The sequence below is a fragment of the Mus caroli genome, unplaced genomic scaffold (genome assembly GCF_978045245.1).
Source record: "Mus caroli unplaced genomic scaffold, Mus_caroli_1 scaffold_5, whole genome shotgun sequence".
NCBI classification, from domain to species: domain Eukaryota; kingdom Metazoa; phylum Chordata; class Mammalia; order Rodentia; family Muridae; genus Mus; species Mus caroli.
In genome coordinates, this window is record NW_028227260.1 from 68,053,776 (window position 1) to 68,125,596 (window position 71,821).

At 46.2% G+C, this 71,821-nt stretch overlaps 1 protein-coding gene across 8 annotated transcripts; it reads right to left on the reverse strand.

Moving 5' to 3' along the window:
- Window positions 1-7,503: 7,503 nt before the first annotated feature.
- Window positions 7,504-58,926, reverse strand: Dlg3 (discs large MAGUK scaffold protein 3). 8 transcript variants are annotated; one of them, XM_029473221.2, is made up of 21 exons: window positions 57,849-58,925; window positions 54,901-54,954; window positions 54,596-54,646; window positions 54,079-54,203; window positions 53,724-53,893; window positions 53,301-53,437; window positions 52,849-52,993; window positions 52,046-52,205; window positions 50,350-50,506; window positions 49,832-49,934; window positions 29,453-29,567; window positions 19,235-19,411; window positions 18,646-18,721; window positions 15,994-16,039; window positions 14,391-14,432; window positions 13,158-13,208; window positions 12,495-12,596; window positions 11,561-11,733; window positions 11,015-11,124; window positions 10,618-10,709; window positions 7,504-9,699 (listed from the first exon to the last, which is right to left on the reverse strand). In XM_029473221.2, the coding sequence occupies exons 1-21, from the start codon at window positions 58,203-58,205 to the stop codon at window positions 9,593-9,595; spliced, it is 2,550 nt and encodes an 849-aa protein (XP_029329081.1). In that variant the 5' UTR covers window positions 58,206-58,925; the 3' UTR covers window positions 7,504-9,592. The 8 variants fall into 8 exon arrangements, with proteins under 8 accessions (XP_029329081.1, XP_021008479.1, XP_029329083.1 ...); XM_021152820.3 differs by lacking the exon at window positions 15,994-16,039 and adding an exon at window positions 17,748-17,847 and having other exon boundaries at window positions 57,849-58,922; XM_029473223.2 differs by lacking the exon at window positions 14,391-14,432 and having other exon boundaries at window positions 57,849-58,926.
- Window positions 58,927-71,821: the final 12,895 nt, after the last annotated feature.

Genomic DNA, 71,821 nt, shown 5'->3' on the forward strand with positions numbered 1-71,821 from the left:
ACAAGAAACTATGATAATCTGAGAACTCCTACCACTGGGGCTTCTTGAGTGACAGGAAAATTCTTACAAATGAATGAAAGAGCCTCTCACAGCCTGGCTTATGAGACTGTCAGACATGGGAACATGTAGGATGACAGTGCGTTGAAAGTGATAGAAACCAAGCAATATAACTCTCCATCCAAAGCTACATAACCCCAAGCAGTGTGAGGGGAATCAGTCGCTGGACTGGTTCATGTGAACCATTAGGGACACTTGGTTATCACAGGCTGAGGTCCCTTTGTATATCAGTAACTGGAAGACAACAGAGAAGTCCAGAGTTACTGAGGGAATGCCAGGGGTGATGTCTGCTGCCTAGCTCACTGATCACCAGAGAGTTAAGAATTTCATTCAATATGGACTTTGGAACCAGTAAGGAACTGTAGAGGCTTTGGCTCTGACTGATCTGAGTGACTTAGACTGACATATAAATTGGGTCTGTAAAGTGATAAAGCAACACAGAGATGATTCAAATAAAAAAAAAAGGGACGAAAAGGTGTCTGACTTATTTGAAGGCAAGTATAGCAAGATTTGTGTCAGGTTAGCCTTCCCAAGGGGGAAAAAATGACAGCCAAATGTTGTGCTACTAAGCTTCTAGAAGGCTTTAAAGCCTAAAAAATAGTTCATAGAAGGCATAAATGATAAAAACAATACAGGTGCAGATGGTATGTCCCAAGAGTGGGTAGTTATCCCTCTAGAGTACACTATGTACATTTCTCTCCTACAAAAAAAAAAAAAAAAAAAAAATTAAGCAAAGGCGGAGATTGTTACCCAGCCCAGGCTTCTCTTAGCAGCCAGATGTGGTTGATGGAGAACTCTGGGTTAGATTAGATTCTTTGAATTTCATGAAGTTGTACTAGGGAAATTAGGGGATGAAGATGTCAGAATATACCCCAGAAACAGCCAGAAGGTATCTGTCAAACCGCCCTCTCCCAGCCCTCTCGGGGACAGCCAAGACAGTGAATAAGCCAGGAGGCAACACAACCTCATTCTCTCTTGACCTTGGACTAGGCCAAGCAGCTTGAGTCACCGTACCAAGCCCATTTGGTCTGGGTGACGTGTGGGTGCCCACGGCAGTACCACTGGATGAGGTAGCAAAATGGATTATGTAGAATGATTGACTACAGAGAGATAGAGGTTGTAGATTGTAGAATATAAAGATTATACATTATATAAGTAGTACTACCTCCCATCATGCCACTGTTCCAATCTTTGCTCTTTTGATGAAACAATTGACAAAATTGAGGAGATATTTTCACGTATTGAACCTTGGTAATATTTTTCTTGAGTACCCATTACTGAGTCGATGCTGACTCCTAGATCAACTGATACTTGCTTGGTGCCATGAACAGTGGCGGACTTTCAGAGATCCTGCCTAATCGCTATAAAAAGATTTCATCGGATTGATTAGGTATAATGCTAACCTCTGAGTATTTTGAAGATGTAGAACATCGCCCCAAAGACAGTGTACCTACCTTAGCAAGCACAGGAAATCAGTTCATATAAGGTGTAAAGGCAAGGCATAGATGTGATTCTTGGGAGCTTTTGTTTGTGTAAGGCACAGGTTATACACAACAGGGTAATTGAAAATAAAAGCACTACAATAGTTTTTTTTTACCTGTAAATGTTAGAAGAGTGACTAATGAATGAACAAAAAGTACTCTGTGTTGAGGGGGGAAGATGTTCCCAAAAGCCATAACATTATCAATTGAACAAGCTCAGTGCCAGGAATGGACTACCACCCTGACTTGCTGGCCGGTGAAGCCCCAGAATACTGAAAAATGAGAAAAGCTATTGCTGTTGGTTGTGTGCCACAACGTGATGGCTTTAAGGACCCCCTCTTCCACTGCCAAAAATACTTTATGCTTTGGTTGCAGGACATGAAGAAATCGATCTGGGACTAAGCTGAAGGTTCACTCCCAGTTGGCTAGCTTTCACAGTACTGGAAGGTGCATTATGCGGTCTGAGAATTGTCATCAGTACTTGCAGACTGCTAACCCTATATACTACATCATCTACAAGGGAGGCAAAATTGGTAGCTGCTACAGTAGTGACATAGAGTGTTATGATTGCAACTAGCAACTTTCCCATTGCACTTAAGGCCTGCTCCAAAGGAGGGAATTTATAACTGGTAGTATAAGGCAAAACGAAACTTATGGCTAAGGAGGTCAAAGGCCCTGGGGGGAAAATAACTGTTATTGTTAAATATAATGTTCCTGCCTAGTGCCTCCTAAACATGTGTTGTGCACATAGATTATTGCAGCTATCAGCCTTGATCAAGAACGCTTGTTTTAGGCCAGACATGGTGGTGCATGCCTTTAATCCCAGCACTCGGGAGGCAGAGGCAGGCGGATTTCTGAGTTCAAGGCCAGCCTGGTCTACAGAGTGAGTTCCAGGACAGCCAGGGCAATACAGAGAAACCCTGTCTCGAAAAACAAACAAACAAACAAACAAACAACCCCCCCCAAAAAAAACAAACAAAAAACAAGAATGCTTGTTTCACAGTGAATAGCTCCTAAAGAGGTGCGATTGGCCAAGCTGCTCAAGAGTTAAGTGACTGTTGCTGTGGCATAGTGACCCAATGCTCAGCCAAATGGAAGAAAATTGTCATTTATGTCATCCCCTCCAAGGCTCAGGGAACATGCAAGACGTTGAAGCAGAAAGACTCCAAGGTCTAGAAGGGGTGGAGTTATAGCTATAACCACCCTTATCAAAGCAGCTCACTCATTGCAGGACACCTTCCAGATTGGATCTGTTGACATTCCCTCCTAAATGGGGGACTGGGGAGGGCCATTGGAAGCTCACCTAAGCTTCTGGCTATTCCTTCTTACACTTCTCTTGAAGCTGTATGCAATTCTCCTGGTCACTGGGGACAATAAGAGTCTAGTGTAGAGGTGATTCTACCTCTGCACCTATGGGGAAGCCATCATTCATCCTGAGGGGAGACTTTGGTGGTGTGCAGTTAGTCAGACTCTGTCCCTAACCCCTCACCCATATTCTATAAGCCCACCAGAAAGACAAACCAAGCCCCTCACTAGCTGGTTAATCTCATCCAGGATTGCTACCCTGTCACCTTTGTTTTGCTGTTTTGGTAGCTTCAATTCAAGCCAAGGACCACCTCATCTCCCCAAAGGTAGACATGGGCTTTTTTTTTTTTTGGCACTTTCATTCCCTAATTTCCCTAGCACAACTTCTTCATAAAATTCAAATAATCCAAAGCTTTAACCCAAAGCTTTCTCATTTTTCAGTCTGTTCTGGAATTTGACACCACTGCCAGTCAATAGAAAGAATTTCCCCTGCTCCCAGCCCCATGATCATTTGCACCCTTGCTCCTTATTAGAGGAAAGCCTCCTAGCCTGCCAGCGCCCACGGAGTGGCACTATTAGGAGGCATGGCATTGTTGGAGGAGGTGTGTCACTGTGGGGGTGGGCAATGAGACCTTCCTCCTAACCACATGGGAGTCAGCCTTCTCCTACTGGCCTTCAGATGAAGATGTAGAACTCTCAGCTCCTCCAGCTCCATGCCTGCCTGGATGCTGCCATGTTCCTGCCTTGATGTTAATGGACTGAACCTCTGAACCTGTAAGCCAGCCCCAATTAAATGTTGTCCTCATTATAAGAGTTGCCTTGGCCATGGTGTCTGCTCACAGCAGTAAAACCCTAACGAAGACATATAGTAACTATCCTGTTCTTCAAGAGCAGTTATTACAATGTTTATGTCACCTGCCTCATTGGCTTTAAGTGCAAGTTCACAAAAACATGGTTTTGTGAAGGACTTGGCAGAGCCACACCCTTTAGAAGTCTACTGAATCATTTTCGGTATGAGAGCTGGAAGAGCCTTGAGATCATCTGCCCCAAACCTTAGTTTTAAATAAGACTGAGGGCTAGAAAGGGCCATTTCAACAGTCATTTACCAGCGCCTGTGATATACAGGCCATGTATTATGGAAACACACCAGATACACCCCAGGCCTTCTAGAAGCATTTTGTCTACTTGGAGAAGTACATGTAACACGCAAAGGGCAAGTCAGTAGAAAGTGCTAGGAGGCTACAAAAGGGGGTTTCTTCTCAAGAGGTCAGCGACATTACCATGAATAAGCTTGAAGGTTTTGTAACAGGAGAGATGTGGATTACAGACACTTCAGAGGCCTTGTTCCTAGGTTAAAACAAAAATTAAGGAATCTATACTGCTTTCGAGAGCATCTGCACTGCAAAGAGTGCTCAGCAAATCTTGTCCCCTTCCCCACTCCAAAGAGAGTGGCTTGCTCCTGCAGACACTAAAGGTGTGAATATGAATATCGCATCGCTTCTAGACAGGCCCCACCTATGCACTTTTTCTAATAAATCCCCTTCCCGGGCTTTTCCTTCCTCGCCTTCTGCCTTACTGTAAAATTCTATTTCTTCCTTGTTTCCATCTAGATCGCAGGCTCCTGGAGACTAGGGCTGTCTTGTGCCCTTGTCTTTCTATCACCAAGAGGAAGGCCTCCTCCATGAGTGCTCTGCAGGCAGCAGCTCCTGACATACAGGCTGGAGCAGGGATAGAGACAAAGAAGCACGCTAAGGGGTCATAAATATTCAACATGGTTTAGCTGGAAATGCTAAATGATGACCCAAGGAGTCAGATCAGCCTGGGGGCATCCAGAGGGATAGGGTCAGAGCTGCTGGCTGGGGGAGCATGCTCAGAGTAAAATGAAATCCCCTGGGAAAGGGTGGGGACAGGGCCTGGTCAAGGTTCCAGGGTCTTGAAATGTCCTGTTGGGGAAGTAAGTGCTGGCCTCCGACAGCTCTCAGTTGCTGTTACAAGACATCCCTAGTTGAGAGTGTGCTGTCACTTGTATGAGGCACGGCAGAGTGAAAAGTGGAAGAAGCCGAGCAAGACCAAGCAGTTGAAGGAAAATGGAAAGCAAGCAAATGGAGCAAGATCCCAGTGGGAGACGCGAGGTCAGAGGTAAAGCAAGACCAAGGTTCAGACAGACTGCTGCTCATTCATCCACCTTCCTCTCTGGGGCCACACTTGAGGGCATGTGTGAAAGAGCAGACAGCTCTCTGTGAGAAAAGGCATGTAAACAGGGACAGGCCACGGTCTTAAGCACAGCAAAGGATCAGGCTGCTGGGCTGCTGAGGAGCCCTAGGCTGTGTTTGGCTCGACCCTCTGGCACATATAAGCCATACGATCCCACTGTGCCTTGGTTTCCTTATCTGAAAAACAGTGATACCAAGACATCTCCTTCACAGCCGTTTTTGGCAACTGATGAAGGAACACACGAGTGTGAATGGTGACAAATGACAAGGCACAAAAGAAGAGGTCAATTCCATCTCCCCGTGGGAAGAGGGAGTGGCCTTGGGAGAGGCTGCAGCATGAAATGAATGAGATCCGTGTATCAAGTCTTGGCATATTAAGGAGCCATATAGGTAACTAAGATGGGCGGGCAGGTGGCATTACAGGCAGAGGAAGACCATGAGCCCAGATCAGGTTTGGGGGTCAGGAGTGGTGGTACTGCTTTTAGAGAAAGCAAATGGCTACAGAGGGGCTGCTATGGAAGAAACCAACTGAGATTTGACAGATAGGCTACACACCAAAGAGCAATGGCCCCTCGGGGGTACGTCTGGGGGGGGGGGGGTGGACAGTGAGGCAGGCAGTACACCTCTGGCCCCTCCCTGCTCCTCCCTGGCTGAGTGGTGATGAGCAAGCCAGTCGGAGGGGATGGCCACAGGGTATACGGAACAACCCACTGGAGGGAATCGCTGTGCCCAGTGGTCATGGCTGTGCATATACAAATACTTGGGGTGTCATTATGGAAGTTCTACCTTCTGACAGAGCACGGGTATCCACCTCTAGGAAGGAATCCAGAAGTGCAGGAGCTAGTTTTGCTTTCTCTTGGAAGCAATGGAAGCAGAGGCTTTTGAGGAAATTGGAATTTGAGCTTCCAAAGTTATTCGCAATGACAATATGATGTCCTAGAGGTGCCAAGGAAATTACTGAGTGGATTAAAAAAAGATTTGTGGAATTGAAGCTATGGAAGCCCAGCTGGAAAGCAAGCCAACAGACAAAACCTGAGGAGTGGCAAGACTAAGGGGAGACAGGCCATCCGTGGGGAGAGAGAGGCCTCTAGGCCTGGGCTTTGCTCAGCACAGGCTTCCCTGGGAGCCCCTGCTCATCCTTTTGCTCCCTTGGCTTAGACAGTGCTTAAAACCAGCCAGGCATTGTCCCATCACAAAAGACGGGCGGCCGTTAGTAACGCCTTGTGCTTGAACCCAAGGTTCCTTCGCAGGCTCAGTCCTCAACCGCACATTCATTCTTGTGTGTCCTTATTCTTCACTCCTGGCAGCTTCATCTCTGCACTTGCTTCCTGAGCTAAGGTCTGCAAAGCACTGAAAGGAGGATAAAGTTGATCTCATTTGTGTTTGAATAGTTTATGTAGTCATAGGCATCAAACTGGCTATTTTTGAGTTCTTGTTAGAGATGAAGACATTTAGTCAGGCTTGGCTTCAGTCAGCACCAGACTGGAGAGGACCCACCTGACTCTTCACAGAGACAAGGCCCTGCTTATAGTCTGGCCCCACACACCAGGGGGCCCGTCTCCCTTTGGGGTTTCCAAGTTACTCAGTTGTTTTCTTGTGCAGGGCTCAATTTCCTCCAGCTGTACTTCCTGTAGACAGGACATCAGCTGTGAAGAGTCTCAGCACAGCGCACTTACAAGCCAAGTGAATTTCCTCAGCCCTACAGAGCTCTTTAGGGGTTCCCTATTATTAGGCTACCTTATAACACACAAGAGAATATATCTAGCGAGGCAAAGCTCTGTGCATACCATGAAAGCCCACAAATGAGAGAGGGCGCCCATCCTTCCTGGGGTTCAGCCCACACAGCTCAGGGGTGGCTCAACCATTGAGGGCTCACTAGGGCACCTTTTCTGGCAGCACCAATTCAGGTTTCTTCCCACAAGCTGCCTGCATGCCATCAGCCATTGTCAGAAATACCTGCTTCAAGCCCTTCTCCCAGCTCTTGAGAGCCACCAGGACGGCTGGCACCCTCTCCAAGCTGGGCCCACCCCACCTCCATGGTAGGAAAGCTGTGGCTGGTAGGCACACAGGCGGGCGGGCAGGCAGCTGTCTCTCTTACCATTCCTCTCAGTGCTGCGATGGCAGGCTGGCCCCTCTTCTCTAGCATGCTTCTTGGTTACGGTAGCATTTTCCACCACCCAGAATTGTTAGAAAAGTGTCGGCATTTTGCCACCAAGGTCATGGCCCCTGCCCAGCAGAGAGTGCTAAGGGCAGCTTCTAGGCCAGGGTAGAAGCCTCCGTAGACACTTTTAGCAAAGGATCCAGCACCACCCACGACCACACCCTTCTCATGGACTGCCCGGTCAGCCACCACCCCTACCCCCGCACTAGGAACCATTGGTCTGAATTCTTCCTGCTGTTGGGCCCCAACCACCCTACTCGACGACTTCAAGAAGACCTCTGAGCCATTGTTCATTGCAACTATCATTTATTAAAAAATATATGTCTCCTTGGAAGGAACACTGGTAAACCAACTATTATCATGCTTACTTCGAATCTTTGCTTTTCTTCCCTGGGAGGGAGGATTGAGCACTGTCCACTGCGGTTAGTTACCATCAGAGAATCAACACTTCCGGCTCACCCCCCCCCTCGCGAGAGTCACAATCATCTGTCACTTTATCCCTCTTTGCCTTCAATCCAGTGTACTGCCCAAGAGAAAGCTGCTGCCTTTTCTTTCTTCTAACTCTGGGCCCCACGAGTCACAGTTAGCCTCATTATGCTGGTAGGATACCTGTGAACAGAGTTCCTGAATGTGGCTGGTAGTGCTTTAAAGTGTCAACCCTGCATCACCTGCGATGGTCCTAACCCAGTTGAGGGCCAAGCAATTCTATGTTCTCCCCTGCGTCATCCCTCCAGTGTGGAGGTGAGGGAGGCACGTTGGCTTCAAAGGAGCATAGTGGGGTGGGGTAGGGCCTGGACCACACCTGCTGCCTGCACTGGCTGCGGGAGGAAAACTACCTGGACCAGTCACTGCCATCAGACTCTGGGAAAAAAGCAACAAGATTTCACAGCTCACCAGTAAGCGAGTCTTAGCTCTACAGCTCAAATTTACAGCGTTAAATTCTACTTTCTTCTTGAAGAAACAGTAAGCTACCAGCTGTTGGTGAGGGGGCTGGGGTAGGGCAAATGGAGCAGTTGCAAAAGAAAAGAACCCAAATCCAACTCACTACACGGCTGGCCAAGCCTGGTGCTCTTCCACTGTCCCAGCACAGAGCCAGAAGGCAAGCACCTCCCTATGCCTGTCAGTGGCCCCGTGAAGGAACCCCTAGCTAAGTCCAGCATGGTAACTCCGAGCCCCAGCTTGTACTCTCTGCCCTCACCAGCCCCTGCTTTCCCTCTGTTGACTGGATGGCCAGGCCTAAGTTACCGCTGTATCCCAGGCCTGGCTCCTTCAGAACCTCACAAGCCTTTAGAACACTGGCAAATAGGATTCTACGCATTCACTTAAATAGTAAAAGTAAAATCTGGAATAATGAAAAGGCTGACACAGTAGCACAACATGGTTTTGGTTTAACAGCAGCTTAAAAATGAACAAAAAGGAAACCTCTCATGCAGACACATCAGGCGGCATAAAACAATAGGCAATTTCATCCGGAGCATCATTAGCCATTCATTCTCTCTTTCTGCACAGGAACGACTGCCCTGCAGGGGCAGCAACTGCTTTAGTCACGTCTCCAATCTCCAGCTCCCAGCCAAAGCCCCTTCTCTTATGCTGTAGGTTGGCCCCACCTGGAGCAAGCCTTAGCTCTGAAGAGAATGACCAAATTCGAGTGCTTTGGTATAGCACTTACTACTGTTGTCAACCCCTTCCCAACCAGGTGGAACATTAAGATGTCATCTGATTGGAATATGAAAATTAAAGCATTTCTCTAATAACATAGTACCGTTGATGGACGTCTCCATAGATTTTCTAGTCCCAATGTATGTGAATATATATATATATTATAGAAGAGTGTATAATATATATATATAATAATTTCTATATATTTTATATAAATTACATATATATATCTATATATAAATAAGATCCTTTCTGTAGCCGTTACGTTGCACCGTTCAGAGCTGCAAGCCGCAGTACAGGGTAGGAATGCCCGGGAGCGCCTCCTCACGTGGGCTGTTTCGCTCACTTCACAAGCTGTGCAGTTGTCCAGAGTCTGTCTTTCCATCAGTCCTCCTCTCTTCTCTTCGCTTCTGCTGGGTGTTTATGAGAACAACAACTCTGATGGATTTGCACCTGTGCTAGCGCGTGGGAAAGGTCCATGCAGGAATGGGCACGGTCACGTGATGAGTGAGATGGCATCATCCCGAAAGAGAAACCAAAACAAAACAACATTTTTTAAAAAAGAACAGGACTAGAAAACTCAATTTTTGACATATCTAAAAAGGAGGACAAGAACAGTAGTCATTTGTTCTCCCCGTGGGGACAGGAATGAAGAGGAAGGAGGGAAGAGGGGCTTCATTTCTTCTGTTCACAAGAGAATGGTTGGAGGGGATTCTTCAGAGTTTTTCAGGGGATGGGACCCAAATGTAGTGCCCAGACTGGTCCTCAATGATTTGTTTGATTTTGTTATAAATCTCTTCCAGTGAGTCACCCTGTACAATGGCTGGAGTGAAGAGAGAACAAAATAAAATTACCACTGTGGTCCACAATAGTGACCCCAAGCCCCGGCCATCCTGCCTCTAGTATCAACCCTCCTGTGATGTCCCCAGGGTATGATGGATGCTCACAGAAGCATAGGGTTGGGCTTCTTGAGTTCTCTGCCTACGGTTCTGAGCAGAAGTCTATAGCTGGCTAAGTGCCCAGAGCCCAGGGCTGGACATCAACTGGCAGAGTCAGTGAGCCTAGCAATACACGGGCAGTGTGTTAATGGGAAAGATGCTTACTGAGTACCCAGTGCGTGCCAGACACGGAAGCTGCCATTGCTTTAGCCGTGGGTTGGCAGCCTATAATTCTAAAGCAGTTTCACTCAAAGATTTGGAAAATCCCAGTAACCCAGGGGAAGAGCAGAAAGTCACAATTTCTGGCAAGAGGCAGAGCTCCTAGAGGCCATCACATCTGCTGTGTCAGAGGTCAGCCCAGCAAACAAGGACATACAGATGGATGACAAAAGATTCCAAGACCCATGGTATGTGAATATGTTCTGAATTCTTTACTTGGCTAACCCAATGTTATGAGTTTGAATTTACTCACCAGCCTGCTCACGTCCATCTAGTGCTGTACTTTAAAGGGAACCCCCCCCCCTTTAGAACCGACCTTCATAAAGTACACACATGAAGACTGATGGACAACTTAAACACCACACTAAGAAACCACCAACGAACATTTACCAACAAAGGAACCAGCAAAGGCCATGCCTGGGAGTGGCTTGTGCTGGAACCTGGCTAACCTGTGACTGACGAGAAGGCTGGCTGCCTGGGGAAAGGTTTGGGCTCAGTGACTGCAAAGCTCCCTGGGCATTTTAGCCCTGTCTAAGACTCTCTGAGCTCGAGTCTGGCCTGCCCAGAGGACTCCGGATCCTTACCTGTAAAGTATTCTCCAAATTCTTGCTCCAGTTTCATGGCTTTATCAAAGATCTTATTTGCTTGTTCGTATGTCTGCCGTCGGTTCATTTCCCTGCCAAAGACACAGAAGCAATCCATTTCCAAGGGAGATCCTATGTCTTAATGAACACAACAAAATGTTCTAGGCTTCCTGAAACGCTGCTAAACAGCCACCTTAAAATAGACCATGGCTAACTCCCTCCTCAAAACCTCCATGCCTAGAAGCCCAACTAGGAAGGAGGAAGATGCCTAGACCCCCACACGGGAGGAACAGCAGGTACTCAAGAGTTGGTTTCAGCCTTTCTCTGGGTGTTAACCCTGCCCAGCAAATCAATTTTCTTTCCTCTCCGGGGCCAGCTGAGGCCCGTGGATACTTACATAAGTGCTTCAATGGACTTGGGCTTGATGAAAATGGCAATGGGGTAAAGTTGTGCTTGCTGCAGTCTCTTTATGGCGTTGCCGGAGACATCTAAGATGCAGTGCTTGCCCTGAAAAAGCAGACCTGCATCAGCTCATCGAGTCCCTGGCTGCAGGTCCCCAAGAAATCCAGCAGCCTGAGAAGACCCCAGGCCCGTACATCCTCGAGGCCCCCAAAAGTTCCTGGAAGTTTCTTGTTTCTGTGACGGTTCCTTATGACTGTTAAAAAGATCTGGTTGGGGCTCAGAGGTTAAAAGCACTGGCTCTGCTCTTCCAAAAGACTGGGGCTCAATACCCAGTACCCACATGGCAGTGAACAACTGTCTGTAACTCCAATTCCAGGGGATACAACGCTCAAACACCATCATACATACTGGAAAAATACCAAAGCACATGGAATAAAAAAAGTATTTTTTTTAAGTACTACCTTACATATTAGTGAAGCTCTTTGCTATGTCTGTGAGGGCCTTCCCTCAAGGGTAGCCAGGCCACCTCCTCTTTGCTTACCCTCTCTGCAACTGCCCGCACAGACTGGATGCTGGTCCCATAGAGATTATCATTGAACTGGCCCGCCTCAATGAACTTGTTGTCCTGAATATCCTTCTCCATTTGTTCCCGGGAAACCACAAAGTGGTAATCCTGTCCATCTACCTCGTTATCACGCCGAGGCCGGGTGGTATCTGAAGGAAGGACAAAGAAGGAAGGAAATGTTGTATGCTCCAAAGGCAATGATCTGGGCTATTAAAAGCCAACTTCATCCTTTCTCACAAGGCTAGAACACAAGGCTACTTCAATATTTTTCAGATGAATGAGTAAAACACTCGGAAAGATTTTGTCTGGCCTATTTATTCTTCCAAACTCCAGATATTATACACAGGGTCCTTGAGGGTAATATGGACCAAAAAGGTGGGGCTTCCTGAGCAATGGCCTGGTAAAGGATGCAATACTTGGCATATAAGAAGCCCAAGAAATAGCCGAGCGGTGGTGATGCATGCCTTTAATCCCAGCACTTGGGAGGCAGAGGCTGGTGGATTTCTGAGTTCAAGGCCAACCTGGTCTACAGAGTAAGTTCCAGGACACCCAGGGCTACAGAGAAACCCTGTCTCGAAAAACCAAAAACCAACCAACCAAACAAACACCCGAGAAATGCTTCCTCAAACCACTTTGTTTAATTCCTAGCACAAGGAAACAAAAACCAAAACAATGATGGGTTTGTAAAATCGATCCTGACCATCACCACCCAAACTTTAACTTCATAGCATGAGGCAAAGAGCCAAGTTGGATGCCAACCTTACCAATAATACCACTTACTCTGGGGGTATCCATTGCTACCTACTCTCTTCCAGGAGGTCCCACATGGCCCTGATCCTAGACACTTTCGAAAAAGTAGCACTTCCAAGAGTAGCAAACCTGACTCATCTGAGTCTGCCTGGGCTCTTACGTGGCACACAGGATCCAAATTTATGCGGGAACTCAGAGATGAGGTCATCATTGACTCGGTCCTTCATTGGGCCCAAGATGATCACAGGCCTGGCATAGTGAACTGGGGAAGGAGAGGACAAGACAGTGAATAGAGCTCCCACAAGACAACCTGCCCCACCTCCGCGGACAGAGGCTTGGTGGCCACCACTCAGACAAGGTGAAGCAACTATGGTTACTCTCTGGCTTTTAATTAAAGACTTCAAAGAGCCTTTAAATTTGACAATCTAACGTCTCGGGCAAGTCTGAAATCAGAAGCCTTTCCATTTCCAACAGATTCAGGAGCAAGTTTCACACAGACCCTAGCACTAAGCAAGGTGCTTGCAAAGCAGGTGCCCAGGGGAGAATACAGGTCCTTTGCCTGGGCAGCAACAACCACCTCTGCTGAAAAAGGCCTTCCCTGCTTTCCTCTGAAATCCACCCACCCTTTGGAAGGCATCCTAGCAGTGGGCAAAATTATCACAAGAGGTGTGTGCAGCATGACATCCACCCAGTGATGCTAGGGATGAGCCAGGGGCTGGATGTGCCGCCTCCTCCTCCTCCCCTGCTCCCCAAGCCATCCTCTTTACTAAGCCCCATGACCGGGAGACTAGCACAAAGGCAAGACTCTCAGAAGGGGGCTTACTTTCTTGTCGTGTCACTGGCTCATATGACAAAATAGCATCCTCTTGTCCTTCTGCAAAAAGGGAAACACGTCAGCACTTTATGATCTGATGACTGTGTACAGCATTCACCACACCCCACGCCCACCACAAAACAGGCTCACTTTCTGTTGGCAAGAAGGCTAAGGAGCCATTCACCAGCCTTGGGCTGGGCTGTTTTCATTCAGTGAAATATTGCCCAATTATGGGGCTAGGCCCATAAGTCAAGTCTCCACCAAACCACCCCAAGCTCTAGGGAGTTACTTCTTATAGGTAATAGTTATATTCAGTAGCCCCCTTGTTCTAAGAACAATCAGAGAAGCTCCAACTGGTTGAAACACACCTGCAGAGTCACTTTACCTGAGTCCAGACCCTTAGGCCCAACTTCCAAACCTACAGCCTAATGATGCCCCTTTAAAGGTCCATTTATTTACCTACATCACATCTCTAAGAAGCATCCAAGGAAACTGGTGCATGCTTGAGCTAAAGTCCCAGCATCCTTTAAGAGCAATACTGAGCCTCATCTCTGCTCAAGGTAAATCCCCATGTGACCTGGCAATGATGAGGCCTTCCTAAAAAAAGTCCCCAAGACACTTGGTGTTGGGTGCCTATGGTTCCCAAATGAGCTGACAGCAGTCCTAGGGAAGGCAGCAAGAGCTGCACAGAGCCACAGGATACTTGCTACAGGGATGCTCTTGAACATGAGACTCAAAGACCAGTGTTCCCAGAGCGTGTGAGATTTGAACTATGGCTTCAATGCTGTAGTCATAAGAGTTCCCAAGGCATTTGGGACAATTCCTTTCCTGACTATGTAACCCAGCCAGAAGGTAAGGTGGTCCTAGGAGTCCAGAAAGGCAGATGGAAGGCAGAAGCCATTTTATTTGTGGTCTCTGAGCAAATCTGTCCAGCTGGTAGTCTTAGCAGCCTAGAAGCCCATGGCAGGGACCTGATCAGTGGCAGTTTATCCTTCCCAGCACCCCAGGGATGGTTTCAAGCTAGGACCTAGCTAGAGCTATAGGGCTTATTCTCTCCCTCTAATCTCCAAATTCCAGCCCACAAGGTGAATGAGCTGGCCACAGCATCTCCAGGGGCTCAAAGTATACATGGCTAAAAGGAGCAGCAGCCTCTGTGCGGTGATGGCAGTGGTGGACACTGGAATGGTGATGGCAGGGAGACATGGGGAAACTACAGGACACGGGGGCATGACACACACTTACTGGAACTGCTTTCGCTGTCACTGGTGTTGGATGTCACTCCCTCTGCAAGCCAACAAAAAAGAGACTCCAATTCAGAACACACCACTGAGAGGTCACATGCAGCACAAACTCAAATGCGCCAGGAGTGAGACAGCAAGCGGCCAACCAAGTCAGGCCACAGGAGGCCACCAACTGGGAAGCACAGCTCCAATCCTGATGTTCTGGCCACCTCCTCCATGTCCCCAGAGCCCACTCAGTTTGCCAAGTCCCTCCATTGGCACTAGGAGCCTTATTTCCTTTCATAGCGTTTTCTTCATCTGAATCAAGCCAGCTGATTTGGATGGTTTCCAAATCCTGCCTCAGAACTCATATCCTAAGGCTAATGGGCAGGAAGGAAATGGATAAGGACAGTCAAAGAGAAAAGCTCAGGCATGCGCTGCTCACGCATGCCCTCCCAAGACAGAGCCACCAAAGGTACAGAATTGTGTGACACTCTCCAACGTAGAGGCCCATCACTGGATGGATGTAACAGTCACCAGAAACACTACTCTGAACTTTGATGCAACCCACAGCCCTCCTTCTACCAATGCTCAGGAGAACTTGGCTTCAGTAGTGAGGGGGATGCACCTTGATCCACCACAAGACACATGTCAAATCCACAGAAACAACAAGCTAGGAAGACTATCTGGAAGACAGGCTACCCCTCCCATCACAGAGAGTTGGGACCTGTCTAGCTCAGAGTGTGGGTGGAGAAAGCTCAAGCCAAGAGATGCATTCACAGGAGGCACAGACATGGCAGCCCTCTCAAAGGACAACAGGCAAATGGAAATGAGACACAGACACACCGAACTATGGAGAGATGCTGCTCGTTTGAGCCAGGACCATAATATGCTGTGCACACCTCCCCAAGGACTTGCTGGGTTGCCTATCACACGTGGCTAGTCCCTGAGTTCCTCTTAAGGACAGGTCCTATGTCTTCCACCTTTATCCTTGATTGAGGGGCAATTTATGTGGACAGAGCCCATCTGGAAGGCTGGACTCTGGATTGGCAGTGAGCAAAGATGGCTCCTAAGGAACCTTCACCTAGCTCCTCCAGCATGGAGATGTCAGTCAGAGCTTCTCTGGGATAAAAAAAAAAAAATCACTCAGTGGCATAGCTAGCCCCGGACAGCTGGTCTTGTGGAGACCACTCAGATGTGGAGTTGGTTCACCCCATCCCTGGTTAGCAGACCTGGTAAAGCTGTGGCTCCCAAGCTCAACTCATCGGCACAGGGAGACTTGGGAGAAGATTCAATAAGCAGGCTCCATGGTCTCCAGGCAGCTCTACATGAGCTGAGCACTCACCCTGACCATGCATTTCCACCCAACCCACTTCTAGGGGGCCGCTAAGCTCCTGCCCTGTCATCCAGAGGTGTAGAAAGAATGCAGATAGGAATGCTAGAGATTTGTTAGAACACCAGTGACCATTTGGAGCCACGGATTTCCTCCTGCCACAGGAAAGGGTCTCACAAACACTCCCCTCCCTCACCCTTCCCTTTAAACCATGTCCCCTACATCCCCACCCCCACCCCATGAGCTCCATTCATGCCACAAATACAGTTAATGGTGTGTAAGTTTGACTTACTCAGGTTCTTTGCTCCATAATAATCGTCACTTAACCCAGGGAAGTCCTGATTTCACAGACAACAGGGACAGAAAGGGTCAGGGAAGGGGAGGGAGGGGAGGAAAGGAGAAGAAAACCAGGGAAAAGAGAGAAAACAGAGAAAAACAACGAAGGGAAGGAAGAATACAGAGGCAGTTGAGCATTAGTGATAGGAGTATCCAATAAGACTTAGAACTACAGTGAGGTGAAGACATCTGCTGAAGAAACAATAGCCCAGCTCAGGTAAGATGTCTGGCGTTGTGCTAGTCAGCTTGTGGCCAGAAGGCCTTGGAGTAGACAGGCTTTCTGAGGTAGTCGACAGCCCACATACATGACAGGCAACACTTCAAGGCTTAAAAGTACCTTCTTTGACCAAAGGTGTAATTGTGGAGGTCCTGTCTCTGCTTTGCCCCTGCAACACATCTCCCATTGGTGCATGAAAAAGACATGTCTATATGCCAAGTATACAGACAGAATTATCATCACCCTAGGAGCTTTCTCCCATACTATACCTTAGTCTGTCCAAGCCCTTCATAGAAAACTTCTCTGTGGTATCGTGTACAGAGCTTCCCTAAGCTTTGTTTCTGGAGAGCAGGTACCAGAAAGTTGCAACCCTATTGGCCAATGGACACCCCTAACTGGCTAGGTCAGTAAATAGTGACATGTCCCAGGCTGGGCTCCTTGGGGGGCTTCAGGGCTAATCTAATAAACTGTGGCAACATTATCTCAGATCTTTGTCTTAGGCTCCCATTGCTCACAAGTCCAATCAACCTCTTCTCTCCCTTATCACTGAGCAAGCCTTGGACAGTAAGCCCCAGTCTTCATCTTTTTGAAGATACCTCATTCTGTCAGAGTTATCCCAGGTGGTCACAACTTACATATAGCATGATCATAAACCAGGTGAGCCTACTAGCAGCCATTTCTACCCAAACTAGTCATTCTCCTGTCAAACCCCATGGTCCTGGATGACAAAATTGCTCCATGAAAGATGGAGGAGTGATTGGTAAATGAGACATTTACAGTTTACAATTTCACAATGACATGAATGAGGACGTACTGTACAAACCTGACCTGGTGTTTAAGATTACTGTCAGAGTAACTTGTTTCTGAGGCGTGTGGTAGAGTAAGGGGAGTTAGGAGGATTCAATTGGTTCCTAATGCAGCCCAGTGTTGTAGCCTGTTCTACCAAGTCAGCTTTGTGTTTCTCAATAAATCTTTATTTGGATAATGCTGAGCAACACTGTGTCCACATCAACTCAGAGAAGCAGGAAGGTTTTCTTGTGATAACTGGCTCTGCAGGTGCCCTGACATAATAGGAAGCCTGCTTAGACACACATGAGCATTCCAGAAGCACCACAACCTTTGGGCTCTGAGGAGGCACAGGCTCTTCTCTTAACATTCATGAAAGAAATTACGGGAAAGAAAATACAAGAGGTGACAACCAAGAGAGCAACACATAGTCCCTTGAACTTGTTCTCTTGAAAAACCGTTTTCTAATGCTGACACTAGCTGAAAACCATTCCTGATCACGGGAGCACAGCTCTGTCTCCCACTTCTAACCTAGGTGCCTGGGATATCCTCAGAGCCTCTAAGTGAGGAGCTGGACAAATAAGCCCCAACATCTCCCTGTGCAAGTCAGGTTCTATCCTGACTACATAAAAGGGGAGAGGCGACTAAGGACAGGAAGGGAGGGCTGCGCATGGGCTGCTCGCTCTCTGGACTCTGCCACTACTTACGTTCCTGTATGCTGTTCTCCTGGGCCATGTTTTCTTTGCTCTTGTAAAATGGAAACTTTCGAGAGAGGCGAAAACTCTTTTTACGTTTCGTTTTGATCGACTGTGAAAGAACATGAAGATGGAAGGGAGGGAAGGACAAAAGGAGAAAAAAAACAACAACAATGGATTTTAAAGCATGCAAGAAAAACTAAAATGGAGACAATGATGAGCTAAATAAAAGACCAGCTTTCACAAATGGAGTCTATGAGATTAAATGAAAGTTGATGTTAAGAGGAAAATTATGTTTAACAGGAAAATGTAGAGATGTTAGATGCTCTACTGAGTCCAGCATCACTCGCTGACCTTCCTACAGAGTAAAGGTCATTGTTGCCTCCTAGACACAGCCCTAAGGTGCCACTGATACAGTCATCTACTCCATGCCTCTCTTCCCTCTACTGCTCCTCAAGTTCTTTGGCCTTGGCTGCAAAGCTCATAAATGGAACTGTGTGTTGGTCACATCCCCGTGTCCCATGCTGTCTGAAGGCAAGCGGCTGCTCTGGGGATGGCCTTCTTGGCAAGATGGTATGGGAAGAACAGGTTCTGATCAGGGTCCCCACAGCTCTGGCAGGCTCTGCTGCCAGAAGACAACCACGAATGGTTTCACCTTCCCCACCAAGTCAGCCAGCTCCACCCCTTCCGGAACCAGTCACCCAATAGCACCCAACTGTGGCCTTTCAGGGCTCCTGCAGCTTGCTAAAAGAGCAGGCAATTTCCTAGCAGGACAGAGCCAGCCCTTGAATAACAGACAGCCTTTCATGCTTCCCAGTTCTCCTGTATTTCAACCCAAACTCCAAGCCTCTCTCTCACCCTGCTTTACACTCTGGTTGACTGCCTTGGGAGGGTGGGGGTCCCCACTTACCCGATTAGACTCAATCATCCCTGTCCTGGCATGGAACTTCACAGTTTTCAATCGAGCTCGCTCTTTCTTTTCCACCCTGTTTGGAAGTCAAGAAGTCTAGTTACTGCCAGCACAAAGTCTCAACAATGGGCTGTGGTAGGCACAACAACCACACTGGCTCATTCAGTGAGTACCATGTCTCAAGTACTGACTCTATCCCAAAAGGCCTAACCAGGCATACACAGGGCTCTCAAGTAACTCACAGTATGACAGGCAAGCAAAGACAAAGACAAGGACTGCTGTGCTGGAGCACTACTGAGTCTTAGCACTCTGGACGCAGAGGCAGTAAGACTGCAGCAAGTTTAAGGGCCAGTCTAGGCTACAAAGATTTCCAGTCTAGCCTGTGCTACAGAGTGAGACATTGTCTCATAAAATAAATAAAGCAATCAGAGGGTGGGTGGGAAGCAAAAGAGGGGGGAGAGAGGGTGAGAAAGGGAGGGATAGGGAGGAAGAGGGAGAGGGAAACGAAGAGACACAGAGACATAGACAGAGGCAGAGAATGAGAACAAGAAGCCAGGAAAAGCCATGCTTCAAACCCCTGACAGCTCACCTCTTTTTACTAGGGATCACACCGATCTGTTCACTCTCTCCATGAGGAGTCACCAGCCTTGCTTGCCACCACTCATCATCAGAGGCGTTAATGACGTGCAGAATGTCACCATAAGAGAAACTGAGTCCCTGGCTTGGTAGGCAGCTGTCACGAGTCCGATCATAATCAAACAGGGCCCTGAAACAGACATAAAAAGTGAAGATAGGTCATCCTGCTCCTGAATTTTGGGCAGCCAGATAGGCTACTGAAAGTGAGCCAACCTAATAACACAGCACACAGGAAGAGACTGGGAGACGGCACCTCATTTCAGGCCCCAATGTGTGTGTGTGTATGTGTGTGTGTGCGCACGCGCGCGTGTAGACATGTGTGTTCTTCTACAAATCCCATCTCTTCCGAGCTTCTAGCCACACAATAGCAGCCCAAAGTAGGACCTGTTCTACTGCCTAGGCCCCACCCTAAAATGCAGTGGGATATGAGAGAGGAGGAGATTTGGAAGCAAATGTAAAAGAAAGGTCCAAATTTCAGGTCCTAGTGAAGCTAGGCTACCATGTACCATCAGGGAAAAAGCCTAAATAAATGAGATGGTTAATCTCATCCCTTTGTAACTAAGTGTGTGGAGTCAGCACAAATAGGAGACTTCGGTAACGTGTTATCTATGCATATGTATGTGTGTTAAAGGGTATGTCATATGGTATAGAAACAAAACCCTCTTGAGAATGGTGTCAAGACAACTTGACGATGAAAATATCCAAGCTCTAACAAAAAACCCCTTTAATTCACAAAGCATGCACTCCTAGCAATAAGGGCAGGGGCAGAGGCCAGCAGATAAGGCATTTGGTCTACAAAGTCTTTTCCAAACTATGTAACAGGAGCAATGCATTTGAAATGAATTGATTTCCATGCAACCAAACACAAAGCAGGCATCTGTCAGCTGTTCTACAAAGACCAACGAGCTTGAGCAAGGGAATTCTAACTGATGACTAATACACAATGGCATTAGGAGTTCCAAAACTGAAGTGGAAGAACAGAATTTGTATTAAGCACACATTAATTTGGAAGTTTAGGGCAGGAAAGAGAAAGATGCCAAAACGAATGAAGAATTGGGTGTAGTAGCACAGGCTAGTAGTTAAAGCACCAGAGAGGCTAAGGCAGAAGGATCATGAATGTGACATACCTGGTATGATGGTTCGAATGAGAATGCCTCCCCCCCAGTAGGCTCATACATTGCAATGCTTGGTCCACTTGAAAGAACCATTTGGGAAGGATTAGGAGGTGTGGCCTTGCGGGAGGAGGTATGTCACTGGGGGCGGGCTTTAAAGTTTGCCATTCTCAGCTCTCTGCCTGCTGCTTGATGATCAGCTATAAGCTTCTGGCTACTGCTCCAGCACCATGCCTCCCTCCTGCTGACATGCTCCCCCACCACGATCAAATGCTTTCTTTTATTAGTTGCCTCAGTCATGGTGTTTTGTCACAGTAATAAAAAAGTAACTAAGAGAACTAGTAAGCTCCTATCTCAAAAACTGAAAATAAAACTAAAGCCAAACAGAAGAACTGCAGTAGACTGTATATATGTGTGTATGTGTGTGTGTGTATATATATATATATATATGAATGAATGTCGAGTTGACTGGGTAGAAACATAAAGTGTGTTTTAGCACCCAAAGCATTGGGTTTCACCTTTGGTGACGACAACAGCAAGCAGGGGCTATAGGGAGAGTTACTACAAGTGAGTTTTCTCGGTGCCAAGAATCCAATCATTTGTCATTTTAAAACATTTGAAAGTTTGCCTAAAACCTATATGGCATCTACTTCTGAGATAAGTTCAGGCGCTGCACAACACTCCGTGCACACAGAGTCAAGCCAGCAAGCCAGCCACATTAGGACTGTACTGCTCACTTGGTTTTATAAGCACAGCATGTGTTCCCTTTACAATTTCTAAAACTGTAAGTCGATTAACGGAGAGATTGAGAAACAGCTCCACTAAGTACAGGCTTGAGCCTTTTACTTCAGGAGAGGCTTGAAGTTCCCTGGCAAACCAAGTCAAAAGGTTATATAACTCCCAACTCCCATTAAAAAGCAGCACCTGTTCCATTTGGCTTTTGTTTGACAGCTTTATGAATGACTGGACAAGGCTAGAGCAAAGAAAGGGATGGACAATGCTTGTAAGCTATGACTGTTAAGGACATACAAACATGATATCTCAGTGTTAAGTTCTGAATTAATGCATGCAGTAATGAACTAAAATGATGAATTGAGACTTCCCCTCTCTATCAATCAGGGCTGCCAATCGGAAGAGAAACCAGCAGAGCACCGGGGCCTCAAAGTTCACTCTGTCTACAAGAGGAAATTTCTTAGACATTCTTGAAGCTTCTTTCTAGCTCTAGCTGGGCTCTTTCCTTCAACAATTCCTTCCTTTGTCCTGATTTTGATCTGTTTTTAAAACCTAGGATATGGGTTTTTCTCCAAATCTACTCCCCTTTTCCTGCAGAAATTCCAACATGCTGAGAACTAGAAGATACCCTCCAAATGAAGGGCAGACCCAGAAGGCCATCATTCAACACCACCAGACCAGGCCCCTTAGATGTCAAAAGCGTTCATAATTCCAGTTCCAGGGGACTTGATCTTAACTTCTGACCTCCACAGATACCAGGCATATACACGTGCATATACATACCTGCAGGTAAAACACTCATATACATAAGTTTTAACAATCTAAACAGTGAACAACCTCTACCATGGTTGCTGGAAGAGAGGGGGTCATTTTCTTCACTGATCTGCTTCTCAAACCCCAGTAAAGAACTCCATCCATGCTCATGCAAACAGCCATAATTAACCTCAGTGGGTCACACACAAAAGGAACACGAAAGAGAAATGGGGGTGAAAAGGGCCAAAATTCATGCTCCCCTCCACACACACCCACGAAATTGTAAAAAAAAAAAAAAATTACAAGAAAAAATTGTGGCCTTCTATCAATGACAGTTGGCCAAGCAGCCTAGAGTCCTTTTATTCTAAGCACCTCCTTCCTCTCAGCCTCTCACAGTTCCTCCCTTTCCACCTTTAGCCTAAGGGAATTAAGGTAGATACTAGCTCTTTTAAAGCTACTCTGAATCAGTGTCCCAGAATTCAAGTTTACCATATGCAAGGCCCAAATGGCACAGAACCATTTCAATCTCTGATTCAAAGAGACAGCAGGAAGGGAAAAAGAAAATCAAACCTCTGTCCTCACACATGTTTAAAAAAGGACATAATAAAAAGATCTGCAGTGTGTGTGTGTGTGTGTGTGTGTGTGTACACATACACAAGCTTCCCCGAGGTCAGGTGTGTTGGAAGACTAAGAGTTCAAGAAACCCCCTTTCCTTCTGAATCATAATAGAATTTTTAACTTCTTCCTCAATTATTAGTATTGTTGTTGTTGTTGTTGTTGTTGGCCATGAATGTCACAGCACATCGTGGAAAACAAAGAACAACTTTTTGGACTTGGTTATCTGCCTTAGCCTTCAGGTGGGATCAGGCCAATCAAACTCGGGTTACCAGGATTTCAGATTCCATGGGAAGCACCTTTACTCACTGAGTCATCTTGTTGGCCCCATCAAAAGAATTTTATGAAGTTAGGGTTAAATTAAGAGCCAGTAAGGTCCCTGAGAACCTCCACTGCTGTTCCATCTGCACACGGTGGGATAGACCAGGAGTGTCCAGGTTCATGTCCCAGACTGACCTTCAGCCCTGAAGGTCACTGCCTGCCCCTCTAAGGAGACAATGCTTCTGAAGGTCTTAGGAGCTATATTGTTTAAGAGGTGACTTTTTAAATCTCTTCAAAGAGATAAACTTGTGAGGGTTGCATATAAAAGATCCAAAGAAGTCCTGAGCACCTAGCACAGCCACTGTGGCACCTTAAACTTAACAAGCAAGGAAATACAATGAAAATGCAACTCCCCAGAGGGAACTGGTTAGGCCGGTTTCCCAACACAGAGCAAACAAGAACACTTTAGGACTAATAGCCTAGAAGGCTAGAGGCTGCTTCTACAGAGCGCACTCAGGACGGTGCTGACCTCCTAACCTACAGGCCACCTGCCTTACCCCGTGTCTAAATCCTCCATGGTCCAGCCCAAGCTCTCCTGCTTTGTGATACTGCACACCCCAAATGTCCTTTGCAATCCATTCCAGACATTTGGTAGCAACCTTCCTTTATAATTTCTATCTACTGCAATTTAATTCTTGCATGATGATTTTTGAATTTTCACAGCAGAAGGAAGCCCTTCTCGGTGCTTGTGGAGAGTGGATGAGCCCAGGCTGTCCCACAGAACACTCTCATGTTATTCTTCCTCGGTGTTCTGCTGTGTTTCCCTTCCGTTGAAGCTGGGGTCTGGGGTATCACTAAAGTGTCAAAGGGAGCATATAATTTGAAGACAGAACAGCCTATCTATTGCCTGGTTGGCCTAATATGAGCACAGAAAACTATACAGTAGCAGTTATACATCAGCTCTTGACCTTAGTAGAAAATTAAAGTTTCCAGCAGTTTCCCAGAACAACCTAAAACTCTAAAGCCAAATCTTCAGGGGATGCTGAGTGTGGGTCATAAGGGTAGCAGCAAATGTGGCCCCCAGAGTCAGGGATCTTGATGCACCTTCAAAAAAGGAGCAGGTCAGCGACTTCAGCTCTTATCTATTTAAAGTGTCAGGCCTTAAAGGGCAACCATGGATTTTAAGACATTCAAGAACCAACAACCCATAATAAGAGACCATGCAGGGCTCACAGGTCCTGTAGATGCTGAGTGGAATGGAATGATTACTGGCACTAACTGCTTGGAAGCAGGCAGTTCCAGTAGCCACTGGTAGCACCGCTGATTTCCATGCATTTACTGGTGCTTTTAACACAAGCCTGGGTGGGCAGTTCAGTTCATCAGTAGAGTGCTCGCTAGTACATGTGACGCTCTAGAGTTGACCCCTAACCCTGCAAAAATAAATAATATTGTCACCACCTCCAATTCTGTCAGACAGAGAAGTCTGCCAATATTTTCTTTTTAGCATCTCGACATCCCCTACTGGAACTTAATGAATAAATCAGGCTGAGCTTCAAAGAACACCACCCTGGGCAAAGTGTCTTCTTGTTGACGGAAGAAGCATTCTCCAGTCTTTTTTGATGACCAAGCCAATATACTAACATTGTTTCACTGAACCAAAACTACAGATGCCTCAACAGGATTTCCATTTTAGAGTGGGAAGCAGACTGGGAGATAGCCAGCCAGGAGGCCAAAATTCCTGAACTGCCAGTATGTTGTCCTGAGGCTGCAAAGAATGCAGTCAGATGAGTCTGCAGAGACTTTCAAAAGCTACTTGCACAACTGAGCCTCTTGGGCAACCTTTAGAGTCCTGGGTCATTCATTCATTCATTCATTTATTGATTCATTCATTTATAAAATCAAAGTGGGGTCTGGAATTCGAACCTACTCAGCAGCATTGTCTTGCCTTCTAAACCAAACATCTAGCCAATGCACTGTGAGCCAGGGGCAAGAGAGGTGATTTCTGTGGTCCAGTTCAGCAAACACCACAGTAACAGAGCAAAAGCCCTAGGCTGAGCACACGTAAAGGCTCTGTTCATCATCACACTCACCTAATAAGAGATGGTTCTAGTGTAGTAAAGAGAAGAAGGAAAGGGCTTTCTCCTTAAGGTCATGGTGGGTTTACAGCCGATTGCCAGTATCCAAACACTGTTACCTTTCCTTCTCCCCCTGCAGCACCCTAGGGTTTCACCTGGTATAACCCAGTGCAGCTGTGAGAGGGGGTTACCTCCTTCAAAATAGCTTTGCAAACTCATGCAAACAAGAGGGAGATAGATTGAGGGGAGGGGAGAGGAGGAGAGGAGAGGAAAGGAGAGGAGAGGAGAGGAGAGAAGGAGGGGAGGAGAGGAGAGGAGAGAAGGAGGGGAGGAGAGGGGAGGGGAGGGGAGGGGAGGGGAGGGGAGGGGAGGGGAGGGGAGGGGAGGGGAGGGGAGGGGAGGGGAGGGGAGGGGAGGGGAGGGGAGGAGAGGAGAGGAGAGGAGAGGAGAGGAGAGGAGAGGAGAGGAGAGGAGAGGAGAGGAGAGGAGAGGAGGAGACCTGAGACCCAAACTGAATGCAGCCACATCGCCCTCTGGGTAAAGGTCGGCTGCAGGAGGACAGGAACCAGACCACCACTTCCCTGAATCTATCCCAGCAAGGAGGCTCAAGTTATTAGTTCTGCACTACTGCCTTCCACAGAACAGGAAACAGAATGTTTAGTTGCTCCACTGATGTAAAAATAAGTGTCAGTCACAGTATAAAGTGGCCATTCTTGAGCATTCTGACTGTTAAAAACACATTTTGTACCAGACCCGTTGGCATAGGCCTGTAATCCCAGCCACTTGAGATGCTGGGGTGGGTGGAGCCCAAGACTGAAGTCAGCCTGGGTTACACAGTGAGATTCTGTCTCAAAAGAAAGAAAAAGGAAAGAGGGCTGAGAACAGAGCCTAATGGTGCATGTGTGAGGCCCTAGGCTCAATCAATCCTGAGTACTGGGGGAAATACCAACTGACCAAACAGTAGCAACAACCAAAAAAGAAAAAACAATCACTATCACAGTGACCTAAAGCTCTAGAAGAGGCAGCTAGGGATGTATTTTTTCCACCAGCACTCCCGCTAATCCCGTCAGTAAGGGAGTTGGGAAAACTGAATGAATTGCACTTTATTAAAGATCAGTTCATGTTCCAGTTTAAGAGTTTCCTGGTTGTCTCGGTCAAGCCTCAGTTTTCTCATATGCAAAATGGGATCATAACACACCCTTATTAAAAGGATTTAAGAACCCTTTCAAGAGAATACTAAAGGTCATGATGCAGGGGCGACCTTGGGTTCCCTCTAAGCTGAAGACGCCAGCACTCCACTAAAAGCTTCCGAACACAACAGGCCCAGAATCATGTTTTTGCTCTAACTCTGCAACGCCCAGGGCAAAAAATCACCCAGGCTCTTGTATAACCCCTTCAGTAACAAAAAAATCAAGTGTCTTCTCTCAAGAGCCAGTCCATTCCATTTCAGACTTTTTATTCTGAGCTCTTTCATCCTTCCATTGAACTGAAATAGGCCTTGGGTGACAGAACAAATCTAATCCTTTTCCACATGACAAGGTAAGGAAATGAATTTAAGGAAGGCTCGGAGGAGGGAAGGAGTCCAGCTCGAATATGCCCCTATCAGAGGCATGAGGTGGGCAGCTATATTTTTTGCACGTGTCCATCAGGTTGTTGTTACGCAGGTTTGGGGCTGTCGCTTACACAACAATATGATGTGAAGCTCTGAAAAGCAATGGGAGTGCCATCTCAGGCCCAGAGCTAAGGAGATATTTCAGGACAATTAGCAAGGCAGACAGAGCCTTGAAAGCATCAAGCAAATGCCTTGTAGGAACACAGGTGATGAGGAGGCCAGACTGGCCGGGAAGCACCAGTGAACCAGTCATTGACTATGGCGGCCATGCGGTTACCACTGATCCCTGCCAGAGGCTCCTCTGGAGCCTTCCTGGGCTGCTCAGGAATCATGTCACCAGGCTGAAAAGTTGGTGCTCCCAACATGTGAAGCCACTGAAGAAGTGACTGGAACAAGTGGCAGTGGGGAGTATGTGACTCTAAACTTTCCCAGCCTGGATGTTAGGAGGCTAGGTTTCTGCAAATGATATTCCTCTAGTCATATTTCTAGGGGTCAACATGGCCTACTGCCCAAGATGGTGTTTTCTGGTCACTGAAAGCAGTGAAGAATTCTGTTCTTGGGGGTGGGGACACAGCTTCACCAGAAAAGCACTTGCTATGTAAACATGAGAACCTGAGTTCAATCCCTAGCGCCTGCACAAAAGTGCTGGACGTGATGGTATGTATATGCCTGCTTGCAATCCCAGTACTGGGGAAACGGAGGCAGTGCAATAGCCTGGGCTCACAGGCAGTCCACCTAGCCTTCACCCCCTACCCCCCACAAGCACATGCATGCACATATACACACAAGTATGCAGGCATAGAGTTGTTGAGTGCAACATGCACCAAAAAAGAACCCCATTTTTATTTTCCTCTATCCATGCCTGCATTTGCCCAGTTTCACTACAGGACCTGTTGTTCTACAGTCAGAGTAGTCTCTTAGGGAACTAGTGTTTCCTGCCACAGAATTCAGAGAAAGACAGGAGGTAATAGTTTAGGGAACTGTTGGTATCAATGGATTTTTTTTTTCTGTTTAAGGATTTAAGAAGCAAGCTGAAACTAGTTGTGCAGGCCTGTAATCCCTGCTACTCAAAAAGCTGAAGGAAGAGGATTGTAAGTTCAAAGACTATAATCGGGCTACAGAGAGCAAACCAAGGGGTTAGTCCAGGAAAGTGGGGTGACTGCTCCCACTCCCAGCAGTCACCATAAAACAGGATTTCCCCTGATTGCCTGCTTGAGCGCAGTTCCTATTCTAAAGCACATCTACTTTCTTCAGAGGACAAAGTTATCTAGCCAAGGTTAGGAGCAGGTTATATAAAACTGAGTCACTAGAAAGAGAGGCATGGGCTTTCCTTCCCAGAGACCAGGTGAGTGGCTACCTTGCCTGGGCCACAGAATGGTGTTCCACATCAAGAGCCAGTGCCCGGTTCGTCTACCCAGGCAGGGACAGCAGTAGCAGAGGCTAGGCGGAGAGGAGAGCTCTAAAAATAAAGCTCTCTGAAGGAACTGTCTTGCCTAAAGAGAGCTTCCCACGCACACTGAAGAGCCGCATCTGCGGGGGCTGGAAGCATGGAACGGAACAATCCTGACCAAGTCACACAAATAGTACCCACTTTGGGGGTGACAGCACATGATGGACAGAGACCCCCCATCAGAGACCCACTGTCCATGTTGTAGATCCCGAGCAAGAGCTTTGGTGACCACCAGCAGGCCTTCTTCTCTAGGAAGGAGACTGGAAAGATGGCTGGGCCTTGCCAAGCCTCTCTCTGGTCCTGTGCCACCAGCAGGAGGGTGCAAGCAGCACCCATTCTCCACCCACTAAGAGCAGAGTGCAGGGTTCACTTTAGAAAAGAACTCTAAGGAGTCTAGTGGGCCTCAGATGCACAGAAGGCTCCCTAGGCTGACTCCCCATGCAGCCGGGTCACTGACAACCAACTGTGGAAAAAGAAAAGCCAGCACGTGAGAGCTGCAATTAGCTTTGACAGCAGTTAGCTACCGTCATTTCACACCCCAAGGACACAGTAATTGTCACGTTACCAGGCAACTGGCCTCTCCTTCCCGCCTCCAGCAAGTAGCAGAGGCCACCATAAACCGTTCAACCAGTTAAATAAGCCTGGGAGAACTGCTGGCTCTGGGGAGTAACCCCACCACCTTTCCATAAGACAGCTGGCCTTAGAGTACTAGCGACCAGCCTGTTGGTGTTCAAGAGCGTGGCAGGAAGAAGGAAGCTACCCCGAATTCTAAGAAAAGGCCAGTGTTCCCTTATCAGTCTGCTTGCTAACTGAAGGGCTTATACTTTGGCCCTAACAAGGGTCAAAAGCTCAGTCTTTGACAATGCCAGTGCATACCTTTCAGCAATAAGCTGTCCCTGCCTTTCCCTTCTTAAGGTGCAGACGCCATCTTGTCCTATGAATCACATGCCTCCAGTGGAGAAAGGGGGACAGGAATCTAGCAAAACATCTAGAATACAGCAAGCTGCCAGCTCTTTGGTTTCTTTTTGTTTTGTTTTGTTTTGTTTTTGGTTTTTTTGTTTGTTTGTTTGGTTGGTTTTTGGTTTTTCTTTTGGTTTTTCGAGACAAGGGTTTCTCTGTGTAGCCCTGGCTGTCCTGGAACTCACTCTGTAGACCAGGCCTGCCTCTGCCTCCCAAGTGCTGGGATTAAAGGTGTGTGCCACTTTGGATTCTTAAGGGGCCCTGTATGAGGACTCTGTGACTATCATGCATATGTGAAAGGAGACGCTAACTTTCCCCTCAAAGCATAGAGTGCAAGTAACAGAGTTTAAATGTTCAAGTGTTATTTGAATGCTGACTAGCAACAATCGCCTAATGAGTCCTCCATAGTGGGGCAGAGCAGACATTTCCCAACTGACTCATTTGTAAGTGAAAAGGAAGAAGGCAGTTCTCAGAAGGGAGGAGATACCGACCATAAAATACACACCGGTACAAGGTGTTGGCTTAGTGCAGGGCGTACACAGTCCCCACCCTACCAGTTAGACAAGAGCAGCTAGGCCGGGTGCTCAGAGGGACTGCTTACCTGACATACAAGGACCTCTTCTCACTGGTTCGGAGAGACCCAGACCCAGAACTCATGCTGCTGTTCATCATTTGTTCCCGCAAGTCATGGATCTTGGATTCAAAGCGACTGTACTCTGTCAGGGAGACAAGGAAAAGAATGAACCCAAGGAGCTCCGCGGCCAGGCCAGCACACCCTTGGCCAAAAAGTCAGGAGGACACTTGGCTTCAAAGCAACCAGGAGGTGGACTCTTTGCTTTGATAAGCAAAGTCCCTCCCCCAAGTTGAGAAAGACAGACCAACCCTCCCCACCAAGAAGGGAGAAAAAAGCACCTAGAAAAAAAAAAAGAGTTGCATTTGGGCATAGCAAATGGAAACAGCTTTTTATCTGCTTCAAAATCTCACTGATCCTTAAAAAATAACAACTGGAAAGAGGTTCCAGGGCAGCCTTTATAAATCTTTAGAGCAGGCACTAAGGCCCAAGGAGAGCAGATGGGCAAGGAGACTTTCCCAAAAAGCTGACTGCAGAGAACAGATGGCCCTGAGACACAGGGCAGGGGGGCTGGAAAGAAGCAGAGGCTAGTCAATCACTGTTAGGTAAGGAGGGCAGCTTTCCCAGGAGGACTCTCTCAGTGGAAACGGAGTGGATCCCAGCACAGAGTCGAAGAAGAAACAAGCTGCAACCATTTGCCCAGTATTAAAGCTAGAGCTCTCCTTACACAACAGGTTCAGCTCTATCACTGCTTTGTAAACTGGGGTATACTGGGAGGCACAGCACATAGAAATGTCAGAAAACAAGGCAGACTTCAGTGACAAGCTGACTTTAAAGGCAGTCAAAATTTATACTGAAGGTTGAAGGTTGAGCAACTGCTTAAAAACCCCTTCCAGGGTAAATTTTTCACAAAAGCATTTTTTTTTCTGCACCATAGAGGGGTTGGCAAGAAGCAACCCCACCTAGTCAGTGTGACTCTGTGGGAGAAAACACAACACCTGCTCCAACACCTGCCCTCCCCTCCGCTCTCTCAGCTCCCTGGGCAAAGCGACCTGACCTTCAGCTGGGTGAAAAGGGAAATGTGCAGAAGCCAAGTCGAGGACGGGGCGCAGCTAAAAAGTCACATAAATCCCCTCCTCTCAGAGTTGCTTGTTCGACACTGCAGTATCAATGAAGTCAACTGGTTAAATTCGAATGTCCTTTCATTCATCACGCACTGAGTGTTACTGAGCTGTCCTCATTACCTACCCCATGTCCCTACAATCCTGAAGGAAGCAGTCGACTCACTGACTCACCTATTAAATGGTGGTGCGGGGAGGGGGGGACACAGCAGCTGGACACTGTGCCTCTTCTGAGACTTGCGAGGCAACACACCAATAGAAATAAGCTGTCCTAATCTAAATGTAAAGGGTGGTGACGGGTTTGTCATAGAAGCCTTGGGCTGCACAGAGAGACAGGATACTTGCCTCACCCCAGGGCTTGACCTCTAACCCCTGAATCAGAGATCATTTCTTGTTCCTTCCTTCCAGACCCTCCCTCCCTTCTAGCTCACTCACTCAGGGAAGAACCATGCGGGCAAGAGATTTGACCAGGCAGGACTTCCTTGGTGATGATGAATCAAAGAACTGTACACAGAATCTGGACTGACACAGTGGCTCATACCAGTAACCATAGCGCCCAGAAGGCTAGGGTAGAAGGGTCATAAATTCCAGGCCAGCCTGCAATACAGTCCAAGACCCTGCCTTACTACAACAACCCAATCCCCAAACTCAGAACAACAACGGATGATATCCAATCTATCCGCAAGGGTTTCGCTCTTGTCTATGCAGTACCTTCTTTGGAGGTGACCCTACCCACTGAACTCTAACAGAGCAGCAGCAGGCCACAGCGGTTGCTTAGTAACTATGTTTCTCAAAAAAAAAAAAAAAAAATCCTTTAAAAACAACTACCAAGCCACCATTTCCTCAAAACTCATAATCCAAGGTTGATAATTCTGAGCCTCGGGACCCAATTAAAGTAAGAAAGGGCAGGGGAGCAAAGTTGCTGCTTTGAGGAATCTGTTATTGGTTTTCAAGTTCCTTGGACTGCGTTATTCACTTTTCTTATTCAGATGAACCCCCCAGAGTTTCACTCCTTATCAATGTCTAGCTTCTAGCTAGATACTTACCTACTGACCACTAGACACAAAGAGCCCTGTGCTAAATGATTGTTGAGGAAAACTGTCCAAATGGAAGGATCTGTTATCAAATAAAGCAAATGATTTCTTTAACTGATAGCCACCAGCTTCACAGAGGATTTCCAAAGGTAATAAAGAAGTATTGGGAGGCTGGAGAGATGGGTTAGTGGTTAAGAGCACTGGCTGCTCTTGCAGAGGACCCCAGTTCAATCCCCAGCACCCACATACAGCTCACAACAGTCCCTAACTGCAGTTCACGAGAGTTGATGCTTTAGTTCCAAGGGTTACTGTTGGGAGCAACTGAGGCTGCTCAACACTGTTTTAAGACAATAATAACCCCCACTGGTCACCCAGTTAATAGATCCACAGTGCTAGGGAAGGAACAGAGGCCCAGACAAGCCCCTTTACCAGTAAGCTACATCCTGGAATGGTTAACATACTTTATATAGAAGAAAGACAAAGGCATTCTAACAATAATGTATGTGGAATGGACTTATGACAGTGACTCTTAATATTATTAAATATTTCCCCAAGACAAAAGCTTCACTTATAAAACCGCTAAATTCTAAGACTTCCCGAGATTGTTCCTCCTGTTCCACTTACCAGTAAAGCAGCCATTATTTGGAGGGCATCTCTTAGGCCAAGTCACTGCGTAGGAAGCTGCTTGACCAGTCTTCCTTCTGAGAGAGGGCCCCACTTCAAATAGGCTACTTTCAAGAAGCAGCACATATTACGAAAATCTCAAGTCTATTAAACTGCGCTTTATTCATTTTTCCCATTCAGATAAACCCAACCATTTGTGACCCACAAAGATCTCCACGATGAGTCATACTCTGCTTCCTCCTTCCCTTTTACCAGCGCGAATCACACAGGGAGAAAGAAGCCAGAGGTGCATGAGCAGAAGCCAGTACAGAAAGAGGATTTCTCAGGGAACGGAGTGCGCCCTAAGATCAGAATTCTGGGAAGCCCCCCACCCTACCCTGATACGCTATATCATTAGCCCCTGAAAGAAGCAGAGCCCAGAAATCTGTCTTCAGAACGCATTAAGTAACCGTGATGCCCCATCAAGTTGGAACCCGCTGGTCTGGACTTACAGTTTGGTTTTGGGTAATGGCAAGGCAATGATCCTGCAGAACGTTTCCAAAGGAAGGCAAGGCAAGAGGGATGGCACACTCCCCCAAAAGTTAATGCAATCCCAAATCCACAGAAAAAAGCCACTGCCCAACGTGTCTGAGGGTTTCAAAAACTACAACAGTGGAATTTTTCAGCCTTCTGAGTCCCCATCCTGCTTGTCTGTTACATATATGTGCCCCTTCACCTCCAATAAATGCCTTTTCAAGTGAAAAAAAAATCCACAAAAGGAACACATGATTTATTTGTAAAAATTTGCAGTATTGGTGTTCAAACTCAGGGCTTCATGCATGCTAAGCAGGCCCTCTACCACTGAGCCACAAGCCCAGGCCCTGACTTTCAAAAACTATTTCCAGTTTCTAATTTAGAAATTTCTGTCTGGTTTCCCCCTTCCACTATTTGGAAACAATCACTGTTAGTATGTTTCATATGTGTCGTTGCAGGCTTCCCTCCATATATACCCATGTATTCACAGCCCAGACAGGTTCACACACATGCTTGTTTTCATTCTCTGATGTCATAGAAACCCATTCACAACAGCACACAAATAAAGACCACATACACATTCATGGCCACACAGTATTGCATATTAGAGAAGACATAATGCAATGTACATTTAAATGGTTTGCTCATTGAGCTGCGACTCTTGCTATATAGCTCGATAACCTACAGTTGCTGTGTAGCCCAGGCTGGCAAGTCTGCCTCTCAGACTCCGCAGTGATGGGATGATAGGTGTGCACCAACACACGCAGCCGACATTTTTTTAAACGTTCAATCAATACTGCACTGTATAATTGGATGAATCTGTCTGAGGCATAGATTTCTAAATGTGAAAGTGCAGTCAAATGTGCAATCAATGCACACTCGAATCATCACAGAGCTGAGGGAGGACCCAGTACAGCGGTAGCACACTTGCCTGTCATGCATGTGACCCTGAGTTTTATCTCAGCACCACAAAAAAAGCAACATCTTTATTGTAACTACTATATGAAGCCCTGGCATTCTGAAACCATTCTGAAGCCTTTCTGACTGTAAAGATAAAATGGTATTTGGAAGCTGCCAGAAGCCTTTTGGTTTCTGTAGAAGTAGAGGCGAAATTTACTTTTGAGGACAGACTGATCTTGTGTTTGGGAAACCTTTTGTTTGGGGACTAGACTTTAACGAGCCTTTCAGCTATACAAAAGTGAAGCCAAGATTTTACTCTGGAACAGACAACTACTTCCTGGACTTTTGGTAGAGATGAAGTATACAAAAGAGATGTTCTCTGCACAGTAATGCAAAAGGCTGCTCTACTAGTGAGTTGCTGGTACTCTTGCATTAGGGCCTGGGTTCCAGGCCTCCTCCTCCTTCTTCCGGGTAGTGTTAAGTCTGTTTCAGCTACTACCTGTAAGATGGTCTACCTGCCTTTGTAGGCATCTAAGGACTAGCTTTACCACCCATTGTGCCTTCTCCTACCTGAAACCCAAGCCTTTCTTTCTTTCCACTAAAATGTCCCCTTACTATGACTGACACCATACTTTTCTGTGCACAGCCAGTATCTTTCAAGTTCTGATCTTTCTTCTTGATCACATCATACCCTCACTCCATCTCTCCCTTTCACTGCTATTGATTTTCTGTTGATTTAACTTCTTTGTTTTCTCTTGACTATTTTAGTTTCTTTAAAAGACCAGGCTTTGTTGCCCAGGCCTACTGAAAATCCTGGCCTCAAAAGACCCTCCAGCCTCAACCTCCTGAATAACTGGAACTACAAGTATGTGCTATGACACCAGTGTCATAAGGTTTTATCTCTGCCCCCCAGCCATGACTTAGGTCACATTGCCTCTGCCGTGACTTAGGTCACACTGTGTCATCTCTTTTCCTCTGGGCCACTGCTCTATTGTGGTAACTGGTCTTTAGATCCTTATTTGGCCACCAAAAAACTACAGTTTCTAGACTTCCCCATACCATCTAAGTAAGTACAATCGTAGCAACTAAAGAATCTTACCTTAATATCTGAAGTAAATATTCAAGGATTGCCCCACCACTCCGGCATATTATCTACCTATTTCTCATTCCACAAATGCTCTTGAACTCCCTGGCCTGGGACCCTTGAATACAATTCATTCACATCTGTCATGCCCTGCTCCTGCATTGATTTTCACTGCCTAAAGTCAAGCATTCTTTGTCCCCTTCAATAGCATTCCTTGATCACTGTATGTTTTATCCATTCATATACTTATTCAGGTATTTACCAAGTATCTACTGCATACCAGTCACTGTGTTAGCTGTAGAGAATATACCAGTAATCAAAACACTCTCTATAAATTGCAATCATATCAACAAACAACTACTTAATTATAATTTCAATTACAACCTTTAAAAGTGCAATGACTAAACAGTAGAGGGAGATTCAGACAGAATGAGCCAATCTACTTAGGGAGATAGATTTCAACAGTTTTCCCTGGGAGAAGTGACATTTAAGTCCATGGAAAGGAGGGGGGGAGGAAAGAGAAGTAGGGAGAGAGAATATGAACTTTCTGATCTTGAGGCCCCACAAAATGCTGAGTAGAGAATGCAAAGCCGAATCCTACCTAGCTCATGCTCAGAATGAATCAACAGCTACCCAAAAGCTCATCAGGCCTTATGGAAGTGCATCCATTCAGATCTCAAACTCACACGCTTCTCATTTGCCCTTGCTGAGCTGCCCCCAAGGCTTTAAGGAATCGCTAATTATGAAAAATTACCGAGCGCCGGTGGAAATAAAGTTACAAGCTCCACAGAGAGGCCCAGATTCTGATGAGTATAACCTATGGAAATGCTACAGCTCGCCATGTCTCCAAAGTATGGATGGATAGAGCTAAAGAAGTCCATCAAGATATGTATTAGCAAGCCAGACATGGTGGCATACACCATGAAATCCTACACTCAGGCGGTCAAGACATAGGATTGCCTTAATGTCAAGACTAGCCTAGGCTACACAGAGAGTTCCAGGCCAGCCTGGGCTACAATGATACATGTCCCAAAACAACAGCAATAAGAAACCTTTAAGTACAGCATATATGAATTGCCAAAAAGTACATTTCTTGGAATCACAACTTGCCTCTATACAATTAAGAAAACTTGGGTTGGTTTCTCATTATGGGCCCACTACTTCAAGAATCCAACATCTCTAAAGCTAAACAATTTTGAAAGTCTATTCTAATTATAACACTATGATTTTAAGAAAAATCAATAAGGCTCATGAAGAATCAAACCTAGGATAGTCTTTAATTTATTTAACAAAATTTAAAAATCTACAAATAGCCTCAAACTCTTTGCATTTAAAAAAGCAAAATATATAAATTGCAAAAAAAGTCTCAAAGATATATAAGCCAGCAGAAGTGACAAACAGCTTCCATATGGACAAATATTACTTAAGGAAAAATAATTCCAGCTCTCCCCTTAGAACAATGACTCTAAATTGTGACTAACCCTAAACAGAAACCTGTTCTGGTCCCTGAGCTGTCACAATGTACTTCCTCAGCGGCATACACTCAGCCAAGGCTCTGGAGAGCATTTTGAAGGACGCTGAGAATAAAACAGAAAACAAGATGCACTCGGTAAGCATGCTCTAAAAATTCCAGTTCTCCCTACCAACTGTGTGCTTGTTTTTTGTTGGTGTGTGTGTGTGTGTGTGTGTGTGTGTGTGTGTGTGTGTTTATCTGTCTGTCTGTCTGACAGGTCTGTCTCCCCAGGAAGTGAGGATGTAGGAAGAACTGGCTGTTTAGGTGAAAGTGCTATGCTCATTGAAGGCTTTATTACACTCAGCCACCTGGTCTGAAATGAGTACAAAAGTACCTTGCTTTCACATCCATCAAGTAGTCAGAGTGGGGAAAAGCTTCAAACAGGGCCTTCTCCCTACTTCAAAGGAAATTTCACATAGCATGCCTCAATGAAAGATTACCAAGTGTTTAGCTCTCTTAACCCACAAGTCAAAGTATATGGAAAGGTCACCCAAGGCAGGTCTTCTCTTGTAGAAAGCCCGAGAACAAAGGCAGAATTCTACCTTTACTGTGCTCTCAGTACCAAAAAGACATTCTCGGAACAATCTTCTACACTTAATGGTGATGCTACCTCATAACGACCAAAACACACACAGCTTATGAGGAAGCTTGCCAGTCTAAGTTGGGTTTTTTTGGTTTTTCGAGACAGGGTTTCTCTGTATAGCCCTGGCAGTCCTGGCACTCACTTTGTAGACCAGGCTGGCCTTGAACTCAGAAATCCGCCAGCCTCTGCCTCCCAAGTGCTGGGATTAAAGGCGTGCGCCACCACGCCCGGCTGCCAATCTAAATTAATATAACCAATTTCTATATCTTACCAGGTCAACAATCCAGTTGCAAATGCCCTTTACTGTAATACTTCCCCCAGAATCATAAACTGTCCAACAATCTTTACTGTAGTATCATCTGAATCTCTTTTAGGTCAAATTTCGGTAAAAGGAGACCAGAGAAAAAGGGACCTAGAGAAAGACCCCTATCCTCTAGTTTAGAGTTGCTAAAATATCTGTGGTTGCTTTCAAGTAATCTCTTTGTAAAATAATCAATAGTCCAAGGTAAGCCATGACAGAAGAGAGTAAGAAACCCCAAAATCCAAATTATGAGAGTATTAAATAATTTTGCTAATAAAGGTAAGACTTCAAGTCGATGGCTTTAATGTGAAACAAAAAACATTAAGTAACCACAAGAAAACACAGTTGGGTATTTATTTTCTCTCAGAATAGGAAAGGACCTTCAAGATCTCTCAATACAGACCAAAAGCATGAGCGGGAAACACTGAATGAAAGCTGATTTGTAATGCCAGCACAGAGGGAGCTGAGGCAGGATAGTTGAGTTCAAAGCCTGAGCAGTCTACACAGCAATACCCTGTCTCCAACACAAAGGGCCAAGAGTGTATGTAGCTCAGTAGTAGTTTGCCTAGCTTATTTGCAGCCTTGGGATTTGATTCCCACCACTGAAATAATTAATAAACAACAAAAAAAAGCAAATTACAAAAGCCTTTGCAATATATCTAACAAAGAACTAGAAATTTACCTCTATTAAACCTTCAAAGCTGAACATACCACAACAGGGAATGAAAAAAGGGCATAAACAGGAACGTGGGGGAAGGGTGCAAGAGATGATACCCACTGACCGGAGCGAGTGGGGCCAGAGCGAGCAGAGGTCCTGAGTTCAATTCCTAACAACCACATGATGGCTCACAACCATCTATACAGCTACAGTGTACTTATATACATAAAATAAATAAATAAATCTTTTTTTTAAAGAGAGATGATACCCACATGTGTGGCTTGTGTGACCTATAAATCCTAGCATTCAGGAGACTCGGAAGGACAGCGAGATTGAGGCCTGCCTAGACGACATGAGGAATCCCACTTGTCTCAAAAAGACATAACCACAGCCACAGGACAACAACAACCAATAAACAGACACAAATGTTCAATTCTATTATCCACTTTTGTTTGTTCCATTCAGTGCTGGGGACCAGACCTACATGATAGGGAAGTGACCTCCCACTTTAACCCCCGAGCCTGGTTTTGAGTCATAATCTAGCTATGTAGCTTAGGGCGGTCTTGGACCTCCTGAGTGCTAGGATGACAGGCTTGCTCCATCACACCTGGCTCAATTCTATTACTAACAAAAAAAAATCCATCCAATAGAGCTTGGTATGTATCAAGTGTGTGGAGGGTCTCTAATAAAGTAGACCAGGTCCACATAGAGGCTAGGAAGTTAGAAAAAAACATTAGAGGGAAGGGAAGGTGGGGGGAGACCTTAAAGCCAGAGATGGAGGATTATAAAACCCAAGTGAGAGGAAAGTGGAAAGGGGACTGCCAGGGGTGAAAGACATGGTAGGAGAGGGGGTGGGGAGTGGGGAACCAACACTAAGGATTATGAAAAAGCCATAAGGAGCCTACTATTTTATGAGCTTATTAAAATATGATTTAAAAAAGACTTAGAATGGAGGTATCCTGCACTGCACAGAGAGCCGTTTCTCCCAAAGCCCCAGGTTATTTTTTTGTTTTGTACTCCTGCCTAGCAACTCAGACCAGGATGGCCTCTAACTCAGAGACTTGCATACTTCTGCCTCTCAAGTGTTTATAGAAACTATCTGGATGCGGTTTTTGTTTGTTTGTCAACTTGACATAAGCTAGTCATTTGAGAGGCGGGAACCTCAATGGAGAAAATGGCTCCAAAAGACTGGCCTGCAGGCAAGCCTGTAGGGCATTTTCTTAATTAATGATTGATGCAGGAGGACCCAGCCAATTGTGGGTGGTGCTAGCCCTAGGGCAGATGGTCCTGGAGTGTAAAGGAAAGCAAATTGGTGGCTGGAGCAACAGCTCAGTGGCTAAGAGCACTGACTGCTCTTAGGTTCAATCTCCAGCCCCCGCTGCAGCACCTGACAACCATCTGTTACTGCAGTAAAAGGAACCTGCCTGATGCCCTCTTCTGCCCCTTTGAAGATTCTTACACAAAATACAAATATAAAAGAAAGGGGATGGCGGTGGACACCTTGAATCCCAGCAGTCAGGAGGCAGAGGCAGGCAGATCTCTGAGTTCAGGGCCAGTCTGGTCTATAGAGAGAGTTCCAGGAAAACCAAGTACACAGAGAAACCCTGTGTGTGTGTGTGTGTGTGTGTGTGTGTGCACCCATATATATGTATATATACGCACACATATATGTATACTTATGCATATACATATGAATGAAGGCAGGCCTAACAAAGCAGCATGGCCCCTGATTCAAGTTTCTGCCACCAGGTTCCTACCCTGACTTCCCTTAGTGATAGAAGTGATAGAGTGTGATCTTTCAGTTGTAAGGTGATCTGTGAGTTGGAAGGTGAGATAAACCGTTTCTTCGAGTTGTGTTTAGCCATGGTCTTTATCACACAAATAACAACCTAACATAGAAGCCATAGATTATTAAAGAAAACCCCAGTGGCAGATGTGGGATAACACCCTATAAGTTAGTTGTTGGTCAGAGAGGCCCCAGAGGCCCCCAAAGCAATGCAGATTGGTGGCCTTGTTGGTTACCCACCAGAACTGGATGGTAAGATCCTACTGCTGAAGAGACCACACACTTTAGTCACAGGCCATGGAGCTGAGCTGATAGCTTCCTCCTAGCTGGCTAGTTTTCATAGTGCTAGAAAGTGCTACCCAGGCTTTGACAAGAAAGGTTAGCAACCGTCTCAACCCAGCTGTGAACCCTGTAAGCTACAATAAAGACCAGCTTGGCAAGATGTATTCGTTAGTGCAATCATGGCATGAATACTGTGGACTAGTTAACACACTGCAAGTGGATGTGAAGCCCATTCCACACGGGGAATCCACACTTAGTACTGTAAACCTAGTCAAGAAGCAGGGGGCTGGAGAGGTCACAGGCCCTATTTTTTTTTTCTGGATGAACATGTGTTCAAACAGCCTTTGGAGCACTCATGTTTATGTCCGTAAGTCAGTGCTGTGAGCCTTCAATCAGAAAAGCTTCTTACTGCACCAGACGGTGCTTAATGAAGAGACTCCTAACTGACAGAAGTGCTGAGAGTAACGGATGTTCAAGTTCAGCCCTAAATGCGACAGCAGCATAAACCCATTTCCCAGGCTTGGGAATATCAAGATGGGGTGAAAAGAAGGGAAGAGCTGGGGGCTGGAGAGGTATGCTGTCAAAAAAGCCTGAGCACTTCACGAACAAACTCATTGCTTATATACGGAAGACTGGCACAAGACTGGGGAGAGCCGACAACTTTGAATCCTGGGAGGGGGAAGGGCTCATGAAGCCCCAGCCCCACTTGGAGCTACGGCCAATTAACGGTGGCACAGGGAAGGGGGGTCCCTTTCTTTAATGGTGTGGTGATTGATGATAAGGTGCCCATGCTCCAGTAAATAACCTCCCACCCATGTTCACGCAAGGAACTCTAATTAAACTCAGTGGGGGCCCCCAAGCAAAAGGACATGAAAGGGCTCAGCAGGGCAGGGGAGGGGAGGGCAGGGGAGGGGAAAAATGTTAGAAGGTGGCAAAGTTTGAGATTCATTCTATGCTTGTAGAAAACTGTCAAAAGAATGAAAATAAATAAAATTACTCCACATTAGTGAGAAGTTTTCTGGGGTGTAGGGGGGGGGGCTTATACTGCCCGCAGAGGTAAAAGCTAATTTGGAAAAAAAATGCATCAAAAGCATTAAACATGTTCATATCCTTTAAATGAATAATTCCATTTGAAAGAACATATTCTCAGGAAATAATTATAGATTCAAAGAAACCTTGTACAAGGATATTCATTAAGGCATTTTTAGAAGAACAAAATCTTGGGGGTGGGGCACCTAAATAGCCACTAACAGAAGAATGGCTACCTGAATCATGGCACATACATGAGGAACTATTTGTTAACTACTTCAAAAATTGTTTTCAAATAACATATAATGACCTAAGAAAATATTCATGATGTAGTTTAGAATAATGGAAAAGAATATAAAAACTGCCTCAATCTAATAATCCCATTTTTAAAGCTACAGACACATTGCATGATATATAAAATATAAATATATATGGTTTGAAAAGAAATATACAAAGATGTGCATGCACTAGTCAATTGATTTGAACTTTTTGACTTTGTGTTTTATTTATTATTATTTTTTTTTTTTGGTTTTTCGAGATAGGGTTTCTCTGTATAGCCCTGGCTGTCCTGGAACTCACTTTGTAGACCAGGCTGGCCTCGAACTCAGAAATCCGCCTGCCTCTGCCTCCGGAGTGCTGGGATTAAAGGCGTGCGCCACCACGCCCGGCAGACTTTGTGTTTTCAAAATATTCAGTTGTATGTAAATCTAAGGGATCCGAGTAAGGAGACACACTGAGCAGACCAACGGTATGCCAGGGCAAAGCCAGCATACACTTGCACTAGAAATTTCAATCTACACTGCTCCTAACTTAGCAACCAGATGCAAACAAATCCACATGAACACATAGCGTTATAACCCAGGCATTTAGAGCCTTACTGAAATCTCCATCGACCACAGCCATACTTGCCTGACCCATACCGCAGTAACCCAGTCCACTGAAAGAATGCGAGCAAGCTGCCCTATCTGACTTTGGTGCTTACCACTTTCTTCTTCGGAGCAGTTATAACAAAACACTAGGAAAATCCAGTTTGGAATTTAACCCCACATTTACAAAATTCTTTCTTTTTTGAAATCCAAATCCTTAAAGTACATTATTTATACAAAACATGTTATCTTCATTTTTTTATCTAACAAAATATTTCATAACTCAATGTTGTCAAACAGAAAATTCAAAACATCTCTGGGGCCTTTGCTTTTAAAGGAGCTGTGAAGTCAGTGAAAAGTGAGCAGAAACCTTTCTCAAGAGGATAAAAGCCTACTCAAGAAAGACGGGGGTGGGGGACCTTTATTAAAGCAAAGTGGTTATTAGTTCAAGACCATGTGATTTAATAAGTACAAACAAAAATTCATAAATTGAACTAAAAACTCACTTCCACTCATCTAACACAGAATTTTAGTAAGAAAACAGATCACAAAACATTTTATATAATCTCATTTTAGACATTAGGAAACTGAGTCCAAGAATTAAGAATTTTTATTCATTCAGAGAAAACTCAGAAGTGGATCTGAGAAGCTTGGCTTCTCTGATATAGATAGATAATACATGACCTCTATATCATGTATGTAGGAGCCTAATGTCTATATATTGTGCTAATAGATATGTGTGTGTGGGTGTGCATGTGTGTGTGCATGTATCTTACACAAGAGTAGTAAAAACAGTAGCTTTAATTTCAGTGACAGTGGCAGTCCCAAATTATTCTGCCTCTGTTCCTCTTTATAAGACAACAGGACATTTACCCTGTTGTAGAATATACTAAAGTGTTCTTTCTTTTTTTTTTTTTTTTTTTTAAAAATCACTGTCAATATCAAGGTCAAGATTTCAACACCTAACACAATAGACAGAAAAAGAAGCTGTCAAACTCTATGATTACATTAAGAAATCACCCATTCTTATTATTACATATCATTGTAATCATTCCACCTAGCAGGAAGATCTGATATTTTACAAAGTGCCAAGCTCCTAAGATTTTGACTCACACCACGTAGCAAGGACAAGAAAGCACCTGTCTAGCGAGGTTCAAAACCCCGTGCCAAGTTTCACTCCAATGTCCTTGGGCTACAGAAACACAGAAGACGGAAAAGCCCAACACAAACACACATTCAGCTTCAGGGGACAAAACTGTAAAGAAGGAGAGCTTCACCTTCCCTCCTAAGTTTACAAAACTGGGTGGGCCTGAAAGGGTGTAGTCACTTTAAGAAGTCTGGCAGTGCCTCAAAAATGTTATTACCTTCTGACCCACAGCAATCTTACTTCTAGGTGTAAAATACAAGAGAGCAGAAAACATCTGTTCACAGGAAAAGTTCTTCAGGAATGTTCCTAACAGCAGTATTCATCACAGTAAAAAAGCGAAAAGAACACGAGAATGGAGAGACAAAATGGACTCTCACCGTAGACTACGCTATTATCCCACCCTAGAAGAATGAGGAACAGACACGTGTCACAACATGGCCAAACCTTGAAGAGGTTACACTAAGAGAAGCTGGGCACCAGAGGCCACACATTGCAATGTTTACATGAACTGCATGCAAAACATTAGAAGGTGCCTAGGGCTGTGATGAGAGAAAGAGCCAGGGGGAAACACGACTGCTAATGGGTCAAGGCTTCTGGGAGTGATGAAAGTATTCTAAAATTGACTGTAATAAAAACTGAAAATTGCAGAAAGAACTGGAATGTATATCTTAAGTGGACATGCTCATATTATGGCATGTGAATTATATCTCAATAACCTGATTCCAAAAGAAGATGGACCCTATTATTTTTATCAGATCAGCATTTCTAGCTAAAGCACCTTCACTAAAGCCTTAAAGCCCTCCAGTACACTCAGCTGAGAAGACTGAGCTAGCGACCCTCTGGTTCCTTCTAATCACTGAAGCAATAGCATGCCTGGCCCTATTTATTCTCCAGCTAATTTGTAAACAGGGTGAGAACCAAATCAAAGCAAAATTGAACAACAAATAATAAGCCCTTAAAATATGCTCAACATTACTACTGGGGAATGCAAATCGAGACCACAAGGAGATACCACTTCACACCCAGCAGGATGGTGACAACCAAAAGGACTGATGAGTGTTGGGGAGGATGCAGAGATGGTGCAGGCCCAGTGGAGAGCAGCCTGGACAGTCCTCAAAGGGGAATGGTAATGAGATTTGAGCCAGAGAATATGTCCAAGAAATATGTAAGTTTATGTCCACTGAAAGATTGCACATTGACGGTCATGGAGTATTACTGATAACAGTTCAAAAACTACACACACACACACACACACAGATTATTTATCTATAAAAGGTAAAGAAGTACCACTACATGCTATAACATAAATTAACCTTGATCATGTGCTAAGTGAAAGGAGCCAATCTCAAAAGGCCCCATAGCATGTAATTTCACTTACACGAAAAATTCAGAATAAACAATAACTTTGTAAGCATCAGAAAGGCGATTTGTGGTTGCCTAGGGCTGAGAGGGATAAGAAGTTTAGGGATGATGGTTAAACTATTAAACTCCATTTATGTGTAGCCTTGAATTAATTGTTGTCATAAAAATGAATGACAGCTGGGCAGTGGTGACACACGCCTTTAATCCCAGCACTCGGGAGGCAGAGGCAGGCGGATTTCTGTGTTCGAGGCCAGCCTGGTCTACAGAGTGAGTTTCAGTACAGTCAGGGCTACACAGAGAATCCCTGTCTCAAAAAAAAACCTAAATAAATAAATAAATAGGGGGGGAAGCCTAAATAAATAAATAATGAATGAATGAATAACAGGGTTGGGGTGTCACTCAGTGGCACAGCCCCTGGTTAGCACACATAAGGCCCTGGATACCATCCCCAGTACTCAAAAGGAATGACCCAACTCCAGTTGAAGAAATGAGAAATGCCTACTTACACCATTAATATTCTAGACCTGGTCACATTCGCTATTCAATTGAACAAAGCAACTCCCCCTCCCCAACACAACCATTCCTTGTGGGAACTCACTTTGCTTCTGTCGGAGAGACACCCACATGCTTCCAGAAATCTCTTCCCTACTACTACGTCTCTTCGTGCAGGACTGTATGACCTCCACGACTGAAGAGCTGAGATAAACAAGGTGTAGTAGCACACACCTTTAATCCCACCAGCATTTGGGAAGGCAGAAGCAAGATCTGGTCTGCCAACCAGCGTGATCTATACAGCAAGTTCCAGGCCAACCAAAGCCGGGTAATGAGACCTTATCTCAAAAACAACACAACAACAAAAACACACAAAGACAAAAAAGTACAGGCAGGCAGTGGTGGTGCACACCTTTAGTCCCAGCACAGGGAGGAAGAAGCAGGAGAATCTCCGTGAGTTTGAGGCTAGTTTGAGTAGGGGTCCAGGAAGCCACGATTACAGAGAAACCCTGTTTGGAACCCCTCCCCCAAAGTATGTTAGAAGCCCAGAGATTACATGGCACCCAAGCCCTACCTGGGAGGGGCGATACATTAGGAAGCAAGTGTTTTAATCCTATCACTCCCAAAGCTTATCCCTGTCCTTGTCTATTAAAAAGAGACAGAGAAAGTCCCCCATCCCTCCCCTCACTAGAGCCCTAGGTCTTTCGCTTCCATTAATTTGTCTCTTATGGCTAATTTATGTAAATGAAATCATTCAATATGTCTCGTTTCTTTTTGTTTGTGTTGTCTTTGTTTGGTTTTTAAGACAGGGTCTCACTATGTAGCCCTGGCTATTCTGGAACTCACTATGTAAACCGGGCTGGCCTGGGATTCCAAGATCTGCCTGCCTCTGGAGTTGTTGGTGGAATTAAAGGTGTGCCTGGCTTTCTTTTACTTAATGTTTTCAAGGTTAAGCTGTGTTGTGACAACCAGTTTTTACTCTATTTATGGTAGAACAAAAAAGTCGGTCTAAATTAGAGCATTTTGTTTACCCATTCTAGGCTCGATGGACATTTAGGTTCTTTCCACCTTTTCACTCTGAGGACTCATCTTCCCCTTGCCTGAGCCTTGCTTTAGGAAAGCAGGAATTTCAAAACTTTCTTTGCCTTGACCTCTGCCCTCGTGAGAGATCATATTGATAGGATAGCTATGTTTACATCCTTCATTCCTAAATATGGGGAAATGCTGTTTAAAAAAATAACCTTTTGGAACTTTCATGGTATCAGCCCTGATTTCCTAGCTCTTCCAGGGCTTAGGTGGAGGGGTTTCTGTGATGAGCCCATTGGGCACCTTAAAATGGAAAAAGAATTCTCTCACTTAGCAAACTTCTACCCTATGTAGATTTACATTCCAGTAAAAGAACAAAACCCAAAACTAAAACTGAACCAAACCAAAAACAAAACTTCACAAAGGATCAGTCCCCAGTTGGGCTACTTTATATGATCCATTTCTGGCTTATTTATTGACTGAGAGATCAGGTTTCTACTTGAAAAACAAAAAGGTCTTTCCACAAAAACACTAGGTCAGTTGATAAGCAGAGGCTGGAATGGAGTAAGCAGGGGGAAGGTGTGGATCTCAAACTGCTGTAATGCCAAGGCCATCTCTATCTTCCTGCTGCAGTTGCATGGGCCAGTGACAAATAAGACCCATTTCCAAACAGTCTGCTTCTATTTCTAATTAATATTTCTAAAACTTCATCATGAAAGCACTTTGTAAAGCACCTGTGCTAGGCACACTGTAAAGCTCCAATAGAAAGACCCAATTTCTATACCTCATTAGCCACACTAAGCAAGCCACATAGACCAAAAATTTCTTTTTAGGAGCATGTCTAAGTTGTCACCCAGCCCGCCCCCCGCCTCACCCCCTGCATGCTCAAGGGAGATAACTAGGAAGCAGCTTCCAATGCTTGTCCCTCTTTATGTATTCCAAGGAATGGAGGATCATGAAAATGTTCTAAATTTATCTGTGGCAACACAGGCACAACTCTGTGTCACTGAACTATAGACCTACATGTGGGAAGTGAATGCTATTATGACTTATATCTCATTTAAAACATTTTAAAAGGCAGGAAAAAAAAGTTCTTATCCTGACTGTTCTAATTAGGCAAAGCTATTTTTAAGCTCTCATGCTAACTCTGATGTAGTCAAAGGGGGCACTGGAATGGTGCCTCTGCAGTCTCCTTCCATCCACTGCTTTCTTTCCCTCATTCCCTCCCTAGTCTCCTAGCTCTTATTTCTTCCCTTCTATCCTTCTACTCTGAACTAGCCTTAGGTCTCCGTTGCTAGAACCACTCTATGTGTCCCCAGTGGACCTCAAAATTAAATAGTTTGCTGATCCTCCACAACTTTCCCCAAGTGACCTCAGGCCAGTTGAGTTCTAGCTCTCCCGGGTAGTTCCAGCCTGCACAGCAGGGACGCAGAGTGTGATCTGACCCCCTCCCGTGCTCACATTCTATGAGAAAATCCAAATAATGAACGGTTGCTTAGCCAACAACATGAGAAGTCTCTGCCACTTTTGCCAACAGATGAACATAAGTTAGATTATTCAACCTTGCAAACAGCCACCAGGATGCAATCCTCCAAAGAGCCATAGTTAATGTATTTGTACAATTATCCACATGTAACCCTTACTCTTAAATACAAGGATTTAATTTAAGAAAAGTATGGATTTAATGAAGAGTGTTTGATGGCCTATCTATACCAGCACCTAAAAGTCCATATTCAAATGAAGAAAAACTTTGCTTATTGGGGCTCTGTTGTATGGAGCAAACCAAAGAAAAAATAAAGACTGGGGAGGCACTGCTTAGCACGGTGCTTCGAATTTCTGAAAGGGCGGACTTGAGCAACAAGGGGTAGAAAGACCTGACACACACAGCATCTCAGTCTACATCCTAAACTCCACTGAGAGAGCAGGAACCACTGCAGGAATGACTTTAGCCACTCACGGCTTTTTATGCAGACCAGTTGCATTCCCCAAACCAAAGTCATAGAAATATTTAGTCACCAGTTTTCCAGCATACTGCCACCAGGCAAATTCTCAGTATTGTTTCCATGTGCCCAGCATCAGAGAGAATAACCATTTTCTCTTACACACACACACACACACACACACACACACACACACACGGCGGGGGGGGGGGCAGGCAGACAGGCAGGCAGGCATTGAGAAGCCATTTCCTTTGCAGAATCTACTCTTAAATTGAAGGCAAAAAAAAAAATGATAAATATTAGCTGCTAAGAAAAATCCTGTGGCGAAGCCTCTCTTCAGAAGCAAACATCATAAGCCTGATTCATAAAAAAACAATATCCCTAAGGAGCATTCCCTGTCAGGAAGCCGAAAGCCAAACATGGAGAGAAATGATTTGAAGTGTCCTTTTGCATCTCTCTCTCCAATTATCTTAGACCAACAAGCTCTCCTATTAGTTATCCTGCCTGCACTCCTGTCTTGCATCAAGCCTGGTAGAAAGGGTGACAGGGCCCTTTCTCTTAGGGCTCGGAGGGCAAGGAACTAACGTGGGGGAGGGGCGGGAAGGACAAAGGTGGTCGCTTTTGAGCCTTCTTAGCTTTGTCACAGGGATCCTAGCTTCTCCGTTCTTCTTGCACTACTAGAGCACCTGTTAGCACCAGGTTCCTCCTCCACAGGGCTTACAGGCCTGCAGGGCCTGGGTGTCCAAGGAACCCAGGCACTGCAGCCCTAAGGGGACAAAGGCCAGGATTACAAGAGGGAAGAGAGATGTCTGGTAAAGAATGAAAGCCTTGAGAAGACCGGGGACACAAGAATCCTAAACTAGTTGCTGGAGTTCCTAGGGTTAGGGAGAGAAACGAGCATGGGGGGGAAGGAGGAAGATTTAGAATTCCTCTGAGGGATCGAGGGCAGCTGGGGACTCAGCAGGAAGGAGGCTGTGGGCTGCACTGAGGCTTTAGGACGAAAAGGGGCAACAGTTGATGGGTGAGAAGAAGTGATGGCACGGAGGTAAAAGCCAGACGAGGTTCAGAGGGCGCAGAGCCCCTTGCAGAGCAGTCGAGAAAGCCAAGGTGGCGGAGAAGGGGCCTCGGGGTGTACAGCGCAGGCTTTAGGGAAGAGGACAGAGATGGGGCGGAATGTTGGAAAAGAGGCTGAGAACAGAACAGTGGAGAGACTGGGGGGACTGCGAGGGGGCCTGGCCCCCGTCCGTCCCACCTCACCTGGCGCCCAGTCGGAGTCCAGGTCTAGTTGTCGAGAAAGCGCCGGCTCCGACCGGTCCCTCTGTCCCGCGCGGGAGACCACGGACACAAAGCGGGGCGCGCGGGAGGAGGGGATAAGGGGAGGAGGGGGAGGGGATAGAGGAGGAGACGCCAGAGGCGAGAAGGGAGGAGGGGCGCCCGTCGCCCTCCGCCTAGGTCAGGGGGCGGGGCGTACGGCTGGAGGCCGCGCTCGGCGCACCAATGGTTGTCCAGCTGGCTGGCAGGCTGGGGCGCGCCTTCCTACAGTTCACCTCCTCACCTGGGCCTCCGCTGGCCCGAGCCAATCAAACACCTTTGTTTGCATAACCGGCTCCGCCCACTCGCCCCTGCGGAGGGCCTACTAGCTGAGAATACAAAGATCTCCAAATGGGTGTGATTCTATTCCTGAATCCCCCATCCCAAGGGCTTGGTATCACCTTATTTTGATGAAGGGAAATAAGTGGGACCTCCGAGATCTCTTAGGAGGTCGGATTTCTTACTCTCTGAAGTTCTTCTAACTGAGTTACTCTTTCTCAGGGCACACTATTCCCAACGACCGCCTCAGAGCCCTAAATTCCCCCCTCTATCTTTCCCATTTGCCCTAAAATCTCTTAGTGGTGTTTCTCGTGGGCTGCTGCCCACTACAGGCTTCCTGCAGTACTGCATTCCTCATCTGCAGGATCTTAGCACTGCCTTGATTGATGCTCCCAAACCACCATAGCTACCACACTGTCTAGAGGGAAAAGGAAATAAGAGGTGACTGCACCAGAATATCGCGAACCTGGTCAAATGTCTTTGTTACCGACGGTGGGAGAAGTCAATGCTAAGCATACGTTGAAACTCATCATCTTTCTCCACCTTCCCTTCTCTTACCTTCAGGTCTATACTGGGCCACAATGGTGACTGACTGGCCAGCCCGTTTCAGAGCAGCCGCTGCCTGCTCGTGGGTAGCATTCCTCAGGTTGACTCCATTTACCTGTCCAAAGAAAGGAGTTGTGAGCTACCTCAAAGGCAAGAGAGAGAGAGAGTCCCCCCCCCCCTTATAGCAGTTATAAAGAGGATGTACAACCTATCTCTCAGCCTATTTGGACTGGTCTTCCACAAATTCCACCCTGTCCCCACAAATTAGGCCTAAAGGATACAATACCTCTGGGGTAATAATTATTTTTGTGGGAATCAAATGCCAATCAAAGTTAAGATCTAGAGACATTCAATTTCTTCCTCCAGAATAAGTCTAGTCTTGTTCTCTTTTCCCTAAAGATATTTATAAAAACAATTTACATTTTCTTCAGGTCTCAGCCCTTCCCTCTGTCCCAAGAAACACTTTTTGGTGGACACAGGGACTCCCCTCCTCCCTTTTACCCATCCTTCCCACCCCGACTTTGTCTCACCGATAAGATCCGGTCTCCCCTTCGCAACTCCCCACTTAGGTCTGCTGGGCCTCCCGCCAGGATGAAGGAAACAAAAATGCCTTCTCCATCTTCTCCTCCTACAATGTTGAAGCCCAGGCCTGTAGAACCTTTGTGCAGGATGATCTTGCGGGGCTCTCTGGAGAGAAATGAAAGAAGATAAGACAAGGTGGGGTGGGCAGTCAGGAAAGGGTGAAAGGAACTGTTGATGCTGTGAGGACCAGGCCATCACAGAATCTATACTTGCTATAGGAAGTAGAGACTCGGGCTTCTCTAATGTGATGCCCTGTGCTTCCCCTTTGAGTCCTGAAACTTGCTTGGCTGCTCTTTTATGCCAGGTGCCAAGTTTCAGTTCCTTGCCCCTCCTTCCTAAAGTCTCCTAGTCAATTTCCCAATGGGCATTCCTCAGCACTCTCAGGTCCACAAAAACGTCATCCAGAACTCTGGAGTCCAAACTTCACAGCTCACTCCCTCATTTTCTTCCCTGAGTCTTCTGTTCTAGTCAGCTCTGTGAAAGGCCCTGGACTGAAAGAGAAACCTGGTAAGGGCAGTGGAGTCACCCTGGGTTGATCTCCCTGACCATCCAAAAGCTACTCTCAACTATATATGTCCCTTTCTACCTTCCCCCAACATGGCAGCCTCCACTGACCAATGGTGTGGAAGAAGAAATCGATGAGGATGAGGAAATCCCAGGTCCCAAAATAGGTTAAACTTAAACTTAAGAGAGGAGTATATATATATATATATATATATATATATATATATATATATATACACACACACAGTGCCACCAGGTGAGTGGAAATTATCTGCATATGGCTATCCATACAACTAGCCCGACTCCCCAGGACACTGTCCCATCCTGCCATCTTCATTTGGTACAAGCATCTTTCCTGAGAGGAAGCCCAGGTCTCAAGAGAGCCTCTTCCTTTCTTGCAGTTCCGAGTCTCGGGGTTGATGCTTCCTACCTGGCATCCCCTCCAGGCCGCAGGGAACGGAGCGGCCAGGCCCACCTCTGCGAAGCCCTCCTCCAGGCTGAAGCAGAGGCCGAGCCCAAACCCAGGGCCAAGCTTGAGCCTGAGAACTTGCGAGCCGTCTCCATGGCTCCTCTGGTTCTCCCCGGGTCAGCCTACTGTTCTGTCTCCACCACTGCTGGCCCAGCAGCCACCTAGGCCCCACCCTGCAAACCTGTCCCCCTGCAACCCCGGCCGGCCTGACCAGTTCAACGGCCCCGGCCCGCCGCCATCACCATGGGGCGGAACCCTTCCTCCCGCGGTCCCGGGCTGGCTTGGAGGCCTCTCTGACTCCCGCCAACCCCGTCAGCTAAAAGGCCTTCTTCAGCGACTATGGATGGCTGCCGAAGAGAGGATTGCTACTGTCGCAGGGCAGGAAGACCCCCGTTGCCCACACTTCCTCAGCCCCCTAGGCGCTTCACCCCACCCCGGATCTGCATTTTCGGATCTGGGCCACTTGCTTGGCACTCCCCCTGACGGCGGTAGTCGTCCTTGCAGCCACCTCTGTTTCTGAAGTCCTAAGGCCTCACAGAGAAGGGCCCCAGATCTTACTGCTGGGGATGATTGAGGGCCTTGCCCTTTTGCCATACAACAAGAAGGCCTGTCAACAGCCAGAAAATTTATTCTCACCCCCTCTAGGTTGAAAGAACAGGGGAGTGTCTTACCTGGTAAAGTCTTCCTCAGCCAGCATGTGTCTGGGAATAGGAGAATAACGAGTAGGGGGCACCTGAGGTGGAGCAGGGTAGGTGACCTTGCTCTCCACTGCCCCAAGATAACCCAGGCTGGAATTATGGCTTATGTGATTGTCAGCCAAGGCAGTGAAAGCTGAGGTGGGGAGAGAGAGAGACAGAGACAGAGACAGAGAGAGAGAGAAGTCCAGAGATGTCCCACTATAGAATTTTTCCCAACCCCCTCAAAGGATTTTTTCCTCACATCCTACCTCAGGTACAAAAAGAAAGAAAGAAAAAAACAAAAAGGACCAAGGAATGCTGATTCCCTAGGCCACTGCTCTCTGCTCTACCTACTACCCACCCTCACCCCAGGGTTCCTCCTCCTCTGTCCCTTTCTAAACCCTGGGCTTACTCCTGTGAGTCTTAGAAAGAGCTGAAGTCAAAGCAGTCTACAAAGAAAGGCATGACTAGAGGTGACTAATAATAATCCCTTACATCTCTGTAGCCTAATAGTTTTCCAAAGGCTTTCTCATCCATGATCTCATTCAATCCTTGCACCAGTCCTATGAGGAAGGCGACACACACACACACACACACACACACACCATTAGCTTTATTTGGACTAAAGAGAAAAACTAAAGTTGTGAAAAGGTCTTGCCCAAGGGCACCCAACTCCAAAGCACAAGGCTGGCACCTGAACTCAGTTATGACAATACCATCAGTACTAGTTCTTTCTGAACAAAGGGGCCAGACACCGTCTCCACTGAAACCAGGGCCAAAAAGCAATGAGTACGTACTGCTGGCATAGTCAGGGGGAGCATACATATCGTTGAGGTGGATGCTGCCTGGCTTGGCCACCTTCAGATAGACCATGTCTGATGTGTTCTTGAGTGAGGCCACAGCTTCCTCATGCCTCACATCCTGCAGATTGGTATTGTTCACCTAGAAGAGGAGACACCCTAGGGTGGGTCTTAGAAGGGAAAACTTCTCGGGGCACTCAAAGGAGTGGTCTTTCAGCATACTAACAGGTCACAGTCGGGTAAGGTTAAAGGGATATATAATATAAGGATGGTTGGCCCCACCATGGGAAAAAACTAGGGCCTTGTTAGCTGAGTAAGACCAACTCAGGTGATCTTGAAATTTGCCAAAATGCCTTATCCTGACGTGAGGTTTTGATGGAGTGAGAGGGTGTACCAGAGCTGTTCCTCCCTACCCTACTGTTTTGGCATCCCCTTGAAGGCTATCTCACCGCAAGCAGCCTGTCCCCAATCTGTAGGCGTCCATCCTTCTGAGCAGCTCCTCCTTCAATGATCTTGGTGATATAGATGCTGTTGTCTCCTGGGATGTGCTGGTTGCCAATGCCCCCAGCAATGCTGAAACCTAGGCCTAAATGGCAGCCAGCAGGAAGTGGGAGAGAGCCACAGGGAGAAGTTAGCATGGTTCATCCATTTCGAAGCCAATCACCTCCCTCGGCCCTCTCCAAAAGCTTCACCAGCCTATCATTCCAAGGTCAGTAAGGATTGAAATCGGAGGTCAAGAAAGAAGGCTAGGATCTGGGACTGGACTAATCATGCCAGGAGAAAAACCCCTCCCTTCCATTCACCTATGGGGTGGCCATGAACCCGGGGGCTGGGGGTGGGTTGCTAGAGCACGGGAACCAGGAGGGCCCCACCTTTTGGCCCTTTGAGCAGGTTGACCTCCATGATAGTCTCAGGTGGGGGCTGTCGCCTCCGCACCACCAACCGCACCACAGGGCCTGCCTCCTTCAGTGCCTCCACGGCCCGGCTGTGCACCACCTCGGACACGTCCACCTCATTCACCCGTAGCACACAGTCATTCACCCTGTAGGGAAAGCCCAAGAGGCATGACAGTGTGTGCCGCCCCTCTACTGTTGCCTGTATCCTCCCTCTCCTCGGCTCTCCCTTCCTCCTTTCCCTCTTCTTCTCCAATATAATGGAAGGGTCATCCTTGTCCCTCATCTCCATCCTGTCCCTTCCACCCACAGCCCTGCTTCCAGGCCATCTCACCCCAGCCTCCCATCCATGGCAGCTGCTCCACCAGGAATGATCTTGGTAATAAAGATGCCAGGGTCATCAGGGACATGAGGGTTGTCGATGCCACCTGCGATACTGAAGCCAAGGCCAGAGTTGCCCTGAGAAGGGGGTGGAAGGGCACAGTCATTTCATTCTGAGAGCACACAGGAGGGTTCCATCTCCTTCCATATCCCAGAGTCGGTTCTCCAGATTCCAAGGGAAGGGTGGGGCACATTCATCAGAAACCTCGCAGTTTCTCAGTCTATGTTGACCATTTTGGTGGAGAGGCCTCAGCAAACCAACCCCCATCCCAAGTTTCCAGGCCTCAGTCAACAAGATCAATATTTGTAAGTTGATTGGTAGCTGCAGTGATGTGGCTTCTGAAGGCCCTGTTTCCTCATACCCTCAGTATGGGCTCCCCCGTGAGTCTTGAAATGCTGCTCAGGGCCCTCCCCTCTCCTGGATGTAAACTTTGCCTCCTGTTTCCCAATCTCCCTCCTGGAAAACTTACCCGTTCCAGTACTATCTCCTCATACTTGAACATGCCATCACTGCCATTCACCTAAAAGAAGACAGAAGCACTTCCTTCAGTGTCTTCTGCCCACCTACTCATCTGCCCTCTCAGCAGTTTACTCCTTCCCCACTCCCACAAAGATCCCAAGCACACAACAAGGCATCTCTAGATCACAGATGGGGACAGGCTGACCCTGAGCGAGCACATCCCTCCCCTTGTATCCAACCATATCAGTCCAAAACCAGTTGCTTGTTTAGCCCAGATCAATTGTCTGAGACTGAGCCAACCAGTGGTGCACTCACCGATAGGCTGGGCTCCAGGGCCTCGGGGTTCACTAGGAGGGGTGCAGGGCTGGCCTAAGGGGGATGGCAGAGATGGAGCATGGTGGGCAAACCATACCACACCCAAAATCCATAGGAAGCCCGGTGAGGGAACCTCTCCGTTTCTGAACAACAGCTCCCCTGACTTTGGGATCATAGAGTCCCACAATGTCAGATATGGAAAGACAACATACACCACTTTCACATGACAGTTGAGAAGGCCCAGAGTGGTTGTGGGGTGTGCCAAAAGGACACTGGGAGTTAAGATGTAGAACTTGTATCTCCAGGTACTCTTTGGATTATAGGAGGCTTCGAGGCCAGTGGTAATTTGGCTGATCATCCCTTCTCTATGTTATTTCCATCAGAGTTATTCCCTGGAAGCCCTATTTTTACACCTCCTTCAAAGGTCCCAGAAATACAAGTTCTCAAATGGACAGGAGTGAAAATCCTAATCCAATTTTTTTCCAAAGCAACTTTTGATTTGAACCCTTTCTGTGCTCCAGAAGAAAGGGTCAGGGTGGGAACTGGCCAGGAGTCTGAGGACAAATCAGGGTTAGGACTGGACTGGGATGGACAAAATTCCCAATGACAGAGAACCTGATGACCCATAGACAGTAGGATCAGAATTTGTGGAATTTGTGATCTTAAGCACACAGTAGCCATGGCAAGACAGGCCAGTAAGGGGTTCAAAAAAAAAAAAACACACACACACACACACAGGTTGTTTTCAGCAACAAATAGACATTGCCTTCCAGACAGGACATACTTGTGGCCTTTGTTCAAGTGGAAATCTGATTCTGCGCAGACAAGTACACCTGCTTCCTCATTCCCACAATCATTTTCAAGACTGAAGGAAGCCCCTTGTCTCTCTCACCAAGTGTCCCAGCATTGATCCAAATTTCTCTGGCTGTGTTACACTCTTCTGAAGTTGTGGCCCCAGAAGAGAGCACACAGGGTGAATGTTCTAACATATTCTGCTCTGCCTCCCCCTTCCCACCTTCATCCTCTGCAGCACTGGTTTCAAGAGTGCTGGCTAGCCTCCTCTCTCTCCCCCTTCATGTTCTGTGGTCTTAAGGAGTCAGTGGGGAGGACTCCAGCTACAGCCTCACCCTGGTCCCAGGAAGAAAAATCACTGCTTCTTCAGAGACCCCCCCCCCAAAACCAACACAGCCAACTGAAGTGTCATACAACCGTTACAGAGCAGAAGAGAGCCCATGCAGCTAGCTCTTTCGTGTACCTAGTGTACCATGTGTGTTTCACATGTGATAAGCCATGCCCACCTAGTTTGGGTGGCACCTGGAGGTTTCAGCTCCCAGTAGTCCACCCTCTAGCTCTGGTCCCACTTCCACTCAGGGACCTTGCCTCTAGGGTTAGGAGCCATCCAAAGATCACCCAACAGGCCCGGCCCTGGAATTGGCACCTATTTCTCACTAGGCAGGCCAAGCATGAGCGTGTGCTTATAAAGGAGGGGCAAAAAAGAGGGGACTCACTGGAGAGGGCAAGGAACCAAGGCTAGGGACATAGGAAGAGGTGTAGACAGACAGACATACAGAATGGAGAATTCTGATCTCCAAGAAGCCCCCTCTTTTCCTTCTAGGTAAAAGCACATCCTATTCTCCGAAGAGGACAGGGGTGACCAGAATGGTCACCAGCTTGGGACAGTCAGCACCTTCCATAGAGAGCAAAGCCTCTCCTCTTCTCTTTCCACCCTGGGGGTTGCAGAACTGAAGAACTAGACAGGCCCTCCGCCATGCCATGCGTGCCAGAGACCTGGCTCTGCTGGCCCAGCCTCCATTTTGCTGTTTCTCCTACAGACGCTCCTTCCATTTTCTAAGCTGGCAGTTCAGGCTGGGAGTGGAAGCCGGAGTTGTGCCCAGCACCCAGGGGCTCCCAAGCTGTGCCAAATCAGAGCTGGGGAGCTAAGCTCTCTCACATCTGTGGGTACCCATAAGGGCCATGCCCCACTCAGAGAAGACCCTGCATTAGGGCAGCTACCCTTTGCCTGGTTCCAGGCAATATGCCTGCTTTGGAGCAAGAAGGCTTGTTTAACACCCCCTGCCCCCCAACCCCCCGCAGCACACACACTTCAGAGCAGCTTGGACAAAAGAGTCTGTCCTTCTCAGCAGCATCTCAGCCTTGCTTGGGATGTGTCTCCCCCCCCCCCCCCACCTTTGCCTGTCAAGCGATCAGGGACAACACACACACACACACACACACACACACACACACACACGTGTACACTCTTGCAGCCACATGCTTACACACATATACATGGAGACACCCTTGGGCGAACACAGCTATCCCTGCAACCTCATCGACAGAGACACCTTCACATTCAGAGACACATCCTCACATATCCATGTGCACGTTCACACACAAAGGGACTGGGATGGAGAGGGACTCATGGTATGGAGAGATGACGCTCAGCCATCTGGGCACATGGGCTCCGATACATACATTCACACAAGCTCCATTGCTTTCTTCCACACACCCCAACATACATACAAACACATATGTCCCCCCCCCCACGCAGAGCACCATGCCCCCTCCTCCCCTCCTATGGAGACACACACCACATACAACCCCCGCAGAACCTCCCGCCCCCTGCCAGACACAGAGACACTGCCACCCCCCGCCCTGCACTGAGACAAACCCAAATCCCCCACACTAGAAAAATGTGCCCCTCCGCCATACCATCACCCCCTGATACAGACAGCTCCTCCCAATCCCCTCCAAACGGAGACCCCCTAAACAGACACACATAGAAGATGTATTTTCAACAGTCTCTCTTTGGTCAGCTGCTAAAGGCTCAGATCCATAGACTTGGAGCCCCAGCAACCTCTACTGCTCCCTAGACTTCCTAGACCCCAATCCCTAGTCCTTCGGGTTGTCCCACCAGCCTCCCCTCCTCCTCATCTGCCGGTCCTTACCTGCTCATACCAGTCCCGGTTGGTACAGGTGCACTCGGGCCACCAGCCGGGGCCACTGCCGTTGAGTTTTGGGGTGCTCTTGCCGGGGACTGGCTTAGGGGGCACTGGCCCCACATCTCGGCCTGTGGGGATGAGCTTGGCCTTGGTGCGAGGGGTGGGGGTAGCCCCTGCCTGTGAAGGCAGGGTCTGTGAGCTGTAGCCTCCATAACCAGAGCTAGCCCCATTGCCCCCACTTGGCCCATAGGGGTCCGGCACCTGCCAGTCCCCGTAGCCAGGAGGCTCAAGACGCCGCAGGGCGGCCAGGCGGGTCACCTCATAGCACTCGGGGCACTTACAGCAGTGCTGGTGCTTGTGCATGGCACTGCCCCCCGCGGCTCGGACCCCCCAGCCCACGCCAGTTTCCACGCCGCCGCCGCCGCCGCCGGGCTCCCTAGCACACTCGCACTGCTCAGACCAAGAAGGGGGGGGCACCCGTGGGGGTGCCCGGGCTGAGCGGGGCCTGGGGCCGGGCGGGCGTCCCGGGGCCTCTGCCCCCACGCTGCCCCGCACCCATGGCTCCCCCTCCAGCACTGGCGGCTCCGTGTCGCCCGTTGTGGCTTCTGGGCCGAGGCCCAGCGGTAAAAGAAGAATCCGGCAAAGGCTAGGTGCGGCGAGAACCTCTTCTGCTCAGGTCCCCAGGATGGATCTGAGTGGAGTCAAGAGCATCTCTCCCTGGCTCCCTTCTCAATTGATTCCAGCCAATCAGAGCGCAGAGTCAGGCAGCGGCAGCGGCAGCAGCAGGAATGCTAAACAGCGGCTTCTTAAAGGAGCAGAAGCAGAGGCGCCCCCCCGGACTCAGACACATCTCCCCTATTCTGTGGAGTTACTGGCAACCCTAGTCTAGGTGGCTGAGATTTGGGCCATTAGAGAGCTGAAGAGTATGATCCTGCGATCCTGTGTTCTCGTGTTGCCAATTTCAGGCTGTCTTCTGCCCGCTCTACCCCGCCCCACTGGCAAGAGGGAGTTGCAGTGAGATGCTCAATGGGTCCCTAAGCTTGCTCTAAGCTAGGGCCATCAGAAGTAAAGGCAGCAATAGAACCGACCAAAGGGGCATCTGGACAGGGTGTGCGAAGTGCTGCCTCCTGCAGGGGACCAAGGAAAAGGGCAGCATCCAGGTCCGTCAGCGCATCCTCATCAGGACCATTGTTCTTTCATTTCCTAGGCCCTGTAATGAGTATCTCTCACAGTCGACCTTTCTTACATCACCAGTGAGAGACTTAACCTCAGAACCGGCAACGAGAGAAAACTATTTATGCCTGCCTCCGACACTTCTGCCTCCACTCCATGGTTATGTTAGGGAAAAGAGGCTTGAAATGTTAAGAGGAAAGGGAGTTCGGGTACAAGGAAGTGGTAAGAAAAGATCTAAAGTGAAAGAAGCCAATTCTGTGGGTCTGGCACAGCACCCAGGAATCCCGATTGAAGGAGGTCTCCTTGACTTCTCCTCACTCACGCTGTTGGAAGGTGGGGAAAGGATAATCATAAGACAGAAAGAATCTTTTTTTTTTTTTTTTTGAGACAGAGTGATCATCCTGCCTCAACTACTTGATTGGTGATATTACAGGTGCCACCCAGGCTAGCTTTTTGTTGCTGTCCTTGTTTTATCCTTAACAGACAATGACTGAATCGTTACAAAGTCTGAAGTACAAACAAAAGTCTCTATCAAGGCAGTACTAAAGGTACCTCCATTCTACCAATAAGAACTGTAAGCTCAGCGGTGCTAACAGCTAGGTAGCATAACTGAGAGATGAAAGTTCTTGCCATTTGACTGGAACCCACGCTCTAAACTACTCAGATAAGCACTGTGCTTTAAGTTCTCCTGCAGATTTTAGGTCTCCGTTTCATTTAACAGACATTAATTGAGCACTTACCCAGTGTAAGGCCATCACATGGGTGTTGTGAATAGAGACTTGGGCTTAATTCAACAGATGTTCATGTCAAACACTGTTCTAGATTATAGTAATAGATCAGTACGATATACAACAAACAGACCCAGTCCCTGAGAGGATGTAGACAAACATAAGTGCAGCAAAGAACAGATAACCATATAGTAATGGTAACTGGCCATGGTTGTCAACTTCAGTAGAATTAGAATCACCTAGAAGGTCCACATTGGGCAGGCATATCTGTGAGGGCATTTCAAGTGCGGATGAACAGACCCTCAGTGGGAGTGGCATCTTCCAATGGGTCACCCAGATACAGAGAGGTCTGAGTAAAATGCAGCAAGCCTATGCCTGCTTTCACTTCCTTTTCAAAGATTATTTGTAGACTTGTTTTATTTTCTATGTTCTAGTGTTTTACCTGCATGTATGTATGTGAGCCATTTGCATGCAGTTCTGGCAGAGGCCAGTAGGGGGTGTCAGATCCTCGGATATTGAAGTTACAGATAGTTGTCCCTCAGAACCAAATTTGGGTCCTCTGCAAGAACAACGAGTGCTCTTAGCTACTGAGCCATCCCTTTATTCCCTCTTCTCTTCCTTTTGACTGCACGTATCACTGCTGTTGCCATTAATGGCCGCCACCAGACTTTATCCAAGTGAACTTAACACGAGTGACTTTTCAGTGACTCTCCAGGCTTTTGGCACTGGATTGGGTCTACTGAAATGTCTTTTTTTTTTTTTGGTCTGAGCAGCTACCACATTCCATGCCTTGCCAGTGTACAGACAGCCATTGTTGGACTGCTAGTTTCCCTATCATGTAAGCCAATCAAATAAGCCCACATTATAATATGTATACATTCAATTGGTTCTATTCATTTACAGAGACCTGTCTACTGCAGATTTTGGTACTACAAGCAATTCTAGAGAAAGACGTGATTTCTGCACGTCTCTCATTTGATTACTTATATCGAAAGTTACTAAACATCCTCCCGATGGCATGGAGAGCACTGACAGACAATCCATGGTGTGAACTGTTTAAAGAAATATGCACAATAAATGCATTGGGCACTCCTGATTCAACACTTACTTGTGAGAGGCAGGGAATTGGGTGAGTTTATACATAATACGTTTGAGTATTTCTGGGAAACAGACAATATAATGTTATAGGCTGCTTGCTTCTTATATCTCTAAACAAAGTAACAAAGGGAAAATATAAGTTCAGAGATACAGTGTTTCAGCTCCAGGTGTGCATTAAAAATCTAAAGGCTGGAGGAGTGAAGGACACCCCAAGAACCCCACAGAGTCGACCACTCTGCGTTCGTAAGAGCTCACAGGGACTGAACTGACAAACCTATGCAGGAAGCCTACATAGGACTGGCCTAGGCTGTCTGCACATATGAAACAGTTCATTCTTCATGTGGGACTCCTAACAGTGGGAGCAGGGGCTGTCTCTGACTCTGTTGCCTGCCTTGGGGACCCTTTCCTCCTACTTGGTTGCCCAACCTAGCCTCAATAGGAGAAGCGGTCTTAGTCTTACTGCAACTTGATATGCCAAGGCTGGTTGGTATTCACGGGAGGCCTCCCCTTTTCTGAGGACAAAGAGAGGACTGCTTAGGGATAGGGAAGAGGGGAAGTGGGGGAAGGGACTTGGAGGAAAGAAAAAAAATCCTACAGGTGCTATGTTTGGCCTGAGAGAGAATCTTCTCTTTGGCACCCATAGGGCTGAAGTTGCCAAAAACCAAACACAAACTCTCATTATTAGTTTATCTGACTTACAGTACAAGTTTAGGTCTGAGTCTCAAAAACTGTCTGTAGTTAAAGTGAGGATACTGACTGGTAAAGATTGGGATCCTACAACTTTAAGATGGAGAAGTGTAGGAGAACCTTAATGAGGCCAGAATGCTGAGCCCCCAGCTACTGATGAGTTTCTTTCTTTCTTTTTTTTTAAATTATTTATTTATCTATCTATCTATCTATCTATCTATCTATCTATCTATCTATTTATACATGCATTGGTGTTTTGCCTGCATGTCTGTCTGTATGAGGGAGGGTGTTGGATCCCCTGGAACTGGAGTTACAGAGAGTTGTGAGCTGAGAGTTGTGAGCTGCCATGTCAGTGCTGGGAATTGAACAAGTAGTGTGCTTAACCATTGAACCAACTCTCCAGCCCTGGGTTTCACGTTTTAAGACTTGATTATTTTAAAGTATGTGTGTGTGTGTGTGCATGTGTGTGTGTGCATATGTGTGTGTGTGTGTGTGTGTGTGTGTGTACAAATGTAAATTCCGTGTCTGTCTCCTACTGTTAGTGTTAGTGGTAGGTATACCTCTAACTTATTTCCCAAAATATTGTCCTCTCCATCCTTATCCAATGGAAGTAATCCTGTAATATCTATAGAACTAGAAATTACCTTTTCTAAAGGAGATGCCATGCAAGATAATGCTGATGCCCCTCAGAACACCTCCTTACCACCCATCTTTAGTCCTACACCTATAACTAGACTGAAGTCTTAGCAGGCTCTTAGAGGTGAGAAACACATTATGACCCTGAGGAGATGTGCTATGTTCCAGAAGAACTGCTTGAATTTTCCAGTTCATACAAGTAGAAGTCTGGAGAATGTGTGTGCTAATAGATTTTAAGGGCATAGCATAGTGGTGGGTAGAACACAAAACCATTCCAAGCTAGACTTATTGATGTGAACCTCATCAAATAGATTTTCAGTTTAATGTTTCAGCTGCCATGGCATCCACATGGAACAGTTCACAGCCTCCTGTCACCTCAACCCCAGGGGATCCAACGCCCTCTTCTGACCTTTGCAGATTCTGCATTCATATCTTCACATATCCACCCAGACACACCCAGACGCATCCCACCCCACCCCCACACTGCACATAATGGTTTATTTAGTTGAATGAAGTGTGAGTCAAGAAATGACCTACTGTGAATGAGCTGGATATGCCTGGTGTCCTTTGGCTTAAGGTTGATGAAGGGAATCAATGGCTCAGTGTAACTGAAATATTGGTATCTATTCCTCTATCATGGGAAAGTTCAGATGACATGCCTTCAAATAATACTGTAAGAAGCAGACTTGGGAGAGAAGCACCAGGCTGCTTGAAGAGCTCTGTCATTACTCTTTTCTGTATAGCAGACCTTAGGGTACGAGCCATAGCCACTCAATTGGATAACTTAAATGTGATGGGTATAAGGGTGCAAGAGTTCCGAGGACCAATTACCAAAGGCAAAGTGAGGGTGCTGGCCATAACAGACAGCAGAAGCAAAGGAATGACCGTGATGGTCTCTCTTATGTAGAGCTAGGATGCTGGATAATCTACCATGATATTCCGAGGCGTGAAATATACAGGAAGTCTACTAAGTTCTTGTTTAATCCATGTAAGAAATGTATTTCCAGAGCAAATGAGCAAAAGTCTATCTTGAATCATAGCCACAAAGAATCACAGCTCCTCAACCAATTTCCAGACCTTATACAATTTATAGGCCTATGAAATCAATGGATACCAGATACCTTTGAGGAGGGACCTTACTATACAATCATGTGTGTGTGTATGTGTGTGTGTGTGTGTGTGTGTGTGTGTGTGTGTGTGTGGTTTTCCAAGACAAGGTTTCTCTGTGTAGACCGGGGTATTCTGGAACTCACTCTATAGACCAGCCTGGCCTTGAACTCACAGAGATCTGCCTATCTCTGCCTCCAGGTGCTGGAATTAAAGACTTGTGCTACTGCTGCCCAGCCATTTTCTTTTTACTATTAATCTTTTTCCAATCTCTCCTAAAATGAATCTACAGTCTTTTGCCATGATAACTGTATGTTGAGGAAAGGAAATAATCAGATGTTTTAGTACCTACATTGGCTCTGAATTGACATTAATTCCTGGAGATCTCAAATGGCATTGAGAGCATGGCTCTTCAGTCAGAGGGACTTAAGAACATAAGGTAACCAATGGGATCTTAGCAGAGGTCTTATTCGCAGTAGGTTAAATGCGCACCTGCACTGTAGTTACTTTCCGAGCTTCAGAATGCATAATTGGGTTTGATAAACATGTGAGAATATTGACTTGCTTGATGTTGTAGAGGCCTCTTGCTGGCAAACACTGATGTTGTAGTTTCATAAGTATAGCGGTTCTATAATGTCTAGAAGACACTGTTTGATCCTGGTCCTCCCCAATCTCTGGTTCTCACAATCTTTCTATCTCTGCTTCTGCAATGGTCCCTAAGCCTATAAGCAGACAGATAATGTAGGTGTGCCATTTGTGGCTGGCTTATCACAGATACTTATTCTCTGGCCTTTGACAAGTTGTGAGTTTAGTTCATTAATCTCTGTCTACTACAGAAAGAAAAAGGTGCAAGTTTGAGAGTCACACTTAGATGTGACGAGACACCGTGGCCAAGAACCAGCAGAGGAGGAAAGGGTTTATTTGGCTTAACTTACACATCACGTTTTGTCATCAAAGGAACTCACAATAGGAACTCAAACACGGTAAGAATCTGAAGGCAGGAGCTGATGCAGTTGTCATAGAGGAATTCTGCTTACTGGTTTGCTCCTTTTCATTATAGATGTCTAAACTGGCCAGTAATAACCATGTGACATAGGCAGTTTTGAAATCTCCTCTGCCAACACCATTAATCCAAGTCTTCAATTTAGCCTCAGGCAGATTGTTAGGACAGGGGCAGAAAACAGCCACATTCTTTACCAAAACAGCACAAGAACAGTTTCTAGGCCACTTACTAGTATTCTTCCCCTCTGAAACATACTGAGCTGGGCCATCATGATCTCCATTGCTCTCAGCACCACTGCCTTCCATGTTCCTGCTAGCATGGCCCACTAAGATCTGCTTAAAGCATCCAACTTCTTTCCTAATACAAAGTCTCAAAGTCCACATTCCACCAACAAGCAGAGTGGTCAGGCCTGTCACAACAATACCCAGCTCCCTGGTACCAGTTCCTCTCATTGTTCTGTTTACTGTGAAGGGACACCATGACCATGGTAACTCTTATAGAGGAACATGTTTAACTGGGCTTGCTTACAGATTCAGAAGTCTATTGTCATCCTGGCAGAAAGCATAGTGGCAGACATGCAGACATGGTGCTAGTGAGAGAGTAAAGAGTTCTCCACCCAGATCTGCACACAGCAGGAAGATACATATACATACATACATATATACATACATACATACATACATACATACATACATACAGAGAGAGAGGGGGGAGGGAGAGAGGGAGAGGAAGAGAACCATTGGTTCCGGCTTGGTTCCTTGAAACCCATAAGTCCACCCCCAGTGACACACTTTCTCCAACAAGGCCAAACCTACTCCAACAAGGTCACACCTCGTAATCCAGCCCAAATATTGCCAGACTCTAAGGACCAAATGTTCAAATATATAAGCCTATGGGGGACATTCCTAGCCAAACCACTACAGAAGTCTTTACAGTGATTGCATATATATGATCTTGTGGTTTTCCAAGTTACATTCTCAAAGGATGCTTTACAACAAGGTTTAAAGATGAAGAAAAACTCAAATTTTTATGTAAAGTTAAAAAAAAATGACTAGAGAGATGGTTCAGCATTTAAAAGCCCTGGTTGCTTTTTTAGAGGACTTGGGTTAGATTCCTAGCACCAACACAATAGCTTACAATTGTCTCTAATACCATTTAGGGGATCTAGCTCCCTCTTCCGGCCTCTGCAGGTACTACACACACACACACGCATGGTACACAACCATGCATGGAGGCAAAATACTCATACACATTGACAAATGACATTTAAAAAAAATTTTTTTTCAAAACATATTTTTTCCTCCCTCTGTAGACCAGGCTGACCTTGAATTCACAGAGATTCTAAATGCTTCTGCCTCCCATTTGGGAGGGTAGGGAACACAAAGTTATCTCTTTCAGTTGCATCTCATTTCTTCTGCCACCAAGTAAGGAGCACAAAGTCTACTGGGTCTATTTATGGTTTTGAGATAGCACATTCCTTATCTGTGTGTTTAAGTCTGGCCCAATCCAGATTGCTATTCTTTGTGTGTGGGAGCAGGGGAGCCAGAAGATAGGAAGTCTCTTCAATAGTTTCGGGCTGCTATGTAAGCTGCTCTACCATTTGGGCCAGATTCAATAGTCCCAATGGTACTTAAGGTATCAATAGCAGATAGGATGTTGCTTGCCTTTCCCTGGGCCCCATAGGTAAATTCCAACAAAAGTCCTTAGGATTTTAGAACAGAGCCCTGACTTCATCTGCAGACAACTACTCTTTCTTTGAGAGTCAGATCTTAGCCTGCTACAGGCTCTTAGTATTTGACAATGGTCCACAATGTTACTATGTGACCACATGAAGCTCAAGAAGAAGAAAGACCAAAGTGTGGACGCTTCAATCCTTCTTAGAAGGGGGAACAAAATACCCATAGGAGGAATTACAGAGACAAAGTGTGGAGTGGAGAGTGAAGAAAAGACCATCCAGAGACTGCTCCACCTGGGGATCCATCCCATATACAGTTACCAAACCCAGTAAATATTGCTGATGCCAAGAAGTGCTGATGCAGCCTGATATGGCTGTCTCCTGAGAGGCTCTGCTAGAGCTTGACAAATACAGAGGTGGATGCTCGAAGCCAACCATTAGACTGACTGAGCATGGGGTCCTCAATGGAGGAGTTGAGAAAGGACTGAAGGAGCTGAAGGGGTTTGCAACTCCATAGGAAGAACAAAATATTAACCAACCAGACCCCCAGAGCTCCCAAGGACTAACCCACCAACCAAGGAGTACACAAGGAGGGACTCATGACTCTAGCTGCATATGTAGCAGCGGATGACCTTGTTGGACATCAATGGGAGGGGAGGCCCTTGGTCCTGTGAGGGCTCGGTGCCCCAGTGTAGGGAAATGGCAGGACGTGGAAGTGAGAATGGGTGAGAGGGTGGGGGCACACCCTCATAGAAGCAGGGGGCGGGGCAGCGGATAGGGGGTTTCTGGAGAGGAAACTAGGAAAGGGATAACATTTGAAATGTAAATAAAGAAAACATCTAATAAAAAAATTCAAAAAACAAAACCCAGTGCCAGGCATGGATATCTCTTCTTTAGTTTTTGGCTAGGGGTGTTCCAGAGATTCCCTCAAACAATACAGGCTATCGCTACTGCTCCTGGTTCCCTGCCAGAAGTTGATATTAAAACTCTATTGCTGAAAACACCACATACTTTGGTCACAGGGAAATTAAATTTGTACTGGCTAGGAACCTCCTTCCCTATTCATCAGCTTTCAGAGCACTGGAAGTTACTACTCAGGCTGCTAGGGTAGAAAAATATCATTGGTCTTACAAAACTGTAAACCCTATGAACTACAATAACGAGTGGTGTGACGAGACATGCCTATGAATGGAAACAATGGCACAGACATCACAGGAGCAACCAACAACTTTCCTACTGGATTTAAGTCCTGCTCCACAAATAGGAGCTCATGCATGCTTGGTACTGTCAATCTGGCCAAGAACCAATGGATGGGGTTTCAAGAGTGAACGTACTTATGTATCTGGCTAAATGGATGGAGTATCAAGCTACCCTCCAAATTTGCATCCTCTACCCTTATGTTAGTGCATCTCTCAAACCTTGTCTATTTCTGCAGTAGATGGCATTAGTATAGAAGCAACCGGTACAGAGAATAAGTGTCTGTGGAGTACTCAGCCATAAGTGTGACATCTGTATCATATCTCTTTCCCTGGTGCTCAGAGGCCATTATAGAAGAAAGGGTAAGAGCCAGAGTTCAGGGAGAACCATGGCAAAACAATGTCTTCTGGCCATGACAGGATCCTGCACTGGGACACTCACAGCAGCTATGGTTGCCTGTACAAGACCACACAAGATCAAGCCAACCTACATTCTAACATGGAAGAGGGAGGGGCTCATGACTCCAGTCCTAGGTGGTGAATAGAAAAAAGTGAAAGCGTCACCATCCACAGCCTTACAGAATGCCTTATAGGATTCCACACAGCATTGCTTGTGACCAAGGAACTGACTTCATAGAATCCACTGCTTTACCATAGTCTCCACCATGCTGAAGCAACTGGCTTTGATAGAACAGTGGAATAATATTTTAAGCATTTAGTTACAGTGCCTACTAGGTAGCAATAGCCTGGAAGGCTGCGATAGGGTTCTCCAGAAGGCTGAATATATATTCTCAGAATCAACATCCAGTATATGGATTTTTCCATACACAGGATTTTTTTTTCCAAACACAGGATTCATGGGTCCAAGATTCAAAGGACAGAAATGTGAATGGTCACAATCACCCCTAGAGACCCGGTAGTAAAATTTTAATTTATTTTTCTGATACCTTATATTCTGCTGACCAAGAAGTCTTTGTTTTAGAGGGAGGACTGCTTCTAAGAGGAAAAACAACAAAGCCTTTGTTGAACTGGAAACTAAGACTTGCCCCCAGCTCTGTTGGGCTCCTCATGCGCTGTTAGTGAGCAGGCTAAGGAAAGAGGTAGAGTAGCAGGAGTTACCAATGCAAGCAATTACAGATCCAGTGGACTAGTATTCCCGTCCCCTGTATAGGCCAGGAAAAGCATACCTGCAGTGGAGAGCCATTAGACCAGCTCTCAGGGTCCCATGATTAAGTTCAGTTAAGAAAACTACAGCAATGCAATCCAGACAGACTAGGAAATGGCCCACACCCTTCAAGAATGAGGGTGTGGGTCATCATTTCAGATCAGGAACCAAGACCTGCTAAGGTGATTGCTAAGCATGGAGGAAGTCAGTAGGAGAGGGGAAAAAAAAAAGCTATAAATACCAGCTAAGGCCATGTGGCTGGCTTTAGAAAAAAAACTATATGACCATAAAATTTTATTTTTTAATTTCATTAAGGATGTATTTGCAAAATACCTAATTAAAAAAAAAAAGAAAATTGAAACTAAAAAAAAAAATGTATTTGCTTGTAGACATGGGAATTCTACAAAGATGGCTCAGCAAGTAAGCCTTACAGAAACCTGAGTTTGGTTCCCAGCACCTACCTGTGTCAGCAGCTCACAATCCTCTGTAACTCTAGCTCCAGGGGATCTGATGCTATCTTCTGGACTCTGGGAACACACACACACACACACACACACACACACACACACACACACACCATAGTCTATTGGTTTTGTTTCCCTAGTTTCTTGTTTCTGAATGCGGGTCACAACACCTCCGAGGCCTGAAAGGCAGCAAGTGTGGAGATTCTAAGCCGTCTACAACCCACTTCAGGCAGAATTAGCCAGATTGACTTGGCATTCATCTTCTAAACTATTGTGAGGATGCAGCTCTTGAGGAGGAAAGTTAAGTAGCTAGATAGTCATGAGTGGGCGTGGAGGCCACTGAGGATGGATCCCTTCCTCTGGACCCCACCCCTTCTTTCACAGGAAAGGAAGTAGTACACTTGCCCCTCTTTGAGATTTAAAATACCATGTTAAAAGTAAAGGTATCAGGACTTCGTTGGGGCTCACTAAGGTAAAAGTCCTTCCTCCAGATCAAAAGAATGGACTTTGAGTCCAGCTAGTCCCTCAGTGGAGACATGATTTGTCCCTAAGATTAGAACGGTTCATAGTATTGCTCCTTTCCCTTTTTTGTTTCTCTCTTCTTTGAATACCAACCAGCCCCAATCCTAAGCATGCTTTCTCTGATTGCCTGGACTTGTCCCTTTCTCTAGCTGCTTGCAGGCTTCCTCCATTACTGATGACTCTCTCTCCTCTTCCCATCTCCCTCTTCCTCGCACCTACTGGCATTTATAGCTTGCCTACCCTGTCTTTTTTCCTCTCAAATGCTGAAAAAAAATGGGTATGGAACTTCAAAGAAAGGAAAACGAAAGAGTTCCTGAATACACAATAAGCTCAAATTAATTCCAAATCAAACGCTGAAGGAATATAAGGTGCTTCTGACAGCGCTTGCCCTGAAGTCTTGTTCCTAAGCACATAACATGGGCATATTGCACAGCACATGCCTTCACATCACACAGGGCCAACCAAAGCTGCCCAAACACTTAGGCTTGGGCTTGAGAGTATGATCTATCATGCACTGCAGTGCTTTTCACTGTGCATACTAAGCTTTCTGTTTCATAGTAATATAAAAGTTCAATTCAAGAAAGCATGGACTTGCAATGTCTTCTGATCATCAGCTCTCCTCAGTCCGTACATAGCACATGAATGTGCCTTTGGGAGCGTGTTCGCAGATTTCAGCAGGGAGGGGACACACCTCCATGTATATACGCTTGATCAATGAATCATCCTCCGTGATAAAGGGAGGTCTTGCTCTTGGAGTGCATGCACAGCTTTGGGAGGGACACACATGGCGAGCCGAAGAAGAAAGGAGACGCTTGCCTAGGTAGCCAGATCAGCTGAATCAGTCCTTGCAGTCAGTGGAGTGACACACATCGCAGCCGGATCGCTCTCACATCCAAATTTGTTGCATTAAAATGTTTTATTTATTTTGAGGGGTGTGTGGGGGGGCAGGTCTCACATAACACGGGCTGGCTTTGAACTTGCTGCATAGCTGATGATAACATTGAACTTCTTATCCACCTGCCTTTGCCTTCTGAGTACTGGAATTACAGGCATACACCATTACTTTCCATTTTAGGAGATGCTGAGGATCAAATTCAGGGGTTTGCATGCAAGCAGAAATGCATTCTTCCAACTAAGCTACATCCCTAGCCCCTAAAATATCTTACTTTAGAAATTTCTGCTTAAGTTTCTGTTTTGAGCTACATAGTTAAAAAAATATTAAAAGCCTGGCATGGTGGTGCAAACCTTTAATCTTAGCACTCAGGAGGCAGAGGCAGGTGTATCCCGTGAGTTTGATGCCAGCCTGGTCTGCAAAGGACAGCCAGCGATTCTTAGAGACCCTGCCTCAACATTAAGACAGAATTTTCTCACAATTTATGAGTTGATCATATTTATCACACATCTACACATACAAACACATTAATATTTTTAAATCAGCCAAGGCTTACTTATATAAAAATAAATATTTATTCATCTTAATATGCAAATTTGCTTTCATCTTTAATAAATGGTAACATTATATGTGTACTACAGAACTGCTTTACAGTAAATATCTTTATAATTATTACCTGCAAATGTTTATTTTGTATGCTTGTTTTACATGCCTATGAAAATTTGGTGGCATAAACATTTCTCAGGTGAAATGAAGTAACAAATGGGAGAAGTTTCAGAAGGCCTGACATAAAGAACCCTGTTCTCTGCTCCATGCTGACGACCGAAAAATGAAATTAGCAGTGCTTGGAAGACCAGTGTGTGTTAATTAATTTTGTTTTATTTTTTAAGTACTCACATTTTAGCTTTGCTTTATTTTGTAACACTGGGATTTAAATCCACGATCTTATGCAGGCCAGGCAACCTCCCAACTACTGATTTCTACCCACTGCACTTATTCCACATTTTAATATGCCAATTTCCAAAAATAAACAAATCCCTAATTTACAAAGAGCAGACAATTATCCTCCACCTAGATCCTCATGAATCCTCATGAATTTTCTTACTTTATCGCAATCTCTATCTTTCGTGCATCTCCTTCAAGTTTAAAAGCAATTGAGGAGCTGGAGGGAGGCGTGCTGCATAAAGCACATGAAGACCTGTGACTTCAGATTCCTAGAACATACAGAAAGCCAGACACAGCAGCCCATATCTATAACCCCAGTACTCCTATGGCAAGATGGGAGGTGAAAACTGGAGAATCCCAGGATGCTCAAGTATAGCCTGGTATACACAGTGGGAAACTGCTTTAAACAGTGTAGAAAGTGAGGACTGTAAACCAAGACTGTCCTCTGACCTTGCCATGCATTCTGTGGTACCACAAATAGAGTTTGAAAAATATTATTTTATTTGGTGTGTATGAGCATTTTGCCTGCATGTATGTATGTGTACCAAATATGTGCTGAGAATTGAACCTGAGTCTTTTGAAGGACTAGCAAGAGCTCTTAACCACTGAGCCATCTTTCTAGTCTAGTATTTTGTTAAATTGAACATTTACTAATATACAGAAATGTTCAGAGCTGTATGAACACTGA

Coding starts and splice junctions, on each gene's coding strand:
- Dlg3 (XM_021152820.3), bottom strand. CDS start 58,205: ATGCACAAGCACCAGCACTGCTGTAAGTGCCCCGAGTGCTATGAGGTG. Junction 53,438..53,723: donor CCTGCTCAAAGGGCCAAAAG/GTGGGGCCCTCC, acceptor GCTGCCATTTAG/GCCTAGGTTTCAGCATTGCT. Junction 11,125..11,560: donor TGCGGGCAGTTGCAGAGAGG/GTAAGCAAAGAG, acceptor CTGCTTTTTCAG/GGCAAGCACTGCATCTTAGA.